The 72,089-nt window shown below is 42.8% G+C and overlaps 2 protein-coding genes across 3 annotated transcripts in view; both read right to left on the reverse strand.

The window, feature by feature from the left end:
• CDK7 (cyclin dependent kinase 7) overlaps window positions 1-12,164 on the reverse strand; it is a 39,822-nt gene extending 27,658 nt beyond the window's left edge. Inside the window, exons 1-3 of one of the 2 annotated variants that reach the window (XM_089658379.1) lie at window positions 11,947-12,164; window positions 7,580-7,639; window positions 3,704-3,737 (exon numbers count right to left, since the gene is read on the reverse strand). In XM_089658379.1, the coding sequence (XP_089514505.1) occupies window positions 3,704-3,737; window positions 7,580-7,639; window positions 11,947-12,138 (286 nt within the window). In that variant the 5' untranslated portion in view covers window positions 12,139-12,164. The remainder of the gene's footprint in view (window positions 1-3,703; window positions 3,738-7,579; window positions 7,640-11,946) is intronic. The other variant, XM_089658378.1, reaches the window with a different exon arrangement.
• Window positions 12,165-20,729: 8,565 nt separating this feature from the next.
• Window positions 20,730-32,027, reverse strand: KGD4 (alpha-ketoglutarate dehydrogenase subunit 4). Its single transcript, XM_089658380.1, has 4 exons — window positions 31,904-32,027; window positions 26,469-26,532; window positions 22,587-22,795; window positions 20,730-20,882 (listed from the first exon to the last, which is right to left on the reverse strand). The coding sequence occupies exons 1-4, from the start codon at window positions 31,940-31,942 to the stop codon at window positions 20,865-20,867; spliced, it is 330 nt and encodes a 109-aa protein (XP_089514506.1). The 5' UTR covers window positions 31,943-32,027; the 3' UTR covers window positions 20,730-20,864.
• Window positions 32,028-72,089: the final 40,062 nt, after the last annotated feature.

Raw genomic sequence — 72,089 nt, forward strand, 5'->3', positions numbered from 1 at the left:
ACAGTTCCACAACAGCTGGAGGGCCGCCAGTTTGACACCTGTGTCCTAGAATATGAATTTTTATTAATGCTATTCTGTGATGCACCATTTAATGTAGTAGCATTTAATGCAAGCAATAAAAGTGTAACAATACATTGGGAACTCAGATGAACAGTGCCCCTTTAATATCTATGTTGGAGCCCACTCCCATCCTGAGCCACCAGAGATGAGCAAAATGGCAATTCCAAAGACCATATAAACTTGACTAAAACGACATAATCAATCTTAGCCAGTATCAGGAACTTGAAATAACCAACAAAGAAAAAACAAAATGGGTAAAAAAAGTTTCAAAGCTTCAATTTGGTTCCCAATCAGCACATAGCAATAAGACACCATCTAGTGGTTACATGTGTATTTACATGACAATCCTAAAATTCTTCAAAAATTAACTAGAGCACACAATTAAAAGGTGTCTAATGTGAAGGTTTGAAGATTCCCTAGCAATTAGACCATCCCTAGGGTCAGAACACTGCGCTTCATTACTGTCCCATAATTAGATACTTGCTTCGTGTCTTACATGCATCGGTAAAAATCATATATACAATCTCCATACAAAGTCTGTACAACCAGACAAAAGGGTTTTTTTTAATTATATATTTTATTAAATTTTATTTCAATACACGGTTCAACGATATGTCATTTATCAAAAAAATATATTCCAAGTAACTTCATTACCCCCATTTCCTCCCCCCCCCCCCCATTAAATTATCCCTGTCCAAATAATTCTTTCCATCTCTTTCCTTCCCAGTTTACCAAAACCCTATTTTCTCTTTACTTTTCAACTGTCCAGTTATTCAGTTTAAAATTCTCCAACTCTACTACCAAAGCACCCATCACTTCGAGGTATTTTTCAGATGTCTTAAAATCATACCACCTACTCCAATCCTTTCTACATATTTTATCATTATCTATATGGTATAGCTCCTCCATCTTATATACTCGATCCTATTTATCCATGCCCTCATTGTTGGAGGGTCCTGTATCTGCCAAAATTTTGGGATTAGACCTTTTGCCGTGCTAATTAGATATATACTATTTTTATATTGTTTCACTGACATATCTGACCTATAAAATTGGCACTCTCACGGGTTCTTCTGAATAGTTATCCCAAAAATCTCCTGTATATATTGAATTAGGTTTTGCCAAAACACTTGCATTTTTGGACAGTCCCACCATATATGTGCCATTGCCCCACTCACCCCACATCCCCTCCAACATAGTGGTGAAATTTCTACTCTTTGTTTATGTGCCACACTGTGTGAAATACCATCTGGTTAAACATTTATAATTCATTTCAAGGGTGTTCATATTTATCACCCCGTGCATTATCTTAAACATTTTAATCTTCTGTAGCCCATTCATTTTTGTACCCAATTCTCTTTCCCATTTCTCAAAGAATAACAGAGCTTCAGATCCCATCAATTCAATAAAGGGTCTTATATATCCTAGAGGCTACATGTTTGTTTATATACCTTCTTAGAACTCAACATTTTTTCAAATGGAAGCATATGTCCTCTAGCATCCTCAGTGGTTGGGGGAGCGTTGAGACAAAATGTCCCAATTGGTAATATCTCAATTCATCTAATGTAAAGAATAAATCTTTTTTACTCTAACTCTTGAAAAGTGCATAACTTCCCCTTGTCTATTATGTCCCTTAACCAAGCATTTCTATCTTTAAACCATTTCCTGGAAATATTGTCTTTCCCTGGTGGGAAAAAACTCTGTATCCACTACAGGCATCAAAAGTGAATTGTACTTCCAGCCCATTGACTTGTGCAACCCATCCCATATTCTCAACACCTCAAGTGTCAATGCGCTACCATTTTCATCTATAACCCAAAGCTTTTGTGGAATCCAAATAATCCTCTCCAATTGTGTGTTACTTAAAATACCTTCCATTTCAACCCAACTTTTCTCTTGTGCATTGTATATCTAGTCTACCACCCGTGATAATATCACCAACATATAATGCTTCCTCATATTTAGCAGATTTAATCCTCCTCTTTGTTGTTACATAAAACTTTGTACTTAATTCTTGTTTCTTATTAGCCCATATAAACCTCAGTATCAATTTTCTTATTATCCTAAAAAGGATCCTGGTAGATATATTGGGGGCATTTGGAACTTACACAGGATTTTTGGGACTATCACCATCTTAACCATATTTAGACAACCCATCCATGAGACCCAGCCCATTGAGAGTCTTCTCAACTCATCCTTAATTTCATTTATTAATGGGATATACTGTGGTTGACTTAATATAAATTCTTTGAGGAGTTAAACTTTATTCCCAGGTAACCCAATTCCCTCTCCCTCCATGTAAATGGAAAGTCTTCTTGCAGGGACAGCATCTCTACCTTTGAAACGTTGATATTTAAAATCTCGGATTTGAGGGGTTCATTTTCAAGTATGGATCAAGCCAGCGATACCTCCTGGGGTCCCTCCAAGATCAGTCCTCCCAGGGGTTTCCTCATTCCATACTCCTCCGCACTCCCCAGGTATTTTCACCGACAGTAGCTCCAGGGACCCAGCACCTGCCCCTTCACTACGCCTCTCCCCAGGGGGGGCTCTCCATCACCACCGACCTCCCCACAGCCCCAGCGCGACCAGAGAGCCTGATACAGCGCCGGCACCATGGGCATGTCTCTCTGCCCAGGCCAGTGGGACCGAGCAGGACTGGACACACACTCTGTGGGTCAGAAGCAGAAGAAAAAAAAAAAACAAAAAAAAAACAAAACCACGCGGGTACACCCACAGCACTGGCCCTCAGGATCTGGTACGGTCCAGTTATGGGGTGTTAAGTGGTCTCAGTTTAGTCAGCCTCCATAAAGCCAGCGTCTGGAGCTCCTACACCTCACCAGCTCACAGCGTAATGTTCAGGCCCCTCCCCCTGGTGCCCATTTTTTTGGCAACAAGACCAGACAAAAGTATTTTGCATATGTTCAACTTCTAGGACATTTATGTTGAGAGAACGCTATATAGCAAAGGTCTCCACACTTTTCAAACAAAGGGCCAGTTTACCATCTTTCAGACTTTAGGAGGGCTGGATTGTGGCCAGTGGGGGTAGGAGGGCTGGATTGTGGCCAGTGGGGGTAGGAGGGCTGGATTGTGGCCAGTGGGGGTAGAAAATGTCTCGGGGCCCAGCATCAGTGAGAATAAATATGGACTCAGGGTTGATGGACAGTAGGGGGAGGAGTAGTGTCCCACCATTGGTATTAGTGGGAGGAATAGTGACCCATCATTGATACTAAAGGAAAGAATAGTGTCCCCTCATTGATACTAATGGGAGGAATAGTGCCCCATCATTAGTGTCAGTGGCAATTAATATTCCCCACTGTTAGTAGTGGTAAGAATAGTGCCTCATATCATTGGAAGGAATAGTGTCCCAAGGCCAGATAAAGGCTGGCAAAGGGCGGCATCTGGCCCACAGGCCGCAGTTTGGAGACCACTGCTATATAGACAGCCATCATTAGCTAACCACTTTTTCAAACGCCTGACTGTCTGGCTACAGACCCAAAACAAGCACACAATGCTGCAACCCACAGCTAGCTATGTAGAAATTACTGCCATATAGGAGGTGTGGATATTCATAAATAACATGGGTGGGTATTGAAGAGAGGTATTGGAAGTTTAGGTCTATACTAAAATAAAATTATAAACTTACCATCATTGGCCTCAGCTCTGTGACCCAACTTAATCTTCAGGAGAGAACAAAAATAAACATTACTCATATCTCATGCAGGTATACACCAGTTTATTCTGAAAATGTAGATATTAGCAAGTGTTCCCACCTAACAGCTAAATGTACAAAGAGGAATACTACTTAACCTTGGCATAAGATTTGTAGAAAAGTGAACCCCAAAGAACCATCAATACCTGCTTTACTAAATGGCAGCACAAAAGAACAGTGACAACATTTTCCCAAAACATGAAATCCCCACAACACTCTGGAACTGCCCCATCTCCCAATGATCTAGTGCAGTGGTCGCCAAACTGCAGCCCAGGGGTCAGATATGGCCCTTTGCTTGCCTCTATCCAGCCCTTGGGGCACTATTCCATCCACAACGGACACCAATGATGGAGCACTATTCCTCCCACGGACACCAATGATAGGGTTCAATTGCTCCCACTGATATCAACAAGGGCGCACTTATTTTCATTGATACCAACAATTGGGCAATATTCCTCCCACGAAAACCAATGATTGTTTACTCCCACTGACCCCGGGCATTTTTACTCTTACTGGCCACAGTCTGGCCCCCTAAAGTCTGAAGGATAGTAAACTGGCTTTGTTTAGAAAGTCTGGAGACCCCTGCTCTAGTGATTATCATAGTGGTGATGACCAGTATAAGCTTTCTCTCTGCTTTAAGCCCGCCTAATTTCCTCCCCTCGTACCCATTACCAGGGCAATCCCAATAAAACCAGATATTAGCTGATGTACAGAAATCCAATATGCACCTTTTTCAGGTAAATGGGCTAAAATGAAATAAAACATGTTCATGCCTTACAATTATTAAACATACAAGTAAACTAAAGTGTGCCTCCATATATGGTACTGAACCTACGTATCCAACATCCCCCCCCCCCCCTAAAAAAAAAAAAAAAGAAGAAGAAGGATGCCGTTTGCCAGTCCTTAGATTTGGTGACTGTATTAATTTTCATTTTTCAGGCTCCGCCACCCCCCTTTTATTTTCACCTGGTAATCCTGACAAAAACACTTCCTGTTCAAGGGTGACAATACTGAAGGTAAATCCTACGACAGACAGACAGACAGACACCACAGTGACTGATCATTGTTAGCCAATCAATAATCAGGTGACCTGGGGCTCTCAGCAACACCCTGGTCTTTGTATTGGGAGCACGCTATGCGGCACACCCCCAACAGGCAGGCAGGTATGCAAATTGGTGGCCCCACGGAAAAAAGCCCAGTTCTGTGAGGCCGCTAATTTGAGTGGGGTTGGTGTCAATGGGTTAAGTTGCTGGAGAGTTGCAGTTTTCTTTAAGTGGTTGTAAACCTCAGACATGGAATATGAAGAAAGATATCCCTCTATAGTGTGTACTTGTTGCAATTCAGAGTACTAAATATAATTTCTGTCTGCTGCCTTGTTCCATCTGTATGAGTCACTACTGACAAGTTTTTCTGACACCAAGAGAAAAAAGGTGACAGTGAAGGGATCTCCAGCACACAGCCCATGATTAACAGCCTCAGCTCTGTTCCTGTGTGCAAAGGGGTGTGTCCCTTCCCTGCAATCAGCTCCCAGCTCTGCTCACTGAGCTCTGAGTGTAACTTCAGCTCCCCGCCCCCACTTTCTATAGCTCATACAAGCTGTGTAAATTCTGCACATTAAGCAGTTGTAGAGGTAAGAGCTGCAGATAAACAGGTACAACTTATGTCGGAGGATTTGTTTAATCTTTGTGCATCACCTGAGGCCAGTCACACAAGATTAAGTTGGGTCACTAATCGAAGGGTTTATAACCACTGTAACTGCTGCTGCATCCTGCTCCCATGGTTGAGAGCCTGGCCCTGCTGTCTCACACTCGCTGTGAAAGATGCCTTATTGATGAACAGCAAGGCATGGAGGTGGGGCCTATCCCTCCAGAAAGGGAGCAGGTAAAAATCTGCATAGCTGAGAGCCTGAAACTCAGCTCCAATGATACTCTGTAAACCTAAACTGACCTTGCAAATGTCTTATAATAAATTCCAGAGGTGCTTTACACTTATTGAAGCCTCCGGTATGCTTTTAATTAGGTTTATTGTCATAAGAGACCACTCTGCCATGCCCACCCTCCCTAATATAGATACAAAGCTATCAGAAGTGTTGAAGTTCAGTCACATAATCAGATGTATTTTTTTTTTTTACTTTTCCTGAAGTGGAAGATCAGAGTTTACATACCAACCTTCAACAGATGTCATGCTACCTGGCACCTCAGAATTGGGGGCACAGGTAGCCTTCCCGGCAGGCAGAAAATAATGATTACAGCTAGCGGCTATAGCCTCTGGCAGTAATTGCATGTTGTACCCATGCCGATCAATGGATCTGGGTATAATCAACCTGCCCATACATAGATCGAATCTCAGCCGGTACCTGCTGAACCGGACGACTTTCAATGGCTTTAGATTCAATTCAGCCACAAACACCTGGCAGTGAAAGGCACGGAGGTAATAACAGTAGGCTTTTTCCATACATTGGGATCTAGATTACCTGCACCAGGCCGAGGTTACTTTATATAGTTACTGGACCTGGAGAGCAGTATGTGTGAAAAGCGGGCCAACACGAACGTTTGTGCTGTCCTTTCCTGTAGGTTTTTATGCGATTTTGTACATCCTTTTTAAAGATATAAAAACACTATTTTCTTAGAATGAATGTTGTTCACCCTATATTGTACCTGTAAGGTCTGATTTTTGTGGAGTAACAGGATGTTTTCTCCACGGTTTTGTGTGAATAGATTTTTCCGGGATCTGGTACAGTGGGAGTTTTCCAATAGTTTTTCAGCGGCAAGTCCTTTTTCATTGTCAGCTCAGCATGAATAATGGTTGTAAGCTGATCATTATTACGAGGAACAAGAAAGTTTCAAGCTAGCAACCATTTCCTGACAGTGTTTTTTGGGGGACATCATGTGATAGATATGAGGGGCTGTCATTGCTGAGGACCCTATGAAAAAGGTTTCAATGTTTATGCCATACTGACACACTGGCTTCAGTACTTCAGAAAAGTGAGATGCCTTCATCTGAATACTTGCTGAGGGTCAGTGACTTAAAGTGCTGAAGATAATCAGCACAACAGCCAGGCAATTAGCATGGCCAGAAATAGAATAGAAGCCTCCATGCTTCTTGTGTGGTTTCCTTGAAGAACATCCCTGCAGCTTAGGTACGATCATTGCTAGCAATTGTTAAAATAATACCAATCTTTACTGGCACTACACACCTTGTGGGATACATGATAACAATCAACATAACCTTGCATCCAATTTAAAGTGTTACTAAACCCAGGATCCTGCATTCACTATATCTGGTCTCCCACAGTACACGGAAGTGCAATTATTTTAGTAAATATAAACTGCTACATACCTTTTCTCATCAGAAGTTAGAGCAGTCTTGTGGATTCTATCAGTGTTCAGCCAAGCACTAGCTAAAGCTTGTAGGAGGAATTTTCTCTTTCTGCTCTAGGAGGATGCAGAACCCCTGACCTCTGTCTGGACAGTGCTGATTGGCCCTGTGCTGATCACATGCACTCTCCCAAGAAAAAAAAAAAACGTCTCTAGCAATACACACCAAACTGAGCACGTGCAAAATGCCTATGGTTCAGTCTGTCCTATCAGGAGATAAGAGGTGGTCACTTGAAAAAGGGGAACAGAGAAGACAGGATCAAACGGCCTTTTTACACAATGGATTAACCCCTTAGGTTCCACAGTGAGTATAACAAGCATGCTTTACTGTATATACAGATTGATTTTACTGTTGTGGGATTAGTAACACTTTACATTTATTCTGCACATAATATTCTGATTATACTGTATACAAGAATACAACCACACCAACCTTTTTTATTGCAACAATCTTATCAGTGATCTTATCTCTTGCTTTGTAGACCGTAGCAAACTAAAAGAAAAGGAAAAAAATGCACTTTGGTATGAAATCGGATATCTCAGTAACAGGAGAAAATAAATCAAGGGGGAAGAAGACCAGAAAACAAAAACACAATACCCACTTAAGCTCTGTAGGATTTTACCCCCTTCATGACCAGGCCATTTTTGCAGTTCGGCACTGTGCTACTTTAACTGGTGATTGCACAGTCATGCAATGCTGTACGCAAACTAAATTTCTATCTTTTTCCCCCCACACATCTTTTTTGATCACCACAGGTTTGTTTTTGCGATAAATGAGAAACTTATGATCTAGGTCAGCCATTCTCCAGCTGGGTTCCTTAAGCAGTAGTGGACTGATCTCTCATCTGATGCTGCCTGTATAGTTCCCGCACTGATGTCACTTAGCACAGCCAATGGCATGAACAGTGATCAATATAAAGGGACACCACACCAATGTAATACGGCAGGGGTGGGCAACTGTGGCCCTCCAGCTGTTGGTGAACTACAAGTCCCATCATGCCTCTGCCTTTTGGAGTCATGCCTGTAACTGTCAGTTTTAATGCCTCATGGGACTTGTAGTTCTACAACAGCTGGAGGGCTGCAGTTACCCACCCCTGTAATACGGCATTCTTTCCACTGATCACCAAATTAAAGCTGTAGTAAACACAGGAAGAAAAAAAAAAAAAAAAAAAACAAAAAAAAAAAAACTAAAAAACTAAAAATCGCCCCCATCCCCCTGCAGGTTTACTTCATAATGTACTAGTATGCACCACATACTAGCACATTATGACAGACATACCGGTCATAATGTGCCCTCCAGAGCTGCAGTGTCACCTCCATCTTTGCCCAGTCTTCCTTCCAGGTTCAGTACCTTTGGCTGCTTGAATGGCTGGGCCATGAGGACATTACTCCACCGCATGAACACGGGAGTCACATCATTGCAGCACAGATCAGGTGCTGTTAATGCACACTGACCTGGGCATGGGCAGCTTAGTGTACATTACAGTTGACAGGCAGGGGAAGCATTTATGACAGAAGCCTTACCTGTCCGCATAATTAAAAAAAAGAAAAAAAAGTGGTTTACAACCACTTTAAGGGTGCACTCCTCACGGACCATCAATCTAAGGATGTCCCTTTCCAATGGCCATCAATGCAAGAATGCAGTTCTCTACTGACAAATTTAAAGAAATACTAAAGGTAACTTTTTTGTGCTAAAATATTAAAAGATGTTATGATATTGCCCAGAGTAGTCCCTTTCCTCTTCTGGTGTCCCTCGCTCACAGGGTCTGAAAATTCTTTTTCCAAGTACCCCCTTAGCAAGCCATGATCTATGGGGGAGGCTCCTGATCTGGGCTGTGTGCGTGCATAGGAACACACAGCGCTGGTAAGCCATGTCCCCACTCCTTCCTCACAGGAGTTTAGCGATTATTATTATGACTTATTTCATATTATAATAAAAGGCAAAAAAAAAATCGTGAGCTGCCAAATAATGAAAATAATAAATAGATGAGCTGCTACAAACACATGTTATGTGTGTAAACATAAAAAATAAACTAAAAACAAATGAAATTGTCACACTGCTAGCATGCATCAATACATGTAAATATACAAACAAAAATGTGACTGATAGTCCCAAAAGATGATAAAATATACAAATAAATGCAATTCTTCAAATAATCCAAATAAGTGAAAAATCTTCCTGCTGGTGATTGCAGCCAAAATCCCAGTGCAGTAAATCTTCAATATATGTGAATCACCACAGTGAACATAGCGAGAAGGTGAGCGTTCACCTGGAAGTCTATGTTCACTGTGGTGATTCACATTTGTTTTTATTTCATATCACTAGAAAAAAACAGATCTGTTCTAGATATCAAATGCAGCAAGTTTTTTGTGGTTTACAACTTAACCCGTTCCCACCACCTGACTTTTTTACCGCCTCCTGCCTGCCATATAAAGGAAATGACGGGCGCAAGGCGCTTCTCTCATTCTGGGAGGATGTCATATGACGTCATCCCACTCTAACTGCGCATGCGTGACCCCGGGGGAACGCAGTGCGGAGATCGATGGTGTGCTGTGTCCCTGGGACACAGTGGATCACCGATCAACGGAAAGAGCCAAAGATGTCGGCTCGGTCATGTTATCAGCGGTGTCCATTCACAGCTGATCGTATGTAAATAAGGAAATTCCATTTATTAGCATTTCTCTCCTCACGAGCTGTCACACTGACAACTTGTGAGGAGAGGAGAGACGGTAATCGGCATTACTCGGAGGGGACATCTACACTGATCATCAGAGCACTGATGATCAGTGTAGCCCCATCAGTGCCAATCGATGCCACATATCAGTGCCTGCCAGTACACATCAATGCCACATATCAGTGCCCATCTGAGCTGCCTTTCAGTGCCACCTATTAGTGCCATATATGAGTGCTGTCTTTCAGTGCCCATCAGTGATACCTGTCAATGTCCATCAGTGCCACCTACCAGTGCCTCCTCATCAGTGCCGCCTATCACTGCCCATCAGTGCAGCCTCATTACCCCCTTCCTTACCAGGCCAATTTTCAGCTTTCAGTATTGTTGCATTTTGAATGACAATTGAGCTGTCATGCAACACTGTATCCATATGAAATTTATATCTTTTTTTTTTTGCTTGTTTGAGACAGAGCTTTCTTTTGGTGGTATTTATTCACCACCGTTTTTTTTTTTGCTAAACAAATGAAAAAAGATGAAAGTTTTTTCTTAGTTTCTGACAATAACTGGCAAGTTTGTTTATATGTGATCAACTGTAATTGAACACTGCTGATCACATGGTAAGGGGCTGCTGCGATTGGCTTTTTACCCCGATCTGTGATCAGCTGTGTCCAAAAGACACAATGGTCACAGACCATGACCAATGTGCGCCCCAGGGGGTGGGGTCCTGGGAGGACATGCATGGACACCCTCCCAGAACTGGATGACCATGCTGTAGCCATCTTTTGGCTACAGCACAGTCAGTAAGGAGTTAAAATCCAATAATACACTGTCTCAGCCTGCTCTGCACATGCTCAGTTGCTCTCTATATTTAAAGCAGAGCGCCACCCAAAAGGGGAAGTTCCGCTTTAAGGACTGCTCCCCCGCTCCCCATTAACGATTGGCACCTTTGGGGGGTGGGAGAAAGTACCCGAATTTGACAGGTACCCGCTCCCACTTCCGGTCCAATTGTCTAGGCGATCAGAAACGGAGGGTGCCCTCCCTCCCTTCCTGTAGTCTTTTGGGACACATGACAGGTCCCAGAAGACTACAAGACCATTCAGGAAGCGCAGCGCTATTCGTGCATGCGCAGTGGGTACCCAGCTGTGAAGCCGAAAGCTATCACAGCCGGGTGCCCACACTGAAGATGCCAGCCTCCTAGAATACAGAACGGCCAGTGAATCAGGCTGTGGGGGACACACCGTGGAACAGGTAAGTGGCTGTTTTTTAAAAGTCGACAGCTACAGATTTTGTAGCTGCTGACTTTTATTTTTTGACAGGGTGAGTGGAACTCCTCTTTAAGCACTGCTGAAATTTGTAGAGGCCGATCTGCTGACAGCCTATAGATTTACTGCTGCTCAGTGGCTCTGGGCTTCAGCAAAATGGTAGAAACGGGAACTATGCTGAGGGCAATTTACAGCACACACTCAGTATAGCAAAGAACATTTTTCTCAAGTTGTTGTGGGTAAAGTACCACTTTAAATTAGCAGACAGGAGGAGACATATCACCTCCCAGCTACATGATCACCCCTGAAAAGCAAACCATTACACATTACATATTGCTCTTCAGAGGGCACATCACAAGTGTAAACTAGCCCTGACCCTGTACAGATTGCAGGCTCAGGATCACTGAGCAGAGTATTCTGCCTGGCTGCTCCATCTGTCACCCAGGCAGGTGTGGTGGTAGCCAGGGCTGCGCTCAGTGCGCCTGAACCTGCACTTCTAATAGGCTCTGCATCACTGAAGAGCCTCAGCTGCTGCGCCTGCCTGTGTGACAAGGGCAGCGGCTGGGCAGGAAGTGCAGTCATGCCAAGCCTGAGATTTGACCAGGATCTGCATTACTAGGCTGTGCTATGTTCAATATGGACACTGTGGCCCGAGTACCACCTACATTGGCCCTGGTAACACGAAACACAAGTGGACTATACCTATACGCCTACAGTGCTGAGGAGAAGACATGGGTTGTTGGAGAGGATAATAACTCTCTCTTGCAGAAAACTACAGAGAGAACCTTTAAGAGAATGGCAGGGACTCTTTATCCCAACCCTGCCCCCCTATCTGGTGTCTCCCCACATATTCTGTGAGCACTTACCTGTCCCTCTCCCAGGAACTCCAACTTCTCATACTGCTTGGCCCGGGACTTCACCTCCATCCCCTTATTACCTATATCCTCCATTCTCCTCAGCTCTGCCTCCACCTGCCTGACAAGGCCGGCATTTAACACCACGCCCCACCCCCTTGCTCTATTTCCGCCAGAAATACGAGCGCCGCATGACCCACACATTCACCGAGGCGGCCATGTTTCTGAAGATTTTTAACATTGCCAAACGTTTTAAATTCTGGCTACGAAAACATGTCTAACCCAGGACTAGAGGACAGGGCCATGTGCGGGGGGGAAGTTCCGGGTTCCCTCTAGAGAACAGTTGGCGTCAGCTCAGAGGGACACTTCCGGTGGGCGGCCACGTGTGGAGCAAGCTACCGTTGTTATGGTTACAGTCGGCTGAACGACGCTGCTTTGTATTCTTTGTTCCAGAGATTTGCCCCAGTGTATAGTTAACAGATTCCTTGCCTTTGTACCTGATAACGTTTTTCAAGTGAATGGGCTGGAATATGAACAACAGGCATAGCTTCCAACTGTCCCTGGTTTGGAACAAAGTCCATCTGTCCCTTATTCCGGCTCCTTTGTCCCTCATTTTGGCCCGATCTACACTATATTGCCAAAAGTATTGGTCGGCCTGCCTTTACACGCACATCAACTTTAATGGCATCCCAGTCTTAGTCCATATTATTATTATTATACAGGATTTATATAGGGCCAACAGTTTGCTCAGCACTTTACAATATAATGAGAGAGAGTACAATTACAATACGTTTCAGTACAGAAGTATTCGAGGGCCCTGCTCGCGGAGCTTACAATCTAGTCCGTAGGGTTCAATATTGAGTTGGTCCACCCATTGCAGCTATAACAGCTTCAACTCTTCTGGGAAGGCTGTCCACAAGGTTTAGGAGTGTCTATGGGAATGTTTGACCATTCTTACAGAAGCGCATTTGTGAGGTCAGGCACTGATGTCGGGGGAGAAGGCCTGGCTCAGTTTCAGCTCTAATTCATCCCAAAGGTGTTCTATCAGGTTGAGGTCAGGACTCTGTGTAGGTCAGTCAAGTTCCTCCATTCCAAACTCACTCATCCATGTCTTTATGAACCTTGCTATGTGCACTGGTGTGCAGTCATGTTGGAACAGGAAGGGGCCATTCCCAAACTGTTCCCACAAAGTTGGGAGCATGAAATTGTCCAAAATGTCTTGGTATGCTGACGCCTTAAGAGTTCCCTTCACTGGAACTAAGGGGCCAATCCCAACCCCTGAAAAACAACCCCACACCATAATCCCCCCTCCACCAAACCTTACACTTGGCACAATACAGTCAGGCAAGTACCATTCTCCTGGCAACAGCCAAACCCAGATACGTCCATCTCGGATTGCCAGACAGAGAAGCGTGATTCATCACTCCAGAGAACACGTCTCCACTGTTCTAGAGTCCAATGGCAGCGTGCTTTACACCACTGCATCCGACGCTTTGCATTGCACTTGGTGATATAAGCGCTTGGATGCAGTTGCTCGGCCATGGAAACCCATTCCATGAAGATCTCTACACACTGTTCTTGTGCTAATCTGAAGGCCACATGTAGTTTGGAGGTCTGTAGCTATTGACTCTGCAGACAGTTGGCGACTTCTGCACACTGTGCGCTTCAGCATGCGCTGACCCCGCTCTGCCATTTTGCCTGGCCTACCACTTGGTGGCTAATTTGCTGTTCTCAGTTGCTTCCACTTTGTTATAATCCCACTAACAGTTGACCGTGGAATGTTTAGTAGCAAGAAAATGTCACAGATGGACTTATTGCACAGGTGGAAACTTATCACGTTACTATGCTTGAATTCACTGAGCTCCTGAGAGCGACTCAATCCTAGGGGCTTGATTTTATACATGGAAGTGATTGAATCCAATGATTTGGAGGGGGTGTCCCAATACTTATGGCAATATAGTGTATATAGTTGTATATAAATTGCACTATTTATCGCAAAGTGTTTTACAGGGTGAAACCTTTCATCCAAATCCTAAATTGTTGCATTTGTACATTTCAAAAGCCAATATAAAGGTATAATAGTGGCAAAAATAAAGCACTTGTGGGTTTAACCAATCATTTTTTGTGTATTAATTTTCCTTGTAAGGGGTTGTGTCCTATGAATACATACCTTTGCTTATGGGTGTCCCTCATTCCCATCTCAGAAAGTTGGGAGATATGACAACACATAACATTTCAGAGTGTAACACTCTTTCAAACAATTGTGAGCAGGAACAAGTGTTTACACTACACCAGATGTGAACAGGGCCTTACTGTATCCAATATGAAAAAAAAAGTGTTCTTAGTTATACTTTGATGGTGAACTCTAGAGAAGTCCTCCCATGCCTTGTGGCTACACCTAAATTGCAAAGGTAAAATACTTGCAAATATGTTTTTCTTACCGCATCCCCCTCTTCTTCAGGCTCCTCCAGAGGGGTAAGACCAGTCTCTGCAGCCTCCTCTCCTGTATGCACGGTTAGTCAGAGGCCCTTTGACATCATGAAAACCGATGCAGAGCCCATAGTCCTACATTGAACATGAGGATGCCAAATTGCAATTCAATGGCTGCAGCATAGAGGTGTGCTGTTTGAAGGACTGGCAAAGTAAAACTGTTTTTCCCCTTCCCTAGAAATACAGGGGTTGGACAAAAATTGGAAACACTACATGATTTGCATGTGTAAAAGTGATGATGTTTCAAGTTGAAAGCTGAAGAGATGTAACATTCTTTTGCTTCCGCTGTGTGATGAGACACCTAGCTAACAGATGGGAAGCCTCACTTTCATCATTCACTGCGTGCGCTGCTAGTAATATGGACTCGTGTCAGAGCTTACTGAGCTTCAAACAAGGAAAATTGTTGGTGCTGCTTAGCTGGTGCCTCTGTGACTGAAGTTGCCAATTTATTTGCCGTGTCACGAGGTACAGTATCAAAGGTTACGACGGTGTATACAGTTTCCAGGAAACCGTCTGATAAGCATTAGCATGGTAGACATGGTCAACTGACCGAAAGAGACAAAAGGTCGTTCCACAGGATTGTGCCCCGGAATAAGAAAACTGCTGCAAAAGTGACTGAAGAGCTCAATCTCAGTCTTCTAAAGCCTATGTCCACAAAAACTGTGTGGGGGGAACTCCCTAAACAGAACATTCACAGGTGAGATGCAATTGCCAAACCACTAGTGACCGATATTAATGCTCAGAAGAGGAGGAAGTGGTGCAGCACCCATAAATCGTGGACTATTGATCAATGGAAGACTGCGATATTGTCTGATGAATTGAGCTTCACACTGTTCCCAACCACTGGACATTTTTAAATGTGGTGAATACCATCAAAAGATTACGACCAGGACGGTCTTGTGCCAATGTTTAAACATGGTGGTTGCGCAATCATGGTTTGGGTATCCATATCTTGGTATCTGCGGGCCCTATCATCACCATGAATGGTAGATTCACTGCAAGCAAACGTACACATTTTGACTGATCATGTGCACCCCATGGTGCAGACATCGGGGTTGATTTGCTATAATTGGTTCACACAGAATCTGGTGCAGCTCTGCATGGTTGCCAATCAACTTCTAACTTCAGCTTGTTCAATTAAGCTCTGATGATAAAACCTGGAAGCTGATTGGTTACTATGCAGAGTTGCACCTGATTTTGCACTCTTCAGTTTTAGTAAATAACCCACATTGTTACACAGAGACAGCACCATTTACGAAGAAGACGATGCTCCAATTTACACAGCTGCTGTCAAATCATGGTTTGACGAGCTTGCAGATGAAGTCCCCCACCTTCCCTGGGTGCCGCAGTCACCTGCTTCAATATCATAGAGCCACTATGGTCAATATTGGAGAGCAAGGTTCAGGCTCATTTTCCACCTCTGGCATCTCTGCAAGAACTGGAATGATTCTTGCATGCAGAGTTGTATCAGATTCCATTATCCACCTTATAAGACTTATTTGTCAATTCCTAGGAGAATTCAGGCCGTGTTGGATGTCAAAGGCTGTCCAACACCATATTAAGTAACGATTCTATTCTTAGAGTGTGAGCTCCAAGGAGCAGGGCCCTCCTAACCCTCTTGTATTGAACTGTATTGTTGCTGTATTGTCTCCCGTTATATTGTAAAGCTCTGAGCAAACTGTTGGCGCTATATAAATCCTGTATAACAATAATATTCCTTTACCTGGTGTTTCCATATATTTGTTCAACCCCTGTACAAGCATTTCACCTTTCCAGTGCAGGGGATGCCCCACTGATAAGGATTTTGCCTTAGAGTTGGCTTTACAGTTGTCTCATAAGAAAGTTCACCCAAACCTAGTGAATTTTTTTTTTAAAAAGGCACGGTTAAAGCAGAATTCAAGCCTAACACTAACAATTCTCCCACTCCCTCCTCCTACCTAACCTGTGTAAAACAGATATGTTAACTTACCTTTTTTAGTCTGCTCGTATGATCCCCAGCTACTGCTTCCCCTTGTCAGTAAGGAGCTGCTGCAGGGGAGAAGAGGGAGGGCTGGCAACAGCTTGGCCATGGGATTCTATAGGTGACATCATGGCTTCTGAAATTCTCAGCTCTTTTCGTGTGCTCCATGACACAAGGGAGCTAGAGCTGCAGGATCACATGATCAGACTAAAGAAGGTAAGTATACAGATCTTTTTTTTTTTTTTTTACACAGTGTAGTCAGGACAGGTTGGGGGGAGGAGAAACATTTTTAAGAATAGTTAGCATTTTTGGCTTATTCACACAGGGGTTTACTAAGGGGTGTCTGTGGAAGGCAGTGTTTACCCGCATGGATGCAAAGGTGTTCTGTGCATCCCCTGTGCAGGTAGTCCCACTGAAGTTAATTGGGATGTAGTGGCTGCACAGACACAGAAGCTGTTACCAATCTGACATCCATGAAGGTGGATAGCACCACATGGATGTCAAATTGGAAGTAGTGTCCATGCAGCTGTTGCGTCCCAACTGAAATCAATGGGACTGTCTGCATAGGGATGCACGGAACACCTGTGCATCCCTGCACAAGTACACATGGCCCCCTATGGACATATGCCTTTAGTATGCCCTGTGTGGACAAGGCCTTAGGCTTGAATTCCGCTTTGAGCCCTGGTTTACACTGAATGCGACTTTGAAATCTCGCTACTTCACTTGAACCTTTTAAATTGTTTTAAGGGGTGGTCACCTGACCACAGCCTCTGATGCAAAAGCATGCTTGTATCTCCCTTAGTTACTTCAGTCGCCATACCACCCACCACTGCTGTGTTGTTTGACTAGCTCACCAGCAGAGTGGCAAGTAAGCATTAGGCTGGTTTCACACTGCCATACTGCTATTAGACCAGAGCATGGGTGTATACACTGCTTTAGCTGCAGTCCCACAGACTTTCCATTAGGTCACGTTTTGAGCATTTTCTGAAAGTGCACCAAAGATGCAGCATGCAGGACTTTTGGTGCGCTTTCAGAAAATGCGCCCAAAACGCACAACCTTATAAATAGTCTATGGGACCGGGGCTAAAATGCACAAAAAACAATGGCTACACCAATGCTGCAGCCAAACTGCAGTGGAGCAGGGTGAAACCAGCCTTACTGATATTCTTTTACAGGTTGCTTTTATTTTCACTTTTTTCTACTGCGAGATTATCTTCATGATATGAACTAGTCCCATGTGTATGGAATTAGCGTGGCAATGCAATTTTCAAAGGTTTGCAATCATATTATCACTGAATGACAAAGCACACATAAATGGCAAATTTGTTAGAACCTGTGGAGAGTGTCTTTTTATTATTGTTTTGGGTTTTCTTTTTTTGGCTAATCCATCTTGCGTTTCTGCTTCTTTTGCCCCTACCACTCCTGGTTCACTTAGGGGTCTTTACTTGGTAGCCACAGACTTGCAGGGTGGTTTTGCGGGAGGGAAGACTTCTTTTATTTCAGCTAATAGATGTGTAAATATCCAGCTAATAGATGTGTAAATATCCACTTTACCTTCTGAAATTGTATCTGCAATGTGTGCAGACAGGAAAAAAAAGGTCTGTCCCCAGCTGTCTGCAATTATTTTTTTCCACTGGCTGACCATAATGAGATAAACCTGAAAGACTGCCGTTTTTGTCCTGCCTTCCTTCTGAAAAATGCTAGCCGATTCCCTGCGAATCACCTACCTGGAACAAGCAAGCAAATCAGGACTTCTGACACTTCTCTGGCTTTCACTGCCCTCTTGTTGCAGGTTGGTAACTCTAAACACCGAAGCCAGTGGGTCAGCATAACAGCCAGGCACATCGCTTTTTCAAAACCAGACAAAAATGAGTCTTGTGACAGGTTTCCCTAACGATGAATTTCAGGAATGGTATATTTTTACATAGTTACATTCATTCAGCTTGGACCAATAGAAGTACATATATACTATATGTAGCCAATCCCCCTGGATGGTGAACATCGCTGAAGTAGATACTGCTACACTAGTGATCTCCACATGCTTCTGAGTTCTGTGCTAAGCTGCCAGCCTGATGCATTGTGAACACAGGAGGTTGGGCGCTTGGCACAGGCATCAAAGAATGCTTTGCATTTTCTGAATGAATGCAAAGCATTCTCTGAATGGACAAGTTGGAGAGTGTGACTTCACTCCCCCACTCTCCAGCTCACCCAATCAGAAAATGCCTTGCATTCATTCTGAAAATAGCTGTGCCGAGTGTCTGACCTCCTGTGTTCACAATGCATGAGGTTGGTTTCACAGCACAGGACCCGAAAGCAAGTGGCGATCGTTAGAGACACGGTGTCTGCTCCACCGATTTCCAGCTTCCAAGGGTATCAGCCAGGTATGGTATATACAAAGTTGCACTGGACCAATGTAGCCATGTAAAAATATACAGGTGAAACTCGAAAAATTAGAATATCGTGCAAAAGTTAATTTATTTCAATAATGCAACTTAAAAGGTGAAAATATATGGAGGAGATAGACTCATTACATGAAAAGCAAGATAATTCAAGCCGTGATTTGTCACAATTGTGATGATTATGGCTTACAGCTCATGAAAACCCCAAATCCACAATCTCAGAAAATTAGAATATTACATGCAATCAATAAAACAAGGATTGTACATAGAACAATATCGGACCTCTGAAAAGTAGAAGCATGCATATGTACTCAGTACTTGGTTTGGGCCCCTTTTGCAGCAATTACTGCCTCAATGCAGCGTGGCATGGAAGCTATCAGCCTGTGGCACTGCTGAAGTGTTATGGAAGATCAGGATGCTTCAATAGCGGCCTTCAGCTCTTCTGCATTGTTCGGTCTCATGTCTCTCATCTTTCTCTTGGCAATGCCCCATAGATTCTCTATGGGATTCAGGTCAGGCGAGTTTACTGGCCAATCAAGCACAGTAATCCCACGGTCATTGAACCAGGTTTTGGTGCTTTTGGCAGTGTGGGCAGGTGCCAAGTCCTGCTGGAAAATGAAGTCAGCATCCCCATAAAGCTCGTCTGCGGAAGGAAACATTAAGTGCTCCAAAATCTCCTGGTAGACGGCTGCATTGACCCTGGACTTAATGAAGCACAGTGGACCAACACCAGATGACATGGCTCCCCAAATCAACAGACTGTGGAAACTTCACACTGGACTTCAAGCATCTTGCAGTGTGTGCCTCTCCATTTTTCCTCCATACTCTGGGTCCTTGGTTTCCAAATGAGATGCTCTAATCAGAAAAGAGGACTTTGGACCACTGAGCAACAGACCAGGTGTGTTTTTCTTTAGCCCAGGTAAGACGCTTCTGACGTTGTTTGTTGTTCAGGAGCGGCTTGACAAGAGGAATACGACATTTGAATCCCATGTCCAGGATCCGTCTGTGTGCGGTTGGTCTTGATGCACTGACTCCAGCCTCAGTCCACTCCTTGTGAAAGTCCCCAACACTTTTGAATGGCCTTTTCCTGACAATCCTCTCCAGGCTGCGGTCATCCCTGCTGCTTGTGCACCTTTTTCTTCCATACTTTTCCCTTCCACATAACTTTCTATTAATGTGCTTTGATACAGCACTTTGGGAACATCCAACTTCTTTTGCAATTACCTTTTGAGGCTTTCCCTCCTTATGGAGGGTGTCAATGATGGTTTTCTGCACAACTGTCAGGTCAGCAGTCTTTCCCACGATTGTGATTCCAACTGAACCAGACTGAGAGACCATTTAAAGGCTCAGGAACTCTTTGCAGGTGTTATGGCTTAATTAGCTGATTAGAGTGGGACACTTTGAGCCTAGAATATTGCACCTTTTCATAATATTCTAATTTTCTGAGATTGTGGATTTGGGGTTTTCATGAGCTGTAAGCCATAATCATCACAGTTATGACAAATCACGGCTTGAACTATCTTGCTTTGCATGTAATGAGTCTATCTCATATATTAGTTTCACCTTTTAAAGTTGCATTACTGAAATAAATGAACTTTTGCACGATATGCTAATTTTTCAAGTTTCACCTGTATCATGTATGGAATTCTTTTTTAAAATTACTATTACTCTACACTCCTTCTTACCCAAGGTCTCTTTTCTTTGATACTTTGTCTAAGCCATGTACATTTCTGACAAATGCCTTTGTGTGAACATTGTGGAACTAAGAAATGTTTTACATTTCCACTTAAAGGATTTAAAAAAAAAATAACATATTACAAACAGTGAGATTTAATAAATTTTACAGGATTACAAAATGTAAATACACACTCTTCTCCATTGCTTCTTACAGAAGAGAAAAAAAAAAAAAAAAAGGATTATAGAAGAGTTACAAATGAAGGCAGAAGTTAAAAGCTTCCACAGTGTGGAGATTTGTTTTTCTTTATTAAACTTCTAGTTTACAATTATTTAGAATTTGTACAGTTTGAGGAACATTTGGTAACAATCGAATTCTGGCCGCGGCAGACACACACATCAGGTTTTCATTCAGGACCTCCACGCTGAAATGAAACATAAGATAAATTGCTGAACAATTCCAGGGAAAAAAAAAAAAAAAAAAAAAAGGGGCAATTCAGCTGTTTATGGATTATTTCCTATTGGTTGTCATGCATATTCACTTTACCATCTGCACTATTCTAAAGTCGTTGGAATATTTGGTGTTTACGCACCTTTGGACTTTTTCTTTGGATTTATTTCATGCGACAATTTCAAAAAAGTTTTTTTTTATAATCAGTTTTTGTGATATCCTTTTTATTATGTTTATTTTTTATCATAATTTTGTGTTTTATCACTGCACTTGTCACTACTGTGTGATATTCAATCCCACATTTAGGGATTCACAGAGATTTCTATACTTATTTTTCACTTTTATTTGGCGAACTTATAGCCTTTGTGGTCACTATATTGTTACAGTGAAAATTGATCCCACATTTAGAGATTCACTATTTTTTTTATTTCACAATATTGCAGTTCTATTAGGACTTTTTTTTTTTTTTATTGCTTTCACTGGTGTTTCTTTTTATTTACAATATTTATTCACTTTTCCGTCTTACTATGGATCCCTTAGTGGATCAGTTCACTTCATGATTGGTGAATGAGTGGCATATTTATCCGCTGAATACACTGAGGAGAATGATTAGTCACATATAAGGTATGTTTGCTATGAGTTAAATTGGAATTTTTATAACCGGTTTGTACAATTTTAATTATTTTGGGTTAAGCTAGTGTATAAGTACGGCAATATTTAGGGTAACGCTGCACCATACTATTTTATAATCTGCTTAATATCCATTTGGTATATGGTTGGGTGTTAGCAGCCCCCTCTTAATTATCATTTGTGCATATAGTAGAGCAGGAGGGCCTTACTGTATACAGTGCTGCGTTCTGGCTATGGTATGGGGACTTCATATTTTGTGAATGAATACAAGGCTTCCTCTGATTGGCTGAGGTGGAGATTGTGATATCATATGGCTGACTCAGCAATGCTCAAAGAGCCATTGGACAACAACGAAGCAGCAGCACATTGATGAGGTCATGTCTGTGCCACCATCTCCTGTAAGGCCCCTTTCACACGAGCAGACCAATCAGGGCCACCTGTCTGCTTTTCAAACAGACCCAATCGGACGCTCCAATGATCTATATGGTTTTTCGTCCGTTTTTTTTTTTTTTCCTCTTAACGGAACAAAAATAATAGGACTTTCATCCATTTCAAAAAACGGATGTTGATTGATGCAGATCTATTTACAGTACATCCGTTTTTTCATAGAGATGTACTGATGTCCGTTTTTCATCCATCAACCGATGGATGAAAAATGGACAAACGGAACGCCTGTGTGAAAGGGGCCCAATGTGTTCACTGTATTACAACAGTGTTTCTATCTGCCCACACTTCCATTTAATCTATAATAAATGAGTGCTGCTGATAGAAATTCTGCTGAAAATAGCTAAGAAGGAAGTTTCAGAAAACTGTACCTGTTAAAAAGGTGATCCACATCACTTCTTAATTATTTGACAGATTGCGGTGTTGATTGTGCCATAAACTAGTTAATAACACTGGCCAAAATGTGCAACAGCAGGCAGACATTCATAGACTGGTTGTAGATACTCACAAAACAAAAGTGGCATAGCACTTGCAAACATTCAGAATAGGAACTGGAGAAATGTTCCTCAATATATAAACCAGTAATAAAGCTTTAATGCCTCACTTGTATATACTCCATCTCTTCACTGGAGACAGGTTTTCTCCTGTACTTCTGAGGAAGTGATTTGAATAAGTCATTAGTGTCTGGGGATGGCACCACTCGGCGGACAGATGCAGGATTAGAAATTCCGGGAGGATTTTCACTTATAGCTTGTTGTGCTGTGACTGAGGGAGTAGTGAATGGATAAATCATAGACTTCAAAGCTTCTTGCACTGAAAGTAATAAACACTTGTGGTAAAATAAGGAACACCAAGCAAATGCATTAAACAAAAAAAAAAAAAAAAAAAAAAGTAAACATCCTTTCCTCCTTTCTACATGTTTTTGCCACACTTTGGAGGTGGTTGCTGTTAAAGTGCACGTCAAGGCAAAATAAACAAAACACCACACACACTCGCACACTTCTGGAATACATACACATTTCCTTATGTTTATCTCCCAAGACATGCTGCAATACAGAAAAATAACTACTATTGTGTCAGAAACGTAGGGTACTCCTACCTTCCTCATGACCACAACACAGTTCTCACTTCCAAAGCAAATGGTCTGGATACTTAATTACTAGTTATCAGGTCACAAAATTTCTGGCAAAACCAACAGGTATTTTTGCACTTGCTGAACAGATATAACAGAAGTTTATTTTTAAGTTTACACTTTAACCCCTTCACAACGACGCAACACAAATATGTGGCCTCACAGAACTGGGCTTTTTTCCGTGGGGCCGTATACTTGCATACTTGTCTTTGTGCTGGGAGCACGCCGCACAGCGTGCTCCCAGCACGAAGATCTGGGTGTCACTGGGACTCACGATTCCGGGTCACATGATCGCTGTGCTAGCCTCTGATTGGGTATCACAGTGATCAGTCACTGTGAAGCCCGCCCCCCCCTGTTTTTTTTTTTTTCTCTGAATGGAGGCGAGAGATACATTGTATCTATCTCCTTGCAGAGAAAAAAAAAAAAAAAAAAAAAAAAAAAAAAAACACACAACAACAACACACACAAAAAACAAAAAAACAAAAACTGTATATAAAAAAAATATCAATATTACAAAATAAGAAAAATACCTAGATCAAGGTTTGATCTAGTTTAGTGCCAGGGTTAGTGTTTGGGTCAAGGTCAGGATTTATTTTTAAATCGGTATCAGTGTATTTTAGGAAAAAAAAACAAAATGCGCACTATTGTTTCTGGTCTGTAGTACAGGTATAAACAACAAATAACATACACATACTGTATATGGTATCACTGTGATCGTCAAGAGCTGGAAAATTTATTTTGGGTTGTTCTTTGGTGGTAGGTTATGGTAGTAACAAGAAACACATAGCTTAAAAAAAATAAATTTTTTGTTTTTTTACTATTTTGGGCCAGTTTTCCTTTGATAATTAAAAAAAAAAAAAAAAATCCAAAGAGAAATCCATTACCATTTACCACCAAATGAAAGCCCAATTTGTCCTGAAAAAAAAAGAAAAAAAAAAACAAGGTATAATTCTCCTGGATGTACAAAGTAGTTGTGATATGTACAGTTTTATTAACACGTCAATGTTGTAAAATTTTACTTAGACTTTAAGATTTGTTTTACCCTTAGGCGTGAAGGGGTTAAAGATACATATATTTGTCACTAAATATTCTGTCAGGTGCCTGCAGTCCATTGGTCCAGCACTGATAGCTGCCTTGCAGGTTCAGCCAAACACAGAGCTCAACCTAAGTACACTCTCATTTGTAACATTCCACATGATTTGTGCAGTCTATTACTAAAGGCTAAGTGTAACTTTATAAAAATGAGTGCACATATTTTTGCTGTAGAAAACAAAAAAAAAAAACCAAAAAAACAAAAAACAAATCTGCATTTTTTTTCTCTTCACAGGATCCTGCAATACACTGCACCCACAATCAGTGGATGAATGCCACCGCAACACATTGCTTAATGCTTTACCAGAACATGAGTTTTAAAGAAAACTATAACAAACACAAATGTTTTTGTCATCTTCTGTAACACGAGGGGTGTTCAAGTCAAACTGGGACTTACAGGTATGAAAAAAAGGGGATGCTAGAGTGGTGGTACTACATGCAGTGGTAAGTGTGTCCTATTACTGATAGGGGGTACACATGTCATGGGCCAGTCCAGAGACCATCAAGATGGCAGACAACAGTGTTAGTGCATGAATAGAACAGCATGAGGTGATGAAGTTTCTTGTGAATGAAGGCGTAAAACCACGCGGATATCTAAAAGAGACTTCAAGCACAGTACAGTGATGAGACGCTCAGTCACAGTAAGAAATTTGAATGGTGTAAATGTTTCAAAGATAACCGTAGGACCGTCAGTGAGGATCCCGGCTGTGGTGGTTCTCAGCTCACAGCAGTCATTCCTGTACAATGCCTGGATAACTGACACATAACCCGTCATGAAATTACACCTTCTCGGAGGTCAGAAAGATGTCCTAGGATGGTTCAGGGGTACTGACAAATCTTTCTATGCCAAAGCTTTTCAGGCATTAAACACTGGGATACGTGTATAAATGTAGCAGGGAAGTATATTGAAAAATAAATGCAGTTTCCACTCATTATTATTATTACATCGAGTTCATATAGCGCCAAAGGGTTTGCTCAGCGCTGTACAATAGGGGGGACAATACATGGCACAGTACAACAAAAACAGACAGCGTACGAGGGGTAAGAGGGCCCTACTCTTTCAAGCTTACAATCTAGGAGGGAGGGGGTAGTGGAACAATAGGAAGTGGCTGAGGGGAATGAAGTGGCTGAGGGGGATGAAGTGGTGGGAGGAATGAGGGAGGATGGCCGTTAGGTGAGGGTGGGGTAGGCTTCCCTGAAGAGATGGGTTTTGAGGGAGCGCCTGAATGTGGGGAGGGAAGGCGACAGTCGGATGGATTGGGGCAGTGAGTTCCAGAGCCTTGAAATGTGTTTTTTTAATATATAAACTCAAGGTCCCGATTTGACTTGAGCAGCTCTCGTATTGGTCTCGTCAGTCTTACCCAAATTTAGTCTATGAAACAAACACTACTTCCTTTGTCATTGTACTCCAGGTAATATTCAGTATCACTATAAAGATTTTAGTATGCAGTGCTCAATCTGTAAGCGATTACTGAAGTCATACAGTAAACCATAAATAGAAATGCAATGCCATTTCATGTGGTAAATACAAAGCACCAACATCTGTGCTTACTCTGTGCAATAACCCCTTCTCAGATACATATCAATAAAAGTGCAAATCCAATACATTCCAGATCATTAATAAAATAAAATTGCTCATCAATTCATAATCTGCAATATCCTCTAAAGTGCCCAGTGCTTAAATAAAAGTTCATTCAAAAGTGCTGTGTGTCTTTTGCAAAACAAAGTGCACTGTAACTCTAAATCTGCCACTTTTGTATCCAGTGTCTCCATGGCACAATTTCATACCATGTCCCCAGTGATTTCTCCAAATCATGAGCCTGCCTCGAACACCTGCAAGAACTCACCCGATAGGGTTGACCCCTTGTTATTCAAGTGGTTCAACAAATAAATGCTCATTCCAAGAAAGGATGTCTCTCTTCACTGCTCCACTTTTTCCCTCTCAGGGTCACCATCTCACACACTGTACTAGTATTATATGGACCACTTCCTTATGTGCGGTTTAATGATGGATCTGGCAGCGAAGACCCACTCTACAATTGTAGACAGCTCCTTATTTATGGTTTAATGTATGAATTTGGTAATAGCTTGCAGACTGAGCGCTGCATACTAAAATCTTTACATTGTGGCACCATTCGTGTTTGCTGTAGCAGATAAGATGATTAGGCTGGTGCGGGTATATATTAAAATATGCAGTGTCAGCATATGTGGAGATGTAGGACTTCTATTGGTTCCTAATTGGGGAATGTAATATACGCTTACCATTAGGTTTTGGACTGTTCTTCCTGTCTGGGAATCGAATTGCTGGAACATGTGGCTTAATCACCTAAATAACAAATTAAGAGATTTAGAATCAATACCAAAATACTGAAGTCCTGAATAAACAATTAACTAATAAAGAACTGTGCTTCTTTAACAGCTGCAATCCAAGTCTTATATTAATCTGCCTGGCTCTTTTAGCTATCTTCAGAAGACTGTAATGGCATTTAATCTTACAAAAGGTACATCAAGAAACCAGTAACATACCAACTGACCAAGAGAGAGGAAGCAGAAGGCATGGGCAAGACTTCAGTTCAGAGCAATATAATGCCACATACCTACTGTCAACAATGAAAATAGGATCAGCTATAGGTGGTCAACATTAAAACATAACTGAACCCAAGAACAACATTTTACTATTGCAGCCTACCAGCTCTTAGATGTGGTGGCTGCATTAATTTAAATTTTTTCAAGTGAAGAACATTTTCAGCAAATACAGAAAACACCTGTTGATCTTGTGATGTGACTTCCTGTGAGCTGAATGAGAAGCACAAACAATAGGAATTTCAGGATTACCAGGTAAAAATGAAGATGGAAAAGGCACGAAAAAGAAATCTAATGCAGCCCCCACATTTCAGGGCTGGTAAGCTGCAACATATCACACTTTTGTTTTTGGGTTCAGCTACATCTTAAATGGATTTTCATTTGTGTTTGTCTTTTTCTTTTAAAATTGACAATTGTTAAGTTGCATATACTGTATATTTGCAGATGAGTGGTGAAATACTGGACAATTCCGATTTAGGTTGAACTAGTGGAGCAAGCGGGCAATCGGCCATAAAGACTAATGGCAAGGGAAAATCAGCTACATTAACACAATAATTGCATTTAGAAAAGATCAGAGAGAACACAGTCATGATGAATGAGAATCTATATTTGCCAACAACACAGTCTGTTCTGTAAATACAAACTAGTAGCATTTGCCAAAAACCAAACATCATTCGAACTGCCAGTGGACAGATGGTGGGACTAATTTACTATACAGCTCCCTTGTCAAACAGAATAAAGGACAAACAAGCGAATTTATAGTGTCTATGATACCATTTAGAATTCCACCATGCTTCCACACAACAAATGTCAGTGCATAAAACAGATTCATGTTCCAGTTGGGGGCAAGCACTGCATGTGGCGGTGCACTCCATTCTCAGTGTAGCTTTGCTCTCTCCCACAGTTGCAGCTGTCACACAGACATTTTGTAGCTGGGTGGGCAGAGCCTTGTGGAGAAGCTGAGACACTAGTTCCTCATCAGAGAATCCTCTGAAAAAGAAAATATCCAGTGAGCGGCAGTTGTGTGAATGAAAATACCTTGTCAGAGGAGAATAGACAGACTGGTTTGAGATGATAGAAATGCAACAGTAACTCAAATAACCACTCGGTACAACCAAGGTATGCAGAATACATCTCTGAATGCACAAGTCGAACCTTGAAGCAGATGGGCTACAGTGGTAGAAGACCAAACAGGATACCAATCCTGTCAGCTAAGAACAGGAATCGGAGGCTACAATTCGCACAGGCTCAACAAAATTGGACAAAAGAAGATTGCCTGGTCTGAGGAGTCTTGATTTCAGCTGCAGTATTCAGATGGCAGGGTCAAAATTTGGCATAAAAAACATGAAAGCATGGATCCATCCTGCCGTGTATCAACGGTTCATGGATGTGCAGCAGACAAATCTGTAGCAACTAAGTGATGCCATCATGTCAATATGGACCCAAATCTCTGAGGAAGGTTTCCAACACCTGGTTGAATCTATGCCACGAAGAATTAAGGCAGCTCTGAAGGCAAAAGAAGGTCCAACTCAGTACTAGCAAGGTGTACCTAATAAAGTGGCCGGTGAGAGTATACTGATAGGAAGAATCAATGAACTACCACAGAACTCAACAGCGCCATGGTAGTTCATTGAGAACTACAAGCCAAAAGCCGCTAAGCGTGAATGAGTGGCGCGAACGGGCGGTGGAGCTGCGTTTTTTTTTTTTTTTTTAATTTGACAGCTAGAGGCTAGCTGTCAAAGTAGGGGAGCGATGTATTCATAACATGTTACACTCCAAATATGGGTGTAACCTGTTATGAAAGGTGAACTTATCCTTTAAGAACTACCTGAATCTGCTGCATGTGTTGGTAAAGCTACCAAAATGAGTGGCAGGGATTTTTGAATTTGGTGCAGGCCATTTTCAGGGATCATACCTCCACAAAAGTGCTATTGGGGCTTTACTGCGTTCCCTACATAGTGAGCTGTGTAATGCAAGCTCGTAAGAACTGCAGCTTGTCTGGGTACATAATTGTTGAAACAGTATCCCTTTTGGCCACATATTTTCTTAGGACACTTACCAACACCTCAATCATTTTTTAACATTTCAGGACTGCAAGTCTTTCTGCATGCTATAAGCTGGAATAATGGGGCTATCAGGTGTGTAACATCTGGCCAGTGTCACGTTTTAGTTTTGGATACAGTGGGCTAAGTTGTCAGGTTTTAAACACTGTCTGCATTTTTGCTGTGTTTTTAACATGACATGTGACTCAAAAAAAACACTTTTGATGCATTCTTCATTGATTTCAATAGGGAGGTGCATTTTACTGCACAAAACTTGTATAAAAAAATGCAGCAAATGAGATTTTTAAAAATGCACCGTACCCACAACGATATAGTGTTAAGAGTACCAGAGGAATACATGGTCACGGGTTTTTCTTCCGCTTTTTTTAATGCAAAAGCAGGAGAAAAATGGATCAGTGTGAAAGCAGCTTGAATGTTGGTGTAATATGAGACATGGTATGAAAGGTGGTGTATGCTTTTAAACAAAGTAATGCATAACTTAAGGCAAATTATTTTTAGTTTTGGAAAGAGTGGAGAGGGCTAAGAACACTTGTCAGCTTTTTATTTCTGTGTGCTTTACTTGTCATAGTGACAATTAACCACTTGCATACCAGGCACTTATACCCCCTTCCTTACCAGGCCAATTTTCAGCGTTGTTGCACTTTGAATGACAATTGTGCGGTCATGCAACATTGTACCCATATGACATTTTAAAAAAATGTTTCTCACAAATAGAGCTTTCTTTTGGTGGTATTTACTTGCCACTGTGTGTTTTACTTTTTGTTCTATAAACAAAAAAACAAAAAAAGGAGCAAAAAATTTGCTTTTTTGATTACAAAAGTTTGCAAACAGGTAATTTTTCTCCTTCACTGATGTGTATTGATGAGGTGGCACTGACAGGCGGCACTGGTGGGTGGCTGGGCACAGGTGGGCGGCACTGCTGGGCACAGGTGGGTGGCTGGGCACTTATCAATGACGATCCCTGCTCTGGCACCTGCCAGTTCTCGGCAGTATTTTCCTCATGCTCTGACAGCTTAAGGAAAGTGCAGCCGAGAACCCGCAATTGCATTTCCCGGTTATCAGCGTGTCATTGGACACGGCTGATCACGTGGTAAAAGACCGCTGTGATTGGCTTTTTACCACATCACGTGATCAGCTGTGTCCATAGGACACAGCGTTCACAGAGATCGCTGGGGCGAGCAGGAGAGAGCATTCTGGAAGGACATCATATGACGCCCTCCCAGAACTGGCGGGCCGCAGTACAGCTGTCATTCAGCTATCTGCAGTCAGCAACTAGTTAAAGGATAAGTTCACCTTTTGTAACATGTTACACCCATTATCAGGATGTAACAAGTTACAAACAGACCAGCTCCTACTCCACATTATGACAATTAGCATCTCCCCCCCCCACTAGCTGTCACAATTTTCAAAACACGTCACTCATTCACAGTGTTCTGTGAATGAGAACACTACAAGTTCCAGCAGCCTTTGCAGCTGTCAGCTTGTAGTTCTCAAGGAACCACCACAGCACTGTGGAGCACCGTGGTAGTTCATAGAGTCTTCCTGTCAGTAAGTATCTGCTTGCCTGTATGGAATGTACAAGCACACAGATACACTGACAGGTCTGCAGGAGACCTACATGTCACCAATGATCTGCTGATCGCTGGTGCAATGCTTCAGAGGCCCCAGAAACAAAAAAACAAAAAAAAAAACAGCAAATGCACATTTTTTTTTTTTACGTGCAAAAAAAAAAAAAAGTTAATTTATTGTTTTTTGTTAAAAGGTGAATTTACCCTTTAAGTGAAAGAGGCTCCCAAATTTTGGATTGTCACCAAAACAGGAAGGAATGGGAAAGCTTCCAATGGAGACACTGGTTCTGGTGACAGACAGGGATTACCTCACTTTGAAAGGGTTTTCTCTCACTTCTTGTTGTGGCTATGGGACAGAAAGTGCACTTCAGCCACAACCCATTCAACTGAACAGGGCAGTGCCGCAACATTGTGCAACGCACCTAGTTTCGGCATGGTGTTGTAGGCCTGCAGTGGTTAAAGTAGGCGTCTCCTTTAGGCTACAGTCACACTAGCTTTGGCAGCAGGCGTCGGACAGGCGTTTGGGAAGCATTTTTAACATTTCTCAAACGCCTATGAAAATTCTGCACATGGCAGCACACAGTGCTGTTCACACTGAAGCGTTAGCGTTGCGTCAAAACCGACACCTCGTGTCCAGTCAGGAGGAGTTGAAGCCTCCCATTCCAGTCTATGGTGCCGCTCTGCAAACGCCTGGCAGGCGTTTGCGGAGCGTTAATACCATTTAACTTCATTATAGGAGTTTGCGGTGAGGTTTTAATCGCTTAGCAAATGCCTATCAACGCCTCAAAACCACACATAGGGCATTTTGGGAGCGTTAAACTGCTTCCCAAACGCCTGTCTAACGCTATAGGGGCGTTTGGCAAGAGTTAGAAATAAAGTCAAGTGTGAACGAGCCCTTACTATCGCTCTTCAGAGGGCAAAGCTTGTGCAAATGAGCCCTGACTCTACCCAAAATGAAAAAAAGTGTATTTAGCTCTGTGTTAAATGTGTTTCCATCCATTTTATACCTCACCATACACATTGCAATCTGACAATACAATCTTTGTATGATCAACGTTAGATTTACCAGAGCTATGCAATATGAGGAACTAATCCATCCAAACAGAGTTAGGAGATCTAAAGGAAATTGTACAGATTCCAATTTGTGTGAGGAGGAAGCCAGACAGATGATGGAACCTGAAAAGGAGAGCCTGCCCAGGAACAAAGGCAAGTCTAACCCCCACATTGGCCTAAACAGTCAGAGCGGCTGTACATGTATTCTGCACTGCGTGTCCCTTCTGTACTTGGTGGACGAGGTGTCCCCCTGTGTATTGGGGGTCACCCTCAACTCCTCTCAGGGTCACCGACTGCTACCCTCTTGTAATAGACAAGACAGGCAAAACCCAGCAGAGCTCATAACACAGACCCACCACCACCTCTCTGCCACACTTCCCCTCAACTAAATCCACAGGCAGGGTATACACCTCTCCAATATCTCTCTTACCTGAACGACCCTGCTGGCCGCCGCCATCTTGCTCCCCATGGCGACCACCAGCTTTACTTCCGCTTCCGGGTGAGGAAAGCAAGTGGTCACCTGACTAGTCGCAGCCTGGGCGGGGCCGTATATAAGGTATGTTGGTGAGGGCGTGCTGTCCTGTCAGAGCAGAGAGTAGAGATGGGACCTGTCAGGATACAGGGAGGGGAGATGGATCGATCTCATTATCTGTGTGGGATAAAGGAATGGTGGTGGAGGACGAGCTGCTTGTGTAAAGAAGCACACGAGGCTGAAGCTCCTTTTCTAGGTGCCTGTAACTTGGCAGAGCTGCCATTGTCCCTAATTCCTTCCCTAGGGCACCTGGTGATCGCCAACCCCCACAGCACAGGAGCCCTATACATTCCATCAAGGGGCTGCTAAACACACAGCAGGAGCAGTGCAGAGAGGGAGCCAGGCAGGCTGCTACCGCAGTAACGTCCTCATGCACACTAGGTATTTTAACCGCTTCCAGTCCGGACACTTTTACCCCCTTCCTGTCCAGGCCAATTCTCAGCTTTCAGCGCTATCACACTTTGAATGACAATTGCGCGGTCATGCAACATTGTACCCAAATGAATATTTTAGCATTTTTTTGAGACAGATAAAGCTTTATTTTGGTGGTATTTATTCACCACTGGGATTTTTGCTTTTTTTGCTATGTAAATGAAAAAGTCCAAACATTTTGAAAAAAAGTGTTTTTCTTATAAAATTTAGCAAATAAATAATATTTCATCATAAACGTTGGCCAAAATGTATTCCGTTATCCTTTTAGTAAAAAAAAAAAAATAACCCAAATTAGTTTATAATCAAAATTAAAATTTTTAAACATTTTTTTTTACATTTGTTTTTCATTATTTTTTTTTTACATACTATCACCCTATCAGTACAGTGTCACTATGGTGACACTGTACTACTTGTGGGGGGTGATGATTTTTTTTTTTACATTGATTGCTTTTACACCCATAAAGGCTGTAAAAGCAATAATTTCTCCTTCTCTCTGGCTGCATTCTTGTAGCCATTGAGAACTACTGTGCGAGCTGTGATTGGTCACAGCTTGTCATATGGTAGAAGGCTGTTGTGAATAGCCTTGTACCATGTGACCTCTGTGATCATTCACAGATTTTACACGTAGTAAGCAATGATGTCACAAGTGACATCTTGCTTACTACTCTGCATGTGATCACTGATTGGCCAATCAGTGATCACATGATCGGGACCTCGCACAGAGGTCCCGTACGACAATCAGTGTTCCACTGTGTCCGGAGGACACAGCAGGCTCTGAATCGCGATGCTGCACGCTCCCAGGGAGCGCGCACAAGCAGGGTGCGGGGGGGGGGGGCCGTTTATAAACAGCCACCCACCCCTGCACTGCTCCTGTCCGGCCGTTTATATACAATGGCCGGACGGGAGGTGGTCAAAACCACCAGTAGCGTTAGCTGTATAAAGTCACGTTAAAAACACAGGTTTTTCCACTTTTGTAAGCATTTTTGCATTAGCGTTGAGCCGCGTTTGTTTTTAACACACAAAAAAAGTTGTTGCTAAAAAAAAAAAAAAAAAAACTATTATTATTATACAGTATTTATAAAAGCGCCAATAGTTCGCTCAGCGCTGTACATTACAGAGGGGGACCTAAAACGCCATTTTACAGTGTTTACCAGTGTTAGAGCATTTTAACAGCTAAAGAAAATCCTCTGGGAACCCATGGTTAAAGGCTATGGACGCACAGGGGAACATGCTGGGGAGTTTACTGGCTGTAGAAATAAAAACACCAAAACCAGGAGCTGTAAAAACGTCCAGTGTGCATGAGGACTTATACTATGCTTTAGGGCGGGTTCACACTATAGAAACACAGTCCGGATGCGTTTCCGCCTGCGCGTTTTCAACATGTTCCTGTGCGTTTTTGATGCTTTCCAGTTCAATTTTTTTTCCTCTGTCCTTCAATTAAGAGCCAGTTCACATTATTTTCTGCATCCAAACTGCACAGAAAGTAGGTTATATGGTTGTCAATGTCATAATTCACATCAGTGCTTGCAGTTGTAGTGCTACTACGCATGTAGTGTGAACTGGCCCTTAAAAACATTTGTCTTACCTCAAGACAAGGTGGAAATAGGCTTTAACCCCTGGTTCACATATCTGCGTTCCTGCGGTCCGCCTTTTGCACAGGCACGAGAGCCCACTCATTTTAATGGACTCCCATGCCCCGGGACACATAGGGAAGTCCTTGCACTTCTAAAAACGCAGCCCACACGGGAACCTCAGTTCCCAGTACGTTTGCGATTTCCAGTGCGGGCAGTGTGCCATTAGAATTAATGGCACCCGCCCGCGGGTCCACATTCATCTGTGTGGGTGGTATGGCTGCAGAGTTTTGTGTGGGTCCACAGCAGCACCACCCAAACAGATGTGAACCTAGCCGAAGGCTAGGATAACATCTATGCAGGTTGCAGTTGATGTGTTTTTCCGGCACATTTTTGATGCATTTCTTTTGGCTAATAGGAAAGGATGACAGTTCTGTTCATGTAGTGTGACTTTGAAGCAACTTTACACACTGGCACTCAAGTAGCAGCAAAGTCATGCAGGAACCTTTGTGTTCAAAGTCGCATAGTAGGGTTGGGGTTAAGGGTAGCCCTTAACCTTAACATGCAACTTTGGACACAAAGATTCTTGAATAACTGATGCTACTTGACTGCCAGAGAGTGTAAAGTCACATCAAAATTGCACTACATGAACAGAACTTTCCTAATAGGAAAGTATGACAGTTCTGTTCATGTAGTGCGACTTTGATGCAACTTTACACTCTCTGGCACTTATGTATCATCAAAGTAGTGCAGGAACCTTTAATAGTATTTGTTAGGCCCCTTTCAGACAGGGCAGGCCCGTCAGCAGATCCGCTTGCTCAGCAGGAGATCTCTCCGCTGGTCCTCACTAAGCAAGTGGATGATAGGGCTGTGTCTTCTCCACTGCTGCAGAACAGACACAGCCCACGGTTTTTTATGGGGTGGTCAGATGGAAAAGGAGCGCCTGTGTTTCCACCCAACTGTCATCCAATTTGCTAGACGGAAGGGATCCCCCAGCCATCTGTTTTTAGCGTACAGGATCTGAATGGCTGCCAGTGGGCACTCACTGGTCCATAGAGGGCTATGGATGGTCTGATCAGGTCCAACTGAAAAGCTGACAGGCAGACCCAACCGGACCATCAGTTTGAAAGGGGTCTTTGGGTTAAGGATAGTTGTTAGGGTTAGCGTTTCAACCCTAACAATTACCTCTAACCATTTCTAACCTTAACATTTAACCCAAACCTTAGCTCTTAACTCCAACATGCAACTTTGGTCACATCAAGGCTCCTGCACTACTTTGATGTTACTTGAGTGCCAGAGAGTGTAAAATTGCACTATATGAACCAAACTGTCATTTTTCTAGTTGCAAAAAATCCCCAAAAACACAAAAAGTGCAATCTGCTGTGAGGAAAAAAAGTTCCTGATCCTTTCCAAAAATGCACTGGGTCAGAATGCACAGATGTGAACTAGATTCATAGGTAATCATGGTAAATGGACCGTAGTGAGTTTCAGCAAACTGGAAAAGGCACTGAAATCCCTGCATCAGAAAACTGGAGGGGAAGACTGTCCGACGATGGACGTTGAGGCCCACCATCATACAGAGGGCTTTTTAGAGAGATTAGCTGACCTATGACTTTGAGCCCTTAGGGCTGAGTGGAGTCAGGCTGAGGGCCTGTGGGCACCTATTGCAGAAGTAGATGCAGAAGGGTGAGATTCCTCTAACCTCTCCCTAAGCTTCCTACATGGAGGCAGGAATACACTCTGGCCACCTGTAGCAGCCCTAGTCACAGTACACAATGCGGGACCTTAGCGACTGCATTCCTTAAAGGTCAAGCAAGTCATTAATGGCCATTCTCGATAGAAGCTTTATACTACGCAGCAGTGTGGCAAGGTATTGTGAAGTCAGAAGGAAAGCCTAGAAAAAAAAAAAAAATGTGGTGAGACTTTTCTCAGCAGAGAAGACAAGACATTCATCCTCCTAGCACGGCAGAAAAAAAAAAAAACTGAGGCATGCTGGGTAGAGGGGGTTGTATGAAGGCTAGCCTGCAATTTTTCTGTTTGTCAGTGTTCAGTCCCCCTGTCAGAGGCAGCATAACCTGTGTCTGAATTCCTGTGTTCCTCAATCGATGAGAAAGAAAGGCAGTTAGGCAGTATAATGGAAATCTTTTGGATATGTCCACAGATACACCCATTCTATCCCTCTGTTAAAACCCTCTTCCAGCAACTTCTTGAAGACCATAAGCCACCCAAACAAGTATCATACCTAATCATTCTACCACAGGAGTATGCATGGCTTCCATGCATTTTACCCACTGTCCCATTGATTTCTATTAGGTCACGTGTTCTTGCTGTGTTTTCTGAGAGCATTAAAAGTTCTGCATGCCACGTCTTTGGTGTGTTTCAGAAAATGTGTACAAAAAAAAAAAAAAAAAACATGCAACCTAACAGAAATCAATGGGACTGCAGCTGAAATGCACAGAAACCTACACATACATTTATGCTGTGACCAAACCACAGCACACCAGTGCGATTCTGACCTAAGTATATGAAATGCAAAACTGAATAACATCTTGGGTAGTATAGAAAGTATGCAAAACCCTGACATGTCTATAGGCTGAGCACTAACCAAAAAAAAAATCTAACACTCCCACATGCTCGATACCTTCAGATTAGGTTTGTGGCCCAAAAATAATTTATCCCTAATGACCAAGGATTCCTGTAAATGCAAATTCCCCCCCCCATTTAACAGTCTGAGATTTGTGTTCACTACATCAGTTCACCGAGACCTTACTCAACTTTACTAAACTTTACCAAGTGGTATAAAAAAAATGTAACCGACAATGAGAAAAACAAATAAATGTGTCCTTTTATGTTTGAAAGTTCTTTGACATTTTTTTTTAGCTCTTTGAATACAATATATACAGCAGTGTATGATGTTACCATTCACAGTTAAACTACTACGTTACTAAGTGATGTTCTTCTAATAATTCCTCTTAAGAGCTGTAAAACCAAATCAATTTTGCTGCTTATTAAAATCAATACAAATAGGTAAACCTACATCAACCATCTTTGCCCTTTATAAAAAGTAAAAATAAATAAATGTGGTTTTGGAATTTTATTACGAGCTTCTGTGTTCTGCTAGATCATTGCTCTGCTTGTGCTGTTTCCTATAGTGGGCCTGTTCACAACAAATCACAGGACTCCAGATTTACATTTCAATAAAAATAAACGTTGATAGAAAAAAAAATAATGGATAAAATACTAAAAACTGTGTAAGTCTAGGTTCAGGCCTATGTATTTTCCGTTGTGTTTTGCAGAAACACACAGCAGTCCATTTAACATTATTTCCTATGGGACAGGTTCACATCTCTGCATTTTCACCCAGTGCGTTTTTTTGGAAAGGATCAGGGACTTTTTTTAACGCAAGGCATTGTTTTTGGTTCAATAGACTTCAAAAAGAGACGCTGCAGAAACGCACGTAGGTGTTTTTGATGCACTTTAATCTGCAACAAGTTTAAAAAAAAAAAAAAAAAAATATAGCAAAAATACGTGCAAAAATTAAAAACGAAACCGCAAAAAAACACTGCAGAAATGGAACAAACACAAACTGCATAGGTGTGAACCTAGCCTGAATCCTTTCCCGCTTTGATGACAGCTTCTCTTCATTTTGGATTGTCTACCCAATTTACATGACTGGCGTAAACGAGTCTCTGAAAAAACCAAAAGTAGTGGTTATAGTCAAATTATTTTTCATATAAATATTAGAATACAACTGCTATGATAAATAATGAAATAAAACTTCAAAACTAAAGCACAAGTGATTTTATATGAAAGTCTGACAGTATACTTAAAGCCCCACTCTGGGCAAAAAATAATTTTTGACCAGGCTGCCCTTCCAATCATTGGCAACCAATCCTTTTTAAGCTTTTTTTTCTCCCTTACCTTGTGAAACCAGATATATTCACCTACATCCCCGCATACAGGTCCCTTGCTGGTTCCAGGTGGGACCGCTAATCCAGCGCTTCCCATCTTGAGATCCCCAGTCCCTCGATGTTCCCGTAAGGACGACACCCTTTTCCTGCTTCTAAAAGAACCCTGCTGCTGCCCATGTGATAGGAAGTGTGCACGTTATGCAAACACTGATGTGGACAACCGAGAAGTGGCTGTAAGGTATAGGCACAGGCAGAATGTAAACAATTGCTGGAGGCTGCAACCATTGGATTGAGGTAAGCAAGTATGCATCTGTGGAGGGGGAGGGCGGGTTAATTTAGGTGAAGGAAACAAATTAAAAGTGCATTTTGTCTGATTACATGGTAAAGTCATTGGCTCTTTAGCACGATCAGTGATTTACTGGGTCCGATGGACAAAGCTCGCCACACACAAACAGCGTGACCAGGAGGACATCATATGATGTCCACCAGGAAGGAGGAGAGTCCCATCCAGCCATCAATATGCAATAGGCTGGTTGGGAACTGGTTAAAGTGCACTTTTCCTTTAATCCTTTCACTGCCAGACCAAAATTTTCCCCATTTACACACTTTAAAATCAATATTTTTGACTTAAAAGATGAGTTAACCTTACAAAATACATGCACATCTTTTTGCAGGTTAAAAAAAAAAGATCTTTTTAATTTGGAGCCTGTAAAACATTGCACCCACAACCAGCAGATCGCAGGTGCAATCTCAGGCTCCTGCAGACTGTCAGTGTAGCTGTCCGGCAGGCAGGTATTGAATGACAGGAAAAAAAAAAAAAAAAAAACTTCCTAGGAGTGCTCATCAGTGTCGTGGTAGTTTGAGAACTACAAGATGTCAGCAGCAATGGCCAATGGTGGTTGTAGTTCTTACATTCACATTTTCTGTGAATGAATGATGCAAGCGGGTTGTGGCAGCTGCTTAGTTAACATGTTACATCATAAATATGGATATAACTTGTGACATTTTACTAAAGGTGAACTTACCCTTTAAAAAAAAAAAAAACCTACTAAAACACCCAAAACATTATAGATTTTCTAAAAAAAAAAAAAAAAAAAAAAGGACTTGTAGCTGCAATTCTTTTATTTCCAATGACATACACTATGTTGCCAAAAGTATTGGGACACCCCTCCAAATCATGGGATGAAGGTGTTTCAATCACCTCTATGTCCACAACTGTATAAAATCAAGCACCTAGGCATGCAGACTGCTTTTACAAACATTTGTGAAAGAATGGGTTGCTCTCAGTAGCTCAGTGAATTCAAGTGTGGTACCATGATAGGTTGCCGGCTGTGCAATAAGTCCATCCATGAAATTTCCTTGCTACTAAATATTCCACGGTCAACTCTTAGTGGTATTATAACAAAGTGGAAGCAACTGGGAATAACAGCAACTCAGCCACAAAGTTGTAGGCCACGTAAAATGACAGAGCGGGGTCAGCGCATGCTGAAGCTCACAGTGCGCAGAGCCAATAGCTAAAGACCTCCAAACTTCATGTGGCCTTCAGATTAGCACAACAGTGCATAGAGAGCTTCATGAAATGGGTTTCCATGGCGGAGCAGCTGCATTCAAGGCTTACACCACTAAGTGCAATGCAAAGCGTCGGATACAGTGGTGTAAAGCACACAGCCACTGGACTGTAGAGCAGTGGAGACGTGTTCTCTAGAGTTACAAATCACACTTCTCTGCCTGGCAATCTGATGGATGTATCTGGGTTTGGTGGTTGCCAGAACTGTACTTGCCTGCCTGCATTGTGCCAAGTGTAAAGTTTGGTGGAGGGGGGGGGATTATGGTGGAGGGTTGTTTTTCAGGGGTTGGGCTTGGCTCCTTATTGCCAGTGAAGGGAACTCTTAAGGCGTTAGCATACCAAGACATTTTGGACAATTTCATGCTCCCAACTTTGTGGGAACAGTTTTGGGGATGGCCCCTTCCTGTTCCAATATGACTGCGCACCAGTGCACAAAGCAAGGTCCATAAAGACATGGATGAGTGAATTTGGGGTGGAGGAACTTGACTGACCCGAGTCCTGCCCTCAATCTGATGGAACACCTTTGGGATGAATTTGGGCGGAGACTGCCTTCTCGTATGACATCAGTGCCTGACCTCACAAATGTGCTTTTGAAAGAATGGTCAAACATTCCCATAGACACACTCCTGAACCTTGTGGACAGCCTTCCCAGAAGAGCTGTTATAGCTGCAAAGGGAGGGCCAATGAATCCTATGGACTAAGACTGGGATGCCATTAAAGCTCATGTGCGTGTAAAGGCAGGCCGACCAATACCTTTGGCAATATAGTGTATGTGCAACTGTTTATCAAGCCTATATTTTCTGTAAAAAAACAAACACTCACATTAAAGTGATTGTAAAGGTAAAATATAAAAAAACAAACCAAAAAAACATTTCATACTTACCCACTCTGTGCAATGTCTCTAGTGCACTGTTCTAAGATCAGGCTCAGGTAAGTATTAGAGGGGCTGGGGGGGGGGTGGTTGGGGAACAGAGGTACACACTGAAAGTTTTTTTACTTTCATGCATAGAATGCATGAAGGTAAAAAAACCTTCAGCCTGTAGCACCACTTTAAATTTGCTGCACACAAATAAAAAATGTGTCATCCTGCAAAAAACAAACTCAAAAACATCAATAAGCAATTTAAAAACCTTCACAGTTCATCAGTTGAGTTAACCATAACTGAAGATCTTAAAATGAAACCTCTCACTCAATAAAAAAAACTCACGTGGTGCTATAGTATACTTTTCACCCTTGGATTCTGTGAAGACAGCATTCAGTATATTCTGCCGACATGGTTTTTTGGGTTTAGAAAGAACCACCTTTTGTCTTTAGTAGAGTGTACATGTGTTAATGACATCAGCATTCAATGGCAAACAAAAATTCAACTGTTTGTATGTGTAGATACAAAATAAATAATTAGTTGCTGGCCTTTTTTGCAATCTCATACCTAAGGTGTTCTTTAACCAGCTAGGAATGGGGCTCATTTTACCTGAATAATTTTTAATGCGGTGTTGAAATAAATGAGGCCTAGTCCTCAATGGAAATCTTTTTTGTTTGCGGTTTTACTTATCCAGGTTGTTTGTGCTTTGGTAAATGATTGTCAGAGCTTTCATAATACTTCTTGTTACACTTTTTAGTGGAGCGATCTCCCCACCTTTCACTAATTCATGGTGATATTCGTCACAGGAAATACCAAAAGCATACAGGAAGCTTTCATACCTGAAATATATTCTGCAATATGAAGGTAGTATCGGTTTCCCTTTTTACATGTTTGAATTTTTTTTTTAATTCATGTTCTTTTGGTTCTTTCGGGAATTGTAGTTCATCTACAATGGATAGAAGCTCTGCCATCAGCGCAGTGCCCTTTTCTTTCAGGGCTGCCCCCCCCAAAAAAAAACACAAATACAGTTGTAAATGCAAACTATGTGTTTAATATTTATTGAAAGAGAAATTGCATGTATTTTTGCAGTCGGTCCATTCCCTGAAGGGGGAATTTTTTTTTCTCTTTTGTGAAAAAAATTAAAGTGAACACACTACACCCTTACACTCCCCCACTAGTCCTCACTCACCAACCGAATCAGAGCAATTCTGATTGGCAAATGCTGGCACGTGTCCGCTTTGACAAACTGGAATTGATCTGATAGCATCCCTAGGGAAGAAGACAGCAGCTTTCAAACCCTTGAACCATTGCACCAGCTGTATGGGCATTAAAAGCTAATCAGCCACAGAGGTAAATGCAGTTGGGACCAGTAGTATTATTAGTCCACCTTTTCATTTTGTGAAAAGGTGAACTTACACTTAAAGCAGACCTACACTCATACCCTTCAAGCAGTGGGAGACAAGTCAAGTGTCAGTAAATGCTACAGTATATATTGGCCAAAACCCACTGTTTCATCTATTCTACAGTGTCTTTGTTGAACAGCTTTTTTTGTTCCTTAACTCTTCCCCTTAAAGACACTACAGGGGTTGGACAAATTATGGAAACACCAGGTAAAAGAACAAATACGCTACCAAATATGGTGTTGGACCGCCTTTGGCATCCAAGACAGCCTGAATTATCCTGGGAATCGACAAATATAAAAGTCTTGGATGGTGGATAATGAAATCCATACCACTTTCATGCAATAACCATTGTAGTTCTCGCAAAATTGCCAGAGACAGAAGACTAACCCGAAACTTGTTTTCCAAAATTGACTATAGTGGCTCTGTAATATTGAGGTCTGGCAACTGCGGCGCCCAGGGAAGGTGGGAGACTTCATCTGCATACTTGTCAAATCACGATTTGACAACACCACCTGTGTGAATTAGATCATTGTTGTCTTGGTAAATGGTGCGGTCTTCAGGAAACAATTTATACATAGTCACTGGATGATGGGGCCTGCAGAACACCAAGCTAGCTCCCCAAACCATGATAGCGCCACCACCATGCTTTACTATTTACACAAGACAATGCTGATTGTAAGCTTGAGACAGTGTTCGCCACACGTAAACACATCCGGTGGTTGGGAACAGTGCGACACTGGATTCATCGGACCATATTACAGTCTTCCATTGATCGATAGTCCACGATTTATGTGTGCTGCCCCACTCTCTCCTCTTCTGAGCATTAACCACTTGCCTACCAGGCACCTTTACTCCCTTCCTGCCCAGGCCAATTTTCAGCTTTAAAAGCGGTCGCATTTTGAATTACAATTGCGTGGTCATGCAACACTGCACCCATATGAAATTATCATCATTTTTTTTCCACACAAATAGAGCTTTCTTCTGGTCATATTTAATCACCACTGGGTTTTTTTATTTTTTTGAACTATAAACAAAAAAAGGGAACACGGCGCCGAGAGGGAACTCAATGTGAGTACCCTCGGTAAGTAGGCACACCCATTGTCCTGCCACACGGATGAGTTAGGAGGTTGAGACTTACCCGGAGTTTGAGTGCGATCCCCCTGGAGGAGTTTGGGTCCTCTGTGCCCTTTTGGCTGTGGGTCAGCGGTGGAAGTCAGGTGGAGGGGGAGAGAGCGGAGTGTCGAATGGAAGGGAGGCAGACTCCGCCAGAGCCTGAAGGATGCCGGGCGGTCACGTGACCCGCCGCAGACTGCTGGGAGACAGAGAAGCCTACCGGCTTGTAAGGAGCAAGGAGGCTTCGCTCTACTGGAGATCAGCACTTCCCGAGACCTGTAGACCCCGAAGAGGGTGACCCCCCCCGTTTGCTCCTGAGGCTGTGTTGAGCTTACCAAGTCCAGGACTGTGATGACAGATTGAAGCCGCCCCACTTGAGAGTGGAGGAACGTGGAGAGACCAGGAGGGTGAGTGAGAGGGGCAGAAGTAGCAGTTATCAGTCTGAACTGTGATTTGAAAATGGGGAGGGTCAAAAGGTACCCCAAAGAAATTCAATTAAAAAGTATATACCCTCACAAGATAAACAGGCCCCAGAGAGATATCAGGGAATAAGTGGATGATGTGAAATGGAAAACAGTATCAATGATTACTCCAGACTGTCCTTGGGGGCAACTAATATTAGTTAACATATAGAAGGTGAAGACACAGAAAAGGGAATGGATACTGAAATCTCTGAAGAACAAGGGAAGATCTTACAAATGCCCAGAAATAGCAGATATGTTCAAGGGTCTTGAAAGATCTATGAAATAAGAACTGGCGAAGATTCAGAAAGATCTTGGGCAGGTACTGGTAAGGGTGGAAGAGACGGAAGAAAAATAAGACAAACATGCCCAAGACATAGTAAATTTGGAAAAACAGATGAAAGAAATAAGAAAAGAACAAAAGGAACCTTCTATGCAAACTTGAAGATCAGGAGAATAAAGACAGAAGGTGTAATCTAAGGATATGTGGCATGTCTGAGATCTCACAAGAAGATATGATGGAATTAACGTGAAATTGCTTGATACAATAATGGACAGATCAGTATCTGAGTTTCTTAAGATTGACAGAGTACATAGAATTGGAAGATTCCAACAAGAAGGTACAAGTAGAAATGAAAAGCCGAGAGATGTGACTACGATTTCATTACTATAGAGATAAAGCGGATTTCTGGAAGAATAAAAGGAAAAGCAGTAATAAAACATGGAGAAATTAGTTTACAGATCATAGCAGATTTAACCGGCAGAAACACTGACCAGAAGGAGAATATTGAAACCTTTGTTGAAACAAATGAGAAGACAATATTTGTTACAGCTGGGGATCCTCAGTATGTTTGATTGGATGGAAAAACGGTCGCTCTGCAAGTCTGAGATTTCCAGAAGAATTGAGAGACTTTTGTGAGAGACTTGAATTACAGAAAATAGTTATTCCCAGTTGGGAGGAGGGGGTATAAGAGATGGGGGAATAGAAAAAGAGTGGGCTGGTAGCCCCTAGTGGGCGAAGATAATAAAGATAAAACAGGGGTGAGGGGAATCCTCTCTCCCCTCAGACTCTGCCTCTTGTCCTTCTTGTATATGAGAGGGGGGACAGAGAGGGGAATGAGGAATTTTATGCAGGTCCCCCCCCCTCTTCCCATTCTCCCCCGGGCCCTCTCTGGGAAGCCGGACATGGGAAGTGGGATAGATAGCTGGAAATTCAACCAAGGCATTGGGATTGTGGATTGAAGAGGCGTGTGTGCCCTGGGTTTCACCCTATAGTTGAATCGATGGTGGGACTAGGCCCACAAACGATGCATAGGCAAAATACAAGCCTAAGGAGGGGGGGGGGGGGGGGAGGAATTATGGTAGGGGTGGGTGGGGTAGAAGGGAGGGGGTTAGCTCCGTGTTCCTCATGAAGGATGGTGCTATTCTAGTCAGGAAAAATCGTAAGGGAAGAGGCAAACCATTTAAGGATAATTGAGGTCAGCTTTGCGACTTATAATGTTAAGGTGTTGGATAGCCCGGGGAAAAGGCATAAGATTCTTAGAGAATTACAACAACGAGCTATTGCATTGGTATTTTTACAAGAAACTCACTTATTACAAGAAACAAACAAACTTATTCTCTGGATACTACCCAACCTGTTTTTACGCCGACTCTCCGATTAAGCATGCTAAAGGGGTGGCAACTGGTATTGCCAAAAATTTAAGGTTTAAGTTAGATGAGAAAGTGGAGAATCCTGAGGGGCGATTCCTGTTACATATATAATAAATAATATACTGTCCCAATAGAAACCCTGTTGCCCATTTGATAAATACTTTGAGAAAACTCAGGGACTTTAAAAAGGGAAAACTAATAGCTTTAAATTTTTGCAAGGATCCGCAAATCGATACGACGTCGCTTGTGCAGAGAGACGGGAATAAGTCTTTGAAATCTATAGGAAAAGTGTTGCATCAAAGTCAGTTGGTAGATGTTTGGAGAGTTAAACACCCCAACGATAGAGATTTTATGTTCTACTCTCCGGCACATGCGACGTATTCGAGATTAGATTATATATCGTTGGACCATAGATTTTGGAGTCCCTGGTAAAGTAAATATAGAAGTTATAACAATTTCGGACCATGCACCTGTCACAATAAAGTTATTATGGAGAAGAGAGCAAAATAAGTTAAACACGTGGAAATTAAATGAGACACTCCTTCAGGATCATGAGATGGAACTGAGAACAGAAATAAAACAATACTTTGAAAAAAAAAATTAGACCGAAGGCGTTTCAGTGGCAATGGTGTGGGAAGCTTATAAGGCTTATATCAGGGGAGTCTTGATAGCGATTGGGGCCAAGGAAGAAAAAAAAAAAAAAAAAAAAGAACGAGAAGAGATAATTGCAATGCTTTTTAGGGACGTATATGGCCTGGAACAACTTCATAAAAAGATGGACAGAGGAGATTCGGCAGAGTATAGTAAATTAAAGAGAGGAACTATATAACCTAATGGAGGAAGAAACGAGGAGAGTATTTAGTAGGATGGCAAATGAGAGGCATCGCTGGGAAAATAGGCCAGGGAAGTACCTAATGAGAGCACAGAGAAAAAAAAAAACCAATGAATTATATTGAGAAAATTAGAGATGGTAATGGAGAACTGGTCTACTCAACCAAGCATATAGCTTAAGTATTTAAAAAAATACTATAGTAAATTATATAAGGTTATCCCTCTACAGCTCTACAGCCCATAGAAGTAGAGGAAGAAAAAAAAAAAAAAAAAAAAAAAACATATATACTTAAAAGAAACGGGACTACCGATGCTAAGATTAGAACAGTTAAATAACCTTGAGTTATCGATAGTGCAAGAGGAAATTCAGATGGCATTGAAGGATACAACAGCAGGCCCTGATGGGTACACTGAGATATTATAAAAAATTAAAAGATTAATTAATCCCCAAGTTGTGGTTATATATGAATGCATTGGGAGAAGGGATGGAAATGAGGGAGGAATCTTTGCAAGCTCATATTATCATAATACGGAAAGAGAGTAAAAATGGAACCCAATGTTCCAGTAACAGACCTATATCATTGTTAAATATAGATACTAAATTATACACAAAACTCTTGGCAAATAGGTTGACGAGCCTGATGCCGGAATGGATCAGGTGGTTTTTGTCCCTGGGAGGGAGGGTAGGGACAATGGATTGAGAACACTGCTCTTGATTCAAAGAAGTAGAAGAGAGAAAGCGTCGGTCCTGCTCTTGTCTGTGGATGCAGAGAAGGCTTTTGATTGGGAGTTTATGTTAGACACGCTGGAAACTCAGGGGATAGGTCCCAAAATGAGGAAGTGGATAAGGAAATTATATAGTCAACCTTCTGCTGCAGTATAGGGTAATGGAGCATTATCTGAATTTTTTAAGATGTACACTGGGACAAGGCAGGGATGCCCATTGTCTCCTTTACGGTTTGTATTATCTTTAGAATCTCTTTTAGTAATGATAAGGAATAGCATAGCTATAAAAGGGATCCGGGTTGAAGAGATCGAGCATAAGGTTGCAGCGTATGCTGATGACATTCAATTTTATATGGTAAATCCCCAGTTGACACTGCCATACTTAATGAAAATAGTAAGAGTACAGAGAGTTGTCAAATTTAAAAATGAATACAACTAAAACTGAGATCTTAAATATTAATGTCTCAAAATTTGAGCAGAAAGCCTTACAAAAAGAATTTCCCTTTGTTTGGAAGGAAAGAGAATTAAAATATTTGGAAATAAATTTAACTAGCTTTGCAAAAGCTATATAAAGTGAATTATATCCCATTAATAAATTAGATCAAAGAGGAATTAAGGAAATTAACAGTAGGATCCCCATCGTGGCTAGGAGGAATAAATATAATAAAAATGATAATAGTTTCGAAAATTCTATATAAATTCCACATGGTACCTATACAGCTTCCAGGAATGTATTATAAGATAATTAAAAAAATGATGAGGTATATTTGGGTGAATAAAAAAAACAATAATAAGTTATGAAGTGTTATGTAGAAATATAGACAATGGGGGTATAGAGGTTAACAGATATTATTCTGTATTAATATCACGTATTTTTGATTGGACAAATAATGCACACGAGAAAAGTTGGGTAAATATAGAAAACACCCAGACCAGTTTTCTTCTCATGTTTTCATCAATTTTGGAGGGATGTCCAGTTCTTGGTAATGTCACTGTTGTGCCATATTTTCTTCACTTGATAAGGACTGTCTTTACTGTGTTCCATGGTATATCTAATGCCTTGGAAATTCTTTTGTACCCTTCTCCTGACTGATACCTTTTAACAATGAGATCCCTGTGATGTTTGAAAGCTCTCTGCGGACCATGGCTTTTGCTGTAGGATGCGACTAACAAAACGTCAGGAAAGACTTACTAGAACAGCTGAACTTTATTTGGGGTTAATCAGAGGCACTTTAACCACTTGCCAACCGCGCTATAGCTGAATGACGGCTACAGAGCGGTTGTCCAGTTTTGGGAGGGCGTCATATGATGTCCTACCAGAACGCACCCTCGCAGGGGTGCGCACTCGGCGATCTCAGTGATCGCTGTGTCCTATGGATACAGCTGATTGCACGATGTGGTAAAAAGGCCAATCACAACAGCCTTTTACCACGTGATGAGCTGTGTCCAATGACACAGCAGATCACCGGTAAATGCAGTTGCTGGTGATTGGCTGCACTTTCCTCACGCTGTCACAGCACGAAGAAAGTACTGCTGATAACCGGCAATTGTCAGAGGACGGATTGGCACCGATCATCAGGGCCCTGATGATCAGTGCCCAGCAGTGCCGCTCACCTGTGCCCAGCAGTGCCATCCATCATTGTTGCATATCAGTGTAGCATCATCAGTGTCAGCCCTTTAGAACCGCCTCAAACGCACATCAGTAAAGGAGAAAAATTACCCGTTTGCTAAAACCTTTTTTTTTTTTTAAATTTACATTTTTTGCTCTTTTTTGTTTATAGCACATAAAATACCACCAAAATAAATCTCTATTTGTATGAAAAAAAGGATAAAATTTAATATGGGTACAGTGTTGCATGAACGTGCAATTGTCATTTAGAGTGCCACAGCGCTGAAAGCTAAAAATTGGCCTGGGCAGGAAGGTGGTATAAGTGCCTGATAGGCAAGTGGTTAAATGATAGCAGGTGTGTACTGACTCTTATTTAACATGATTTTGAATGTGATTTCTTAATTCTGAACACAGCTACATCCCCAGTTATAATAGGGTGTGCACACTTATGCAACCACATTATTTTAGTTTTTTAGGTTTATTCCCCCCCCCCAAAAGATTTCAGTTTGTTTTTCAATAGAGTTGTATAGTTTATAGATCACATTAACAGGTGGAAAAAGTTCTGAAATTATATGTCTCATTTTTTACATCACAGAAACCTGACATTTTAACAGGGGTGTGTAGACTTTTTATATCCACTGTACGTCCCACCAACACAAAAGCCTGGAATATACCACAGCAGATGGCTTGTAGTTCTCAATGGACAAGTAGGCTGATCAGTGTACATGTACTCCACTGAATCTTCCTCCAGCTTTCTAACTGAAAGCCTGTATAGAGGTAAGGGCAGAAATCTGGAGAGGGAGTTTGCAGGAGCCTGACATTGCACCTGCAATCCACTGATCACGTGTGTAATATTCTGTAGGCTCCTCTGTAAGAAAAAATAAAACATTTTTCACCTGCAATGTATGCATCTGTGCATTTATCATTTTTTACTTTAAGGTGAATAAAGCCTTTAAAGTGTTACTAAACCCAGGACCCTAAATTCACTATCTCTGGTCTCCCACAGTACACAGAACATGGAAGTGCAATTATTTTAGTAAATATAAACTGCTAAATACAGTGTCCAGCAGAGCACATGTGAAAGCTAATAGGATGAGTTTTCATTTTGCTCTAGGAGGTGGATGCAGGACCCCTGATCTCTGTCTGGACAGTGCTCATTGGCCCTGTGCTGAGCACATGCACTCTCCTAAGAAAAAAAAACTGCAGCACCCCTCAGGAATTACAAGGGCCCAGAATGGCCCTTGCATACCACAAAACGGCCCTCGAGGACCTCAAAAAACAGCCCTCACGGACGGCCCTCTGTTGATCGACGGCAGCAGCACTTGTGGAAGACCCTCAGAGCTCCTCACAGTCCTCGGGGCAAGAACTGGTCTTTACGTAACAGAACTCAGAAGCCCCCCTAAGGATCAGAATGGTCCTCACATACCACAGCGCTCCTCATGGGCCAGAAGGGCCCTCCTGGGCTGCACCAGCTGTCACCAACGGCCCTCTGCAGCACCCGTCACGGATTAGAACGGCCCTTACGTACCAGAGTGCAGCACCCCTCGTGGGCCGCAGCAGCCCTCACGGACCAGAATACAGTGGCCCTCCGGGGCCAGACCAGTCCTGCATGGACCGCAACGGTTCTCACGGACTAGAACGGCCCTCACAGGCTGCAGCGGCCCTTGTGGTTTACAATCCAGCCGCATGAAGGTAGGTCGGTACCTCTGTATGGCCTGGGGGAGCCGGGGCATTGATAACGGGTGTAATAACACCGCCCTCCCCCACCCGGCGGGACCCGGACAGCTGTCCCCGGTATGTAGTCACCTCCGCATAATGTCCTCCTCCACCCTAAGAGAAGCCGCCTGATCGCCGCTACCGGACACCGCCACCCTGTACAGCCCGGCGCTCCGCTCCCGGAGTTTGTTCAGCACTAGTGTAGCGGCCCCTCTCTCAGCCATCAAACCGAATCACCCGCCCTGCATCAGCCCAGCCAATCCACACCTTCCCCGCCCCGATGGGGTGTGGCCTAAAAATCTTCCCTTCGCTGCCGCGATCATCCTGTGATCATTATTGATTATTGACAGAAAACTTTATTGGAGCGTCCAGACACGGACATGACAGGAAGAGGGGTAGACGGCGATGAGGAGAGCAGTTAGTGTAACTGCGTTGTGTGCGGGGAGGAGGGGGCCGCGACGGGGCTACACCCGACCCTTCTATGGGGTGTCCATATACAGCCAAGTGGAGGGTTATAGGGATCCGGACGGGACGGTGAGTGAGGCTAGAAGGGGCATGGGCGGGGGGCGATGGGATCTGAGGTGACGATGGAATCTGAGGTGATGACTGACAGAAGTTTGGGGGAGTTGGCCTTAGTTTCCCGCCTCAGACCCTCATCATATCTCCCCCCGGACCCTCAGCAGTCTCCCCCCGGACCCTCAGCAGTCTCCCCCCTAGACAGACCCTCATCAACTCGCCCCCCCCCCCAGGCCATCGTCATTCACCCCTCCCCCCCACAGACCGCCATCACCCCCCCACCTGCACCCTCATCACTGAAACCCCCCAACCATCATTACTTGCCCCTCCCAGACCCTCAGCAATCACAACCCTCAGCACTCACCCCCCACCCTCATCCTTCCCAGCTGTCATCACTCACCCTTCCCATGGACCCTCATCACTCGAACCCCCCAACCATCATTACTTCTCCCCCCACCAGACCCTCTTCACTCACCTTATGTGTAAAGTACCTGCTGACCCTGACCTTGTACAACATCCCACTCAGTGTATCCACTACTTGCCCACCGCCTGTCTGCATTTTACTGTGAGCGGGCGGGCGGCTCATACTGCACAGTCACGTACCTATATGTTGGCAGTGTCTTCCAGGTTCAGGGAGTAAGATTTTTTTTTTCCTGATTGGATATGTTTTGTAACTGAAAGTAAAAAAATATTGTTTGTTGTTTTTTTTTTTTTTTTTTTTTTTTTAAATGTTGGGTCTTTTTTTGTTTTATATAATAAAACTGCAGTGGTGATCAAATACCACCAAAAGAAAGCTCTATTTGTGTGAAAAAAAGGATATAAATGTCATGTGCGTACGGCATTGCATGACCACTCAATTACCAGTTAAAGTAGCACAGTCCTGAATAGCAAAAATGGCCTGGTCATGAATAAAACTGTCTATGTAGATATATATCTTTTTTTTTTTTTTTTTTTTTGATCGCTTGTCTTATAATGGTGTAAAGTTTATAATGTTTGTGACCTGCACTGAAATAGCACCAGTAGTTGTACACCACGGAGAACTGGAAAGTTTAAAATATAGGACTGGTAGTGGCAAAGGAAATAATGTGTTGGTGTTATTGAAAAAAAAATGTTAGTTTGAGGAGGACTGACTGGCAACTATGTCAGCGCGATGAAGGGGGGTGACTAGGCTCTGAATTCTAACACTAACTGACACCGGATGGGAACTCACTAATTGCCACAGACATCTCCAGTGACACTAATACAGTGATCAGTGCTAATAAAAAGCACTTACACTGTACTAATGACACTGGGCAGGAAGGGGTTAACATCTGGGGCAATCAAAGGGTTAACTGTGTGTCAGGGAGTGTTATTGTGTACTTTTTGTTACTAGAGGATGTGCTGGTTTTTATTCCCTGCCTCCCAGGGAGATAAAACCCCGGGACATCCCTGCTGAGATTTGTATTTACATTCACAGATCTCTCTCCTGTCAGTTTCTCCGCCAATCACCGGGTCCTACCTGTGATTCGCTGGCTGGAACTCTGTGACTGACATATAAGGAAGCCAATGACCGTGCGGGTAGGCGGATCGCGTCATTCATGCATTCATTCCCAGAGTTCTGTAAATGGCGAACTGCAGTTACTGATGGCCTTTGTGGCTGTTGGCTTGTAGTTCTCAATGAACTACCAGGGCACTGTTGATCGCTCTACGTAGTTCATTGTTTCTTTGTGTCATTGTGTAACTGCCTGCCCATACGAAGTAGAAGCACACAATGTACATGGGCAGTCTGCAGGAGTCCTGCATTGCGCCCATGATCTGCTGATCCAAGTAAATGCACCTTTTTGTTACCTGCAAAAAAAGATGAGCATTTATTATTTTTTTTTTACAAAGGAGAATTTATCCTTGATAAAGGCTGTGGGTAATGAAATTTGGATTATTTGTGTGGGTGATTGCCGTGGGGCCGAATCTGTTTCAACAGCTGCAACCAGCTACACAGAAAAACACCACACACACTGGAAATGGCTCCTGCGTTGGACTTGCGGGGTGCGATTCCAAAAATGATGCAGGAACCTTTTCCCTAAGTTTCTGGATGTGTGGCAGCCCTCTCAAATAAATGGGTTGCTGTGCCCACAAAAAACACAGCTCGAAAAGCCACATCTGTGTGAACCTAGGCTTGGGGATAAGGCCAGTTTCACACTGCTGGGCTGTGCTTGGCTGCAGTACAGATGTACCCCAGTTTTCATGCATTTTACCTGCAGTTTACCATAGACTTTCTATTAGATCGCTTATTTGTGGTGTGTTTTTTGAAAGTGTATCAAAAGTCCTGCATCCTACACTTTTGGTGTGTTTTCATAAAATCTAATGGAACATCTATGGAAACCATTTGGTTAACTGCGTAAAAATGGTGGGTACACTACGCTGCTGCCAAACCACAGTGCAGCAGTGAGAAACTAGCCTAGAAGAGTGTAAAGGTTAGGGTGGTGGGGGTAGAAAGGGTCTGTTCACATTGCTCACACACTAAATCAGAGCAGTATAATGTGTGGGAAGATGTCCAATTCAGCTGCAGTAAGCTGGCGGTGAGGGGCTCTTCAGCACAGCACATCACACAGTTCCCCATTTATTTTTTCCTCACCTTTAGCTGAAGTGCACTAAGTGGCACTTCATTCGTGTCACTGTACATCAGCACAGTGTGTTGCACTGTTGTTCGGGGACATATGGTGCCATCCAGCGTGCTGCGATGAAAATAAAGCATGTCTGCATTTTATTGCAGCTCACAGCACCACACCCTCCCGGCTGCGTTGTCCTAGAAGTGACTAGTTCTCTTCCAGTGTGGAAAGATGATGGCCACTGCACTGTGTGAATTAGCTTCATTGTAAGTTGGTATGCCTGGTACACGCATTCAGGTTTTTTTCGTTCAAACTAGCGAGCACGCCAGTGCGCATGTGCTGAGTGACGTACCAGTACGTTGTTTAGCCTGTAGCTTCAGCCCATCTGCAGTGAATGTACTGTGGGCGGACGACCAGTGGTTAAGTAGAACTAAACTTCTCTGCCCTCACTCCCTTGACAGTGTCGACATCTTTACCGGGTCCTTTTCCACATTTGTGATTCTCGGCCATCTTACTTGGCTGGGAGTGATGTAACTACCACACATGTGCAGGGGAATGTATTCATTTCAGCACTGAGGTGTGATGAGAATGTACACTGAGCTGTGAATGTGCAGCTCACTGTGCATTCTAAAGAAGAGTGGAAATCCCCCTAAAGGGAACACAGACAGCATTTAAAGTATGACAGATATTCTAACCCGGGGGGGGGCAACCTGTGGCCCACAACAGCTATGAATGCAGCCCAACACTGAATCCAAAATTCACTTAAAAATATGAACTTTTTTTAAAAAATTTGTTTTGTAAAAATTCTTTATCACTTAACGAACACATGCCACCCAAAAAAAAAATTGTGACCGTGTCTCTTTACTGGAGTTTTATAAAGTTTTATCTTCCCAAAGAAAAATCTCCCACTCTTCTCCATCACCACGATTCATGCCATCAGTTTTCAACAGCACCTGTATTTGTGAGCAACTATTTAAGGATGAAGCAGATAAGGGCAAAATTAGAACCAAAATATTTGATGAGCACCTTGAGATTGCATTGAGAATTGCTACTACATACATCGAACCAGATATTGATGCGTTAGTTTATAAAAAAAACCATTGTCAAATATTGCACTAGGTTTAAGTTGCCCTCTTACTTTTATAATAAAAAATGAAGTTTTATTACTCAGGTACATTACCTATACAGGCAGTCCCCAAGTTACAAACATTCGTGTTACGAACGACTCCTACTTATGAATGGAGGGAGAGCTCAGAGGAAGAAGGCACCTCCCTTCGAAACGCGTCACTCACTCCCGGTGGGATTCACATGTCTCGCACTTCAGTGTTCCTTTCTTGGATTTTCCATGCCTTTTATACTGCCATGTTTGTGAGTATACATCTCCTTTTAATAAAATCACAGCTTTTATTGAGGTAATGCACAAGGTTGGTGCGCTTTCTTTTTGTTCTCATTTGCAGTATTTGTTGGGCTTCCCTAGCTTTAAGAGCTGTAAAACCTTTGATCTGTTGGTGGACAAACTTCCCTAGTGGTTGGTTGATCCATCCACCCACTCCTGATCTGGGTCCCTTAGCACAGGAGGCATTGTTTCTGTTTTCACCTATCGTGTTCAAACCTGGGGACTGCCTGTATCAGTGATTGGTAACTTGTGATCTGCCAACTTTTTCTGCTTATCAGTTATCCTTACTGTGAGTGTATTTTATGTTTGGACCAAGACAATTCCTCTTCTTCCAATGTAACCCAGGAAAGTCAAAAGGTTGGACACCCCTTTCCTAACCCCCTTTATCCAAAATTAAAACTTGTATTGTACCATGGGGTACCCCTACAGTGGGAAGGTGGTGAAGGAAGTTAGGTCAGTGAATATACCTTGCTGGGGGAGGCTGTATGATGAAGGGCCTGTTTTTGGGGTTAAGCTTACTGTTAAGCGATTAGGGGGGTAATGTTAGGTTTTTAGGTTACTATCATGTTACACATGCTTTGTTGTGTGTTTGCCTCTAAAGGATAAGTTCACATTTTTATAACAAAAAAACATATACACATCTTTTTGCAGGTAAAAAATGTGCATTTATTTATTATTTTTTACACGGCAGCCTGTAAAACATTGCACCTGTCAACAGCAGATTGTGGATACTGCAGACCAGGATCCAGGATCAACTGTGTGCCTGTACCTCCAGTACGAGCCGACAGTTACTGATGAGTAGGAAGAATCAAAGAACTACGAGCGCACTCACCAGCGTTCTCGTAGTGTGAGCAGGTACTGTACTGTAACATGTTTATCCTGTATTTAGGATGTAACATGTTACAAAGGTGAACTTATCCTAAATAAGTTTGTCCCTTCCTCCCAACGTAGCTAGGAGATTGCTTTGTATTCGCTAGTCTCACCCACTTTTCAGTGTGTCTTTAGTTTGTATTCTGAGATTTAATTGCTGAAGCCAAACCTTTTATGACCTTTTGACCTACAGTATCTGATCAAAAACTTGTGCAGATCGTCACAGATGAACATCAAAGCTTTCTACGACTTGCAAGATGGCATTTGGATCGCGTCACTCTCTGCTAATTCTGCTGAGACTGTATGTTACAGCTATCATGCCACAACTGGATAAGGTGTAGAGATCACACTTGCAGTGCTTAGATTGGAGAGGCAGAACAGGTTCTTACTGGTTTACCTTTAGTTTCCAACATCGAAAACTGGGTGGCAAAAGCCAGCTGGGTCCTAGCACTAAAGCCGCCATAGACGCTTCAAATCTCGGCCACTTCAGTATAGATTGGAAGCATGTATGGGCAAGCTGAATGTACCCAATTTGATCAATTGAGCCTGCTGGATTTTACATGTGATTATTGCTAGTGGCTTTTATAGCCACTAGCAATATTCACTGAGTTCTGGCAGGCACAGTTCCCCCGCCAGGAGAACTCAATGGCTTGGTGGGTGGGATTCCTGCATCAACCATAGGTTGCAGGAAAGAAAATCGCTCCAGCTATGGCTTGCCTAACTGTGATTTAGTGCTGATTACCTTATCTACATTGGGGTTAGCACTGAATTTGCATTCCTTTGTATTTTCTTTTTAACAACAGTTTTACTACATAGATGTTCACTGTAATATATTGAAAGTAGAATAGAGTTTATTTTATATGAGAATTGGTAATATGTATCAGTATTATTATTCAAAAATAGAAATAAAGAAAGGTATTTTAGTACATTTTACAGTATATGTGGGTAATAAATATAAATATATATACATACACACAGTATCTCACAGAAGTGAGTACACCCCTCACATTTTTTGTAAATATTTTATTCTATCTTTTCATGTGACAACACTGAAGAAATGACACTGCTACACTAAAGTAGTGAGTGTACAGCTTGTATAACTGTAAATTTGCTGTCCCCTCAAAATAACTCAACACACAGCCATTAATGTCTAAACCACTGGCAACAAAATTGAGCACACCCCTAAGTGAAAATGTCCAAATTGGGCCCAAATGTCAATATTTTGTGTGGCCACCATTATTTTCCAGCACTGCCTTAACCCTCTTGGGTATGGAGTTCACCAGAGCTTCACATGTTGCCACTGGAGTACTCTTCCACTCCTCCATGACGACATCATGAAGCTGGTGGATGCTAGAGACCTTCCGCTCCTCCACCTTCCGTTTGAGGATGCCCCACAGATGCTCAATAGGGTTTAGGTCTGGAGACATGCTTGTCCAGTCCATCACTTTTACCCTCAGCTTGTTTAGCAAGGCAGTGGTTGTCTTGGAGGGGTGTTTGGGGTTGTTATCATGTTGGAATACTGCCCTGCAGCCCAGTCTCCGATGGGAGGGGATCATGCTCTGCTTCAGGATGTCACAGTACATGTTGACATTCATGATTTTCTCAATGAACTGTAGCTCCCCAGTGCCGGCAGCACTCATGCAGCCCCAGACCATGATACTCCCACCACCATGCTTGACTGTAGGCAAGAGACACTTGTCTTTGTACTCCTCACCTGGTTGCCGCCACACACGCTTGACACCATCTGAACCAAATAAGTTTATCTTGGTCTCATCAGACCAGAGGACATGGCTCCAGTAATCCATGTCCTTAGTCTGCTTGTCTACTGTTTGCGGGCTTTCTTGGGCATCATCTTTAGAAGAGGCTTCCTTCTGGGATGACAGCCATGCAGACCAATTTGATGTAGTATGCGGCGTATGGTGTGAGCACTGACAGGCTGACCCCCCCCCCCCCCCCCCCCCCACCTCTTCAACCTCTGCAGCAATGCTGGCAGCACTCGAACGTCTATTTCCCAAAGACAACCTCTGGACATGATGCTGAGCACGTGCACTCAACTTCTCTGGTCGACCATGACGAGGCCTGTTCTGAGTGGAACCTGTCCTGTTAAACCGCTGTATGGTCTTGGCCACCATGCTGCAGCTCAGTTTCAGGGTCTTGGCAATCTTTTTATAGTCTAAGCCATCTTTATGTAGAGCAACAATTCTTATTTCAGATCCTCAGAGTTCTTTGCCTTGAGGTGCCATTTTGAACTTCCAGTGACCAGCATGAGATGGTGAGAGCGATAACACCAAATTTAACACACCTGCTCCCCGTTCACACCTGAGACCTTGTAACACTAACGAGTCACATGGCACCCTGGAGGGAAAATGGCTAATTTGGGCAATTTCACTTAGAGGTGTACACACATATATATATATATATAACAGTCTTCTCCCCTGTCGGAGATGCTCGTTAATCACCTTGCACCGGTGGGTAATTACCGGCTGGGACCCGGTGATTGATGGCCACGAATGGCGCACAGGTATGGCACACGCGCCCCCTACGTGGAAATGCTAAATATGTATGTATATGTGATTTTGCGCACCTGCGTCGCCCTGTAGCAGTATTTCTGCTATAGGATGGTCGGGAAGCGGTTAATGGACTCCTGCTTGAAAGCAACCTCTTTCTAAAAATGCTATCTGCCTGGGTGTCACTGGCTTCAATACTTTCAAAATCACTGTCCCTAATGAGTTTGCAACCAGTAAAAACAGAACTCTTGATCTGCATTCTTGTTTTTGGAAGAACATCACAAATGGCAGCCTACATTTTTTTTTTTGTTTTTTTTTTTGTAATTCTTTATTTGCATTTTACAAGAAAACATACAGGAGTTGAGATTCTCAACAAATCCAAAAGTTGATTCAAGAGGGAAATCTCCAAGGATACTCCAAAGCCAGTTAGGCATCAGGACCAGGTCGACAACTCTCCTGCTTGTGACGAATAAACACCTCAAAAAACTAACAAAAAAAAAAAAAAGAAGGGGGGGGGGGGAAGAGGTTGTTGGGCAAAGAGGGGAAAGGGGAAGAGACAAGGGGAGTGCGTTACATCTGGGTGCCTGTAAGAGAAAGGTGTCCTGAGTCCCCAAAACAATTTAACATCTATGAAGCTACGGTGTCTCGATATTCCGAAAAACGAGCATACTCAGTCCAGTAGAACCATGTTTTCCAGCAGCGGTTTTCCCATTGGTTGACTAATGCTATAAGCGATTTCCATTTGGTGGATTTCATTCACTTTAGTGCACCACAGGCTGATGGGTAGCTCAGCCGCCTGCATCCAACTTGTAAGCTGTTGCTGCATTTAGTAGATGTAGCAATAAGAAGCATTTATCCTGCTGTATCAGTGTTATATGTTAAAAAAAAGAAAAAAAGGCCTGTACCTCTGGTGGCAGCTGTATGTTAGTCAATTTGAAGATCCAATGTTGGACCTGCGCCCAGGAATCAGCAAGCCTCAGGCATGAAAAGAAGACATGGAGCATAGTGCCCTCCTCTTCACCACTCCTCCAACACAATGGGGAGCTCTGAGGGAGCAACCTTTGTTAAGGTTGCTGGAACCTTGCACTATCTGGTTAAAAGTTTATATCCCGTCTCCTGAAAATACATGACATCGAGGCCTTATGGGTCATTTGGATAATATGTTCGCTCTGTTGGTCAGTAAAGGTCATGTGCAGCTCTTGTTCCCATTTAGCTAGATATTTCGAGGGAGGAAAGTTGGCCGGATGAGTCAAAATATGATATGGTCGGGACAAGCTGTGTGGCATGGTCACTTCAGATAAGCATAGTTTCTCACATTCGGTAGGGTCCCCAGTTATGTGTCATAAAGGGGTTGATTTATTAAAGCTGGAAAGTGCAAAATCAGGCTCACTTCTGCATAGAAACCAATCGGCATCTAACCTCAGCTTGTTCAATTAAGCTTTGGCAATAAAACCTGGAAGCTGACTGGTTTCTTTGCAGAAATTAGCCTGATTTTGCACTCGCCAGGTTTAGTAAATAAACCCCAAAGTGTCTTAGCTGCATTGCCTTTCCATAAGGGAAGTATCGGCTCAAACATGTTTTGTATGTCTGAGAGTGACCGCCAGTGATTTCTACCCCGCCTCGGCCAGAAATGCCCCACATAGAATTGGTACTCGCTGAGTAGTATAGAACGTTCCATCGTGAACTCCTGGTTCAAAGAGTGGATTCTTTCTAAATTTTGTACAGAGGTTTCCATTTGAAGCTGATCATATTTCTTTCTCTTTTCTGTTCTGTATCACTGTATGCCAGTGTTTCTCAACCTTTTGTCTGTCAAGGCACCCTTTATAATTATGTACAGTCCCAAGGCACCCATTAAAATTATGGAGAGTCTTGAGGCACCTCATTCTAAAATGTGAAAAACTATTCTAATAGTTTTCTATAACGCAGCAACATCCACACATGTAGGACACCCAACATTAGAGGTGATTTATTCTTCCAAAGCAAATACACTTCTGCACAGTGGTACTGAGTAATATTCCAATGTTTCTCTTCTCCCTCAGTTTTTCTTCATCATTGAACTAATGTGATCCCAACACTGATGGAGAGGGGCAAGGGAAGGTCAAATTAGGATGCTGTGCAGGTGGCTGACAACCTCTTGATCAACCGATGATGTCATTGGCTGGAAACCTGTGGCGTTGTGTAGCTAGGAAAGCAGGCTTGTTCCACCTGCTGGCTATATAGGTTTTGGGCAATTGTTAGACATTTTGCCAAGGCACCCTGGTTGAGAAAGGCTGCTGTAAGCTCTTGTTTTAACCACATTTTAGAAATGTAGTATATTATGTTTTTTTTTTAAGTTGAGTTGTGCTTTCTGCCTTCCGACTCTAGTGCTTTATGCTGAATAAACGACCCTCGTCAACAGTATGCTCACAGAGACTTAAAGTGGCGTTCCAGTTGAATAAAAAAATAAAATAAAAGCAGCTCCAAAAACTGTAGCTGCTGACTTTTAAAATACAGACATTTACCCGTCCCTTGGTCCAGTGGTGTCCTTAGCATGGCTGTTTTCACTAGCCGTCTTTTCTCCTCGGCATCTTCAGTGTTGGCACCTGGCTGTGACAGCTTGTGGCTTCACAGCAGGGTGCCCTCTGCGCATGCGCAAGTAGAGCTGCGCTTTGTGAATGGTCTCATTGTCTTCTGGGACCTGCCACGTGTCCCAGAAGACTACGGGGAGGGAGGAGTGAGGACAACTTCCGCTTCCGATCGGCTTGGGCGATCGCAGCAGAACTGGGAGCGGGTACCTGTTAAATTCGGGTCAGGGTGTGGCCTGGACGAAGATGGAGTAGGATGTGTGGGTGCTGAGCTCCGTTCCCAACAATATCCTTACACACTCTCCTGAGTGTCTTTTAGTCTAGTCCCTGCATTTTCAAACCTACCTGGAGCCTTCTAAGACTTTGGCATTATGTCTCCCCCTCGGAAGGCAGCCTCCAGCACATTCTCTCTGGACAAATTTCAGAGACAGGAACGGGGCCCTCCGGAGGACGATGGCTCCTCTCCTGCCCCAGAAGCTCCTACTGCGGACACGGCAAGAGTGCTGGAAGCAATATCCTTGTGTCAGGCAACATTAATGACGAAAACAGAGGAGGTGAAGTTAGATCTATCTCTTATACGCCAAGACATGCACAAGCTCCGTGACAGAATCATTGAGACTGAGGCCCGGATCAGCCAGGCAGAAGACACTCTCCACCCTCTGCGGCACACCTCTGAGGCCATGCAATGCCAACAGCAACAGCTTGCCCAGAAACAGGATGATCTGGAGAACCGGTCCCGCCGATGTAACCTGCGCTTCATCGGCCTTCCAGAGGGCTCAGAAGGCAGGGACCCAGCCATGTTCTTGGAAAACCTGCTCATTAATACTTTTGGCAGAGAGGCCTTCTCAACCACAGTGGTAGTGGAAAGAGCGCATCGCATGCCAGCCCGCCGGCCTCCAGAGGGAGCGTCCCCTTGAACTATAATCGCAAAACTCCTTAACTTCAGAGATCAGGATGCTGTATTATGGCTGACTAGAGAGAGAGGCAACATTCTCTACCAGAATGTGAAAATATCATTGTTCCCTGACTTCTCAGCTGAGTTTCAACAGCAGTGATCCCGCTTTCTTAATGTTAAATGGCGCCTTCGTATTAAACACTTAAAATATGCCATGCTTTACCCTGCCCGCCTTCGGGTGGTGGGCGAAGACCGGGTACACTTCTTTGAGGACCCATAGTTGGCCTCATCCTGACTTGACTAACAGGAGCATCGCAGTCGCCCCAGTTGACCCTCTGTATACGATACTGAGTTTGTGAGTATATCTCCCTTTACACTGAAGGGGTTGGAGGGGGTTTCTAACTCTGCCGTCTGATTTTTCTTCAGGAACTTCTCCAGTATATCGTGCCATTGAGGCCCTTACTCTCCTTTTCTTTCTCCCTATTGTTATTTTTTCCTCATACATCGAGGTCCAGGTATCTAAGTTCACATCCTATTTCATTGCAATTGACACTCTAACACATTTTGCCCCCCTTCATGTATTCCTTATTCCCACCCTATGCTAACCGGGCACGAAAGATGGGTGGGAGAACCTTCTTCTCCCTATGTAAGGCCATCTACTCTTGATTTTGCACCATTGAACGGATGTTTTCACAGCTAACCAGCTCTTCTATGACCTGCCACATGCTGACACTTGCATCTTGTGTTCTGCTACCTATACATATCTCCAGCGAGAGTTTGTCCTCTTAGGACTGTGTTTTTATGATAGCTTGTTGCAGGATTTATGCCCCCACCAGGTTGGGGGGGTGGAGGGCGGGGTAGGGAAATGTTAAAGTTTGACCTTACGTTTGTTGTAGTTTGCAGTTATCAGAATTATTGGTACATTGTAATATGTCTAGTATTTGCTCTATGTATGTCTCTCCTAATCTGGGACAAACCTTATAGTATCTCTGCCACGGGGGGTCCTGCTGCCGGTTGCCTGCGGATATATGTTGCACAGCACCACATGGCGCTGGTGAAATTTCTTAAATGGAATGTGCGCGGGATCCGCGATACACTAAAGCGATCCACCATGTTTAAACTGCCTTTAGGGGAATGTTCATCGGGCTGACATAGTGGTGCTTGTCGAAACGCATGTCACAGGCCATCTCCAACTGGCTTTAAAATGCCCATGGATAGGCTGGGCATACCTTGCCGTTTACACCCAGTATTCTCCAGGAGTGTTGGTATTAGTGACTAAAATGGTGCAATTTGAGTTGATCTCTCTGACCGCCTTGGCAGATACATTGTCATGCATGTAACCTTATATGGTCTGCCTTATTTAACCTTGGCTTGTTCTATTCCGACCCCATACATCTCCGCGTTGGTCAGTGAGGGATTTCTTTTTATGGCTCAATAGCCAGCGGTACCTGCAATATGGCTTGGCAATTTCAATATGGTTCTGAATCCGATTTTGGACCGACTGCACTCCTCGACGGACCCCCCTACCTTGAAGACAATGGACTTGGCCGTCATATATACCCAGTAAAGTGACTGGCTTCAGAGGATACACAAAGATGAAAGAAATTCTCCTACATAGGTTGTACCTGTTTATCTGCAGTCTTCTTTTCTCCACTGTTTAAAGTGCTACATTTATACAGCTTGTCTTGAGAGTTCAGAAAAAAGGGTGCAGAGAGTTGAAATTACTCTCTGCAGAGCTCAGTGAGGATTGTTCTGAGAGCTGATTGGAGGGAAGAGACCCATCCCCCTCCACGCAGCTCACAGGAACAGAGCTGAGGTTGTCAATCTGCTAGAGGTCTCTCCATTTTTTTGTTGGTGTCAGGAATACTTGTCAGAAGTGATTCATGCTGATAAGAGGAGCTAGGCAGCAGGCAGCAGACAGAAATGACACTATGTCCTCTTAATTGAGACAAGTACACACTATAGAAGGATATGCTTTGTTCATAATTTATGTTTGATGTTTACAACCACTTTAAGTGCTCTGGCATGTGTCTGACCACGTCTGTTAGATTTCTGCATGTACTGTACAGTATGGTAAATCTCTGTTGTCTCATAATTAAACCCCCCGCCCAACTCTCAAAGGACAGTGACGGTAACATGACAAAGAGGTTATTAGTACAATGTCTGTCTGGCTGATTATGTATGTGAATTCTATTGAGATTTAACTGCAGACAAGATTGAAACTTGCTAACCTCCCTCACTAAAATAAATACATGTATTATTCCCACAGCAGCACACGAGAGCTCATGGCTGAAGATAAAACTGAAGGATCTACTATTACTTGAAAGTAATGAAGGCCGCTGGACTGCACCAGAGGGGATCACTCCAAAGACTTCATAACTTATCCGAGAAGGGATCCAGGTACCCTTATCCCAATACCTTTTCTGTACACCTGACTTGTGAATACTCAGCCAAGGTAGTTGTTATCTGGCACTTTATGTAGGTGCCAGGCTAGTGGTTAAGGTAAAAGAGTTCATAATCACAAACGGTGCATCCCATTCTAGGTTCTCTTGCAGTGTTTGACCATTTCTGTGCCGCTGCCGATAAAAGGTGCATACCACACTTGGACTTTTTACAGCCTTTTAGCAAAATCTCTGTTCAAGTAGTTCCCCACTTTTTTACTTTTTCTTTCGAGATGTAGGAACCATGATTAGTAATGCTGTCAACGTTGGCTGGGTATGATGATGGGTTCTGGTGCTGCAGTATCCGGCTTGAGGATAGGCAGATACCTTCCTTATACCACTGGCCAGCATTCTCGAGGAGATATCTGCCTGTCTATGGGCACCATAAGAGTCTTGCATGATATTCCATTCAATGATTGTATTCCAGTAAAATAGTGATATTTGTTTTGTGAAAATGCCTGTTCCTTTCATTGAAATTGCATAACATACTGTGTGTGAGTAAAATTTCTAAACCTCCTGGCTTATTAGCATTGAGTCACAGCACTGGTTTTCTTCTAATTACAGTTGCAAACATTCACAATGCAGGGAGGAAAAAGTATGTGAACCTTTGGACTTAATAACTGGTTGACCCTCCTTTGGCAGCAATAACCTCAACCAAACGTTTCCTGTAGTTGCAGATCAGACCTGCACAACGATCTGGAGTAATTTTGGACCACTCCTCTTCACAAAACTGTTTCAGTGTAGCAATATTCTTGGGATGTCTGGTGTGAATCGCTCTCTTAAGGTCATGCCACGGCATTTCAATCGGGTTGAGGTCAGGACTCTGACTGGGCCACACCAGAAGGCGTATTCTGTGCTGTTGCAGCCATTGTTTTGTTGAATTACTTGTATGCTTTGGGTCATTGTCCTGTTGCATCACCCATCCTCTTCGGAGCTTCAGTTGGCGGACAGATGGTCGTACGTTTTCCTGCAAAATGTCTGGATAAACTCTGGAATTCATTTTCCCCATCAATGACAACAACCCGTCCAGGCCCTGAGACAGCAAAGCAGCCCCAAACCATGATGCTCCTTCCGCCATGTTTTACAGTGGGGATGAGGTTTTGATGTTGGTGTGCTGTGCCTTTTTTTCTCCACACATAGTGTTGTGTGTTCTTCCCAAACAACTCAATCTTGGTTTCATCTGTCCACAGTATATTTTGCCAGTAGTGTTGTGATACATCCAGGTGCTCTTTTGCAAACTTCAAACGTGCTGCAATCTTCTTTTTGGACAACAATGGCTTCCTCCGTGGTGTCTTCCCATGTACTCTATTCTTGTTTAATGCTTTCCTTATTGTAGATGTGTCAACAAAAATGTTAGCATGTGCCAGAGATTTCTGTAGGTCTTTAGCTGACACTCTGGGATTCTTCTTTACCTCATGCAGCATTCTGCGCTGTGCTCTTGCAGTAATTTTTACAGGACGACCACGCCTAGGGAGAGTAGCAACAGTGCTAAACTTTCTCCATTTGTTGACAGTCTGTCTTACTGTGGACACATGAACATCAAGGCTTTTGGAGATACTTTTGTAACCCTTTCCAGCTTCATGCAAGTCAACAATCCTTGATCGTAGGTCTTCTGAGAGCTCTTTTCTGCGAGGCATGGTTCACATCAGACAGTGCTTCTTGAAACCAGTAAACCCAAAACAGGTGTGTGTTTTTTTAAGGGCAGGACAGCTGTCAGCAACACATCCAATATCATCACACTGATTGGAGTCAAGGTTGGCTCACTCCTGGCTCCAATTAGCTCTGGGAGAAGTCATTAAGCTAGGGCCTCACATACTTTTTCCTCCCTGCACTGTGAATGTCTACATGTTATGTGCAATTAAACCATGGCAACATCTAATGTTTGTGTAGTATTATGTTCAGCAGACTGTGTTCTTCTATTGTTGTGACTTAGATGACGTTCAGAGCACATTTTATGCCCAATTCATGCAAAACTCCACGTAATCCCAAGGGGGTCACATACTTTTTCTTGCAACTGTAAGTCAGCAAGAGGCAGAAACCAAAATGCTTTACAAACAGGAAATTCTAATTATTTAAAGCTGTGCATTATCTTTTACTATTTAATAATGGATTTTCCAGGAAATAAATACAAGACGAGTATAGGTGTTTTTTTTTTGTTTTGTTTTTAAGGTTTTTAACTGCAGTAGGCCCCCTATTCACATGGGTGAAGCAATGGGGTCCACCTTTCAGTTTTTTTAGACTGACCCAATCGGACCCTCCATTATTCTTTATGGAGCGGTGGATGTAAATGGACTTGTATCTATTTACAGTCCCCTACATCTGACCCAATCCTATCCGCTAAAAACAGAATGATGGGGATTGTCAGGGATCCGTTCCACATATGGCTAGTGGATCTGATGAGAAACGGAGACATTTTGGGAAGGGGGGATAATGTGATAAAATTTAGACATGGCCTTAGTGCACTAAATATTGGGAGTAGCTTTTGGGGTCCAAGGAACGAGTGACATCAGCACTGCAACTAAGTACTGTCAGGCAGGAGATCATTGCAGCTGACGGTGCTTGCTGTCAGGTGCTTGAGAAAGGATTCCAGCACTCGGCAGCCAGACATGTCCTGGATCCATGGGATGCCTGGCTCTTGGTCAAATGGCAGGACAGTCCTGCAGGATCCAGGACAGTTTGGATGTATGGTGTGCCCACAATATGAGATTTACTGGATGGCGCAGAGATAAGTAGCTGCCCACAGTATGTTACGTACAGGACGGAGTACAAGGTTAAAGTGGTTGTAAAGGATAAAGGTAAAATACTTTGTGTAGCTCCCCCCTCACCCCCCTTATACTTACCTGAGTAGGATCCTGATACAGCTCTGTGCACAAGAGCCTCGGCTCTTTCGGGTCTCTCCTCTTTGGCACATACAGGTCCATCTCAGGAGCGAGCATGCAAGAGTGCCCCCAGAGCAAGCAACTTGCTCTGGGGGCCCTCGGTAGGGGGAGGAACCAGGCACGCCAGCGGGGTACTTGAGAGCAGGAGGATCGGACCAGCTGTGTGCAAAACCATTGCACAGAGCAGGTAAGTATGACATGCTTGTTATTTTAATGAAAAAAAAAAGAGCTTCACAGCCACTTTAAGCCAGCACTGATCAGTGTATTTTCACAATGGAAGAGTCCCTGCTGACAAAATACAATAGCACAGCAGAGAGGATTCCCCTTGTGTGGATGGGGCAATTGGCCCACTGAAAACAAATACCAAAAAACAAAACTGTGCACTCAATGTAACATAAAAATATTTAGTTTTCAGGTCTGGCAATCCTCTGTAAATGAATAAATCTCAGTGCAGTGAGTTGACTAATTAGCCACAATAATCTCCATACAGAGAAGACTTGTTATATTGCCACAATCTAAACACTATATCAGGATTTCTTCTGTCCCTCCATTTAAGCCTGTCAGCAGCAGTTTGCATGGTTGTGGTCACTGTCCTGTGTTTGTGGTTGAATGTGGTTGCAGATGCTGAGTATCTGGTTCATGACTCGCCTACACAGAATGTTAACGCAGGAAGTCTGATCCTGGATACAGCAGATTCATGATATTTGTTTAGATGGAGATGATATAATTTCCAGTTGCTTTTCATTTGATACAGTGGATATAAAGAAGAATCACCCCCCTTAAAATATTCACATTTTGTTGCTTTGCAGCCTGAAATGAAGACACATGGTTTTTGTTCAGCTGTATTTACACAGTGCAACTTATAACATCCTAGTGAAACATATAACACCAATATGTAAAAAAAAAAAAAATCAAAAACAGAATCACTGAGTTGGAAAGAGGATTGCCCCCTTGTGTCAGTATTTTGTTGAACTTCCTTTTGCTTTAATTCCAGCCCTAAGTCTGTTGGGCAATGTCTCTACTAACTTTGCACATCTAGACTTTGCAATATTTGCTCTCTCTTCTTTGCAGAACTGCTCAAGTTCAGTTAAATTTGATGGCGAACATTTGTGGACTACAGTCTTCAAGTCATTCCACAGATTTTCAATGGGGTTTAAGTCTGGGCTCTGACTAGGGCATGCAAGGAAATTCACCTTATTCTCCTTCAACCACAGTGTGGTCATTTTTGCTGTGGGCTTTGGATCATTGTCATGTTGGAAGGTAAACCTTTTTCCCATTGACAACTTTCTGGCAGAGGGCAGCAGATTTGACAGTATTTTGCCCCATCCATTTTTCCTTCTATCCTGACAAGTGCTCCTGTCCCTGCTGCAGAGAAACACCCGCATAATAGGATATTAACACCTCCATCCTTTTTTAGTCTCATCTGACCATACCACCTTTTCCCATGTGGCCTAAGAATCTTCAAGGTGCGTTTTGGTAAAGCTCAGTTGTGACTGCATGTGACCTTTCATGAGGAGTGGCTTTTTTTTCTTTTAGACACATACATTTTTCTAAAGCTTACTAAACAAACAAAAAAACCAAAAATTTTGAAACAAAAATTTTTTTTTCTTAGTTTCTATTATAAAATTTTATAAATAAGTAATTTTTCTTCTTCACTGATAGTCACTGATGTATGCATCATGCATTCTAGGAGGAGAATAGCTAGGGTAGTCAATGGTGGAAAAGGATCTGGGTGTTCTAGTATATCATAGACTTAATAATAGCATGCAGTGCCAAGCTGTAGTTTCTAAAGCTAGCAAAATCCCTTGTATTAAAAGATGTATAGACTACAGAGAAGGAGATGTAATTTTGCCGCTGTACAAAGCATTAGCAACAAAAGGTTGAACACCACCTCTTGGCTTATTTGCTTAGGGCAACTTTTGCAGTCATACCCAAAGAAGGCAACACCCATCGTGCAAACGTATTTAAAATTTAGACTTGAAGCTGTTTACCAAAATCCTGGCTAATAGGCTTCAACCGCTGATCCATCCTGACCAGGTGGGCTTTGTCCCCCTCGGAGAAGCCGAAGACAGTACTACAAGGGCACTAAATGCGATCCATATGGCACGCTCTACCACGACCCCAACCGTACTGTTTTCTACAGATGAAGAAAGCATTTGATCGTGTGGATTGGTAATTCATGTGCCAAGTGCTTTGGCATCTAGATCTTGGCACCCACTTCAAGAAATGGATTGATGAAATTTACTTGCACCCGAGTAAACAAGGTGCTGTTGGACGAATTTTCACTACGAAACGAGACCAGACAATGTTGCCTCTTGTCCCCCGCTCATTTTTCATTCTCACACTTGAGCCATTTTTAGAACATATCAAATCTAACTGAAATATCACTGGTCTCCACACCTCCCATGGGGATAAGGTTGCAGGATACTCAGATGACCTCTTGTTCTTTATTACACTGATTTCCCTTCTGAACCTCACGAAGAACTTTCCAAAGTATGGTGCTCTGTCCAATTTCAAAATCATCTTTATCAAATCAGAGGCGTTGAATGTGAATGCTCCACAGACGGGTGAATACATTGAAGCTATATATATATATATATATATATATATATATATATATATATATATATATAAATTATTTTTCTTTTTTAAATGGGTCCTACACCGACTTTGATACATGGGGACTTGAAGGACATTTTTACCGTCAAAATCCCTCTGTTACTGACCAAAATCTGTTAACACCTGTGTCACTGGTCCACTAAATACGTTTCTTGGTTTGGCTGAAACCGTGTCCTCAGAACAAATGTGCTCCTGCACCTATTTTATATGTTACAGACTTTACACATTAGGATACCTAAAGCCTTTCTTAGGCAAATTTGGGGAGAATTTGCTACTTTTTATATGGTCAAAAAAATCCCATCAAATATAACAGATAATATTGTCCCTCCCCAAATGCAGTTGAGGCCTGAGATTCCTAGACCCACTGAAATACCAGAGAGCTGTGCTTCTCTCCTTTGCCTTGGATTGGTGTACGCAGGTGAATACTAAGCATTGGATCCAATTAGAAGAAGCCTCATCGAGTATTCCTATTTGGGGAATTCCTTGGCTGCAGTCTGCCCTCCCTTCGTCAGTGACATCTCACCCTCTAGTTAGGTACACTGCCAAGGTGATCTTAGGTGAGGGAAAAGACGTTCTTGTACGCCTATCCCTCCTGCCTACCGCCGATGAGAGGCTACACTAACTTTGCTCCAGGCCTGATGGATAAGCCAGACTTCAGGTTTCTTTAGGGGTGCCTTGGCAAAATGCCCAAAATTGTATACAAGCCAGCAGGTGGATCAAGCCTGCCTTTTCGTCACATAAAGCCACAGGTTTTCATTGTGCACCATTACAACTTTTTAGTCGCCGACATAAAAAATCAATGTCATCAGCTGATAAGGAGGACATTGGACACCTGCACAGCATCCTTTCTTGCCCCTCCCTTTCTCCTCTCCATCATCACTGGGGTCATATTACCTGAGTGATGGAGAGAGACTGAGGGAGAAGAGAAACTATGGAATACTAGTAAGTACCAGTGTGCAAAGGTGTATTTACTTTTAAAGAATAAATCACCTCTGATGTTGGATGTCCTACATGTGCAGATGTTGCTGCGTTCTGTGAAACTATTAGTTTAGTTTTTACATTTTGTAACAGGTGCCTCAAAAATTGTGCTAGACTTTAAAGGGTGCCTTGATTGAAAAAGGATGGGAAACACTGGGATAAACCTTTCACTGAAGCCAATTAATCTTGCTTCGAGATCTTCCCTACGGCAACAAGTTTTAGATCTTTGCAACAACTGCAAACCATGACTGACCCCCCCCCCCCCCTTTCATTTTAGAGCATGCTGCAGCTAAGCCACTTTCTCTCTAGTCTTGGGAGACCATCTTCTCCACTACCTCCTCCCCATGAGTTTTAAAAAGCCTTTCATTTCCACCACCCCAATTAAACATGGCCATTCACTGTCAATTAAAATGCTTGCCCTCCCTGCCACCAACCAGACCCCTTCTTATATGTCTAGAAGGGAAACTGACCTGGGCATCAGTTCGTCAGACCAACAAAAGGAACATATTATACCTTTCACTCACATGGCATCCATTTCTAATTGTTTATTACTGGAGCATACCCATCCACATGCCCTATCTGCCTACTTGACATAGGTGTCATGTGGGTGACAATAGTTAACTTTTGGTGCTAGTTCTTCCCTTTTTTTTTTTTTTTTTTCTTTTATGCTTTTACATGCATTTTCAATTGGTGTAGGGCCTAGTTTTGATGTTTATTTCTGATGTCCTCATCTCTTTTGTACTTTTAAAAACTTAAAGAATTTAAGAAAGAAGAAAAAGGTAAACCAGGGTGACTAAATAATATAATATAAGGCTGAAGGGTCATCATGAACATTCCAAAACTACAAAGAGTGCAATAGAAAATGCAAAAGTGCGATCACCTAAAATAGATCGCTAGAAACACTTTGCTGAGGAATGTAAGAATGTGAAAAAAACAAACTAAACTTTTTCAAATCTATTAATAGTAAAAAATATAGGTCAGAACATATTGGCCCCATAAAAGAGGATCAGAAGATGTAAAGCATTGCAGCAGCGATCTGCAGATCGCTGGTGCCATGCAGGTCTCCAGCAAACTGTCAGTTTAGTCTGTGTTCTCGTACGAGCAGACAGTTTAAGGAAAACTGAGTGAACTACCACAGCGCTCCACAGTGCCATGGTAGTTCATTGAGAATTACAAGCTATCATCCGATGTCAGTACTTGTAGTTCATTCATTCACAAAACTCTGATTTAAAAAACTGACAGCTAGTACAGGGAACTTCTCCCCGTACTACTGTCACAGGGAGGGGGGATCAGGCAGTGGCAGCTGCAGTGGAAATATGTTACATGTTCCACCCTGAAAACTGGTGAAACATGTAATATGTTCCCAAAGGTTAACTTCTCCTTTAATACTTTGTGTCATGTGACACTCTACATATCCTACTGAGTGACTTTGTTGTGTCATAGCCGCTTCCTGCAGTGACTAGAGTCTGTGCACTCCCCTTTGTAGTCTTTCTGACTCTGTAAATGATGTAATTTCCATCACAGCTCAGATGGTGGGTGAGCTTGAATACATCCCAATTAGCATTCAACCCACCCAGTTGTGCCTACACAAAGAGACCAAACCTCCCAAATCCCACCTCACAGATCAAATCATTATTCAGGAAGGAAACGCCTTCACAAAATTTATTCTGCCTGCTCTGAAAGATAGCTGTGCTGATGCTGGGATTGAATAGATCCCAATTCGCATTCAGTTCCGCCCAGCTAAATCCTTTGCTGCTCCATGTAATAGAGGGAACATCCCTCCCTTTCAGATCCCACCCCAAGATCGCTGCTTTCTCTTGGAAGGAAAGACCTTCCTTTAGTGTTTGTGGAAATGCTGGGCGGGATTGAATTGATCACAATTGGCATTCAATTCCGCCCAGTTAAATATGCCGACTAGTGTGAACAGGGAGAGTTCTGCCCCCCAGATCCCGCCCCCCCATATCCCTGCACTCTGTTAA

Source organism: Staurois parvus, unplaced genomic scaffold, assembly GCF_062004578.1.
Source record: "Staurois parvus isolate SC_StPar_1 unplaced genomic scaffold, SC_StPar_1.0 ptg001065l, whole genome shotgun sequence".
NCBI classification, from domain to species: Eukaryota; Metazoa; Chordata; class Amphibia; order Anura; family Ranidae; genus Staurois; species Staurois parvus.

Bases quoted from the DNA above. Each gene is read 5' to 3' on its own strand.
- KGD4 (XM_089658380.1), bottom strand. From the start codon at position 31,942: ATGGGGAGCAAGATGGCGGCGGCCAGCAGGGTCGTTCAG. The intron at 26,533-31,903 runs GTAAGAGAGATA...TTTGTTATTTAG, and splicing joins CGGCCAGCAGGGTCGTTCAG to GTGATTAAGCCACATGTTCC. The intron at 22,796-26,468 runs GTAAGCGTATAT...TATTACTTTCAG, and splicing joins GAACAGTCCAAAACCTAATG to TGCAAGAAGCTTTGAAGTCT.